Raw genomic sequence first — 71590 nt, 5'->3', positions numbered from 1 at the left:
CGCCTTCCACCTTAGCTTGTCCTCATTTCTTTTGTTCCTCTGTGTTGCGTTCTGTTACCTTTAGATTTGGTAACCTTGTTCCTCGTAGTAATTGTGATGTCAGCACCCTTGTGTGTTGGTTCCTTGTGTACTGCCAAATTCTATGAATCCAAGTACTGTCTCGTTTACTCTTCTCTCTTGGAATGTTCGTGGTTTGGGAGATCACAACAAGTGTATCCTTGTGCGCGATGCTATCTTTTCTACCCGACCTAACATCGTCTGCCTCCAAGAAACGAAACTCGGTAATGTCGATCACCTCAAGGTCCGCAACTTCCTCCCTGCTTACCTGAATGAGTATCAGGCATTAAACGCCGACGACACTCGGGGGGGATCCTCACGGCCTGGGATCCCTCTATCTTCTCCCTAACCTCCTCCTTTACACGACAACACTCGCTAACTACCATTTTCTCTTCGACCGCTTCCAACTACGCGTTTGCTGTAACCAATGTCTATGCGCCCTCTCGCCATCAAGACTCGATCCCCTTCCTGAATTCTCTAGAGGAAATGACTGATCATGTCCCGGACTGCTGGGCTATTGCTAGCGATTTCAACCTCACCAGGGACAGTTCGGAGAACAACCACGGGAACACCAACGTTTCCCTAAGTTCTGCGTTCAACTCGACTATTGAACGCCTGAACCTCTTCGACCTCCCTCTGGTTGACCGTCTTTTTACTTGGTCGAACCATCGTAGTACCCCCACACTTGCTCGTCTCGATTGTGTTCTGCTCAGCCTGCACATGAGCCACACCTTCCTTGACTCCTCTATGAGCTCTTTCCCCAAACCAACTTCTTACCATACCCCGATCCTCCTTCGTATGTCCACCTCCATTCCCAAAGCAAACCTTTTCCGCTTTGAAACCGCCTGGGACTACCTGCCTATAATCCTACCGGCCTGGGCGCCTAGCTCTGAACGTGGCGTGGCGGCGATGATGGTGAGCTCGCTGAAAGTGATTCGATGCATGTCAAAGGCGTGGGCTCGACGTAAGCAAGCATCACCAACTCTCCTCCCAAACTGCAAAATCGTGATTTATCTCCTTAATGTACTTGAGGAAGGTCGCCGTCTCTCTACAGGTGAACACTTGCTGCGGCGTGATTGCCAGGATCGGCTCACACTCACTGTGCGCGAACGCACGGCGTACTAGAAGCAGCGAGGGAAGTTTCAGGCTATCTGCGAGGGCGACGCAAACACCAGCTTCTTCCACGCGCAAGCCACGCAGCGCCTGCACTGCAACAACATCCGTACGCTGGCCGTTGACGGCGTACTGGTGTCCTCGCACCGTGACAAGATGGCGGCGCTCTCCGCACACTTGCAAGGTCTCTTGCGAGCGCGCCCCGTGGATGTTGCCTCTGTTGATATGGACGCGCTCTACACCGGCAAAGAAATGGTCGACGCGGCAACGCTAGTTTCACCATTCACTGAAGCTGAAGCCTACGCTGCCGTACGGGCCATGAATCGAACCAGCCTTCCTGGGCCCGATGGCTTCGGTCCGGCGTTCTACACAGCGGCGTGGCAAACGGTCTTGCCAGCGGTCATGCAGTTGGCGCGGGCATTCCAGTCAGACGAAGCCGAGCTTGAACGCTTGAACAGAGCGTACATTGTTATGATCCCTAAATCGGCCACCGTCCTCGAAGCAAGTGACTATAGGTCAATCTGCCTACAGAACTGCTCGCTCAAGATCATCTCCAAGATGTTAACTACGAGGCTCCAACACCAAATCCCGCGTCTTATCGACCCAGACCAGAAAGGGTTTATCAGAGGATGTTCTATCTCTGAAAATTTTATCTATGCCATGGAGCTGGTACAATGCTGTCACCGGCGCAAATTGCCAACACTGATGCTTAAGTTGGATTTTGCTAAAGCCTTTGATTCAGTGAATTGGGAAAGCCTTGCAGTGGGGATTGTCGGCCATACATCCCCAGGCCCACACGAAGACCTGTATGGACCCACTCAAGGGGACGTACTCGGAACGTATCAGGACATGAAGGCTACGCTACAGGGCAACGTATACTGCATGGACTCTTGAAAGACTAGTCAGAACACAAAGAAACTACTCTACCGAGTTGGAGTAGGACTCTGTAGTCCACTCCGACTATGATTCTTGTACAAAGACTACCCTATAACTCTGCTACCCCGATATATAAGGGCAGGCAGGAACCCCCTCCAAACAAGATCAATCCAATACAAGCATACAACACACAGGACGTAGGGTATTACGCGATCTAGCGGCCCGAGCTTGTCTAAATCATGTTCCTTGCGTCACCATCGACTCCTTGATTTCGGCGACACCCACCAACCAAAACACTATCTCGGGTACTCCCTTGATAGGTTGCCGGGTTAAAACACCGACAGCTGGCGCGCTAGGTAGGGGAAGTTACCAAAATTCTCTGCACGAGATCGATGGCTACTGTCATCATCAAGCCTGCATTTGCATTCGAAGCGGGTGCAACTTTTATCTTCAGCTCTTGGCTTTGTATCACCGACGGCATTGGAGGTTTCCAATGCTGCATCGTCAAAGAACAGGAGAAGAAGCATCTCGGCGGAAACTCTCCTCAACTCGAGACAGAGGATTTCATCGAGAAATTCAATTTTTTTGATGTGAATAGCGTTGAGTTCAACTACAATTCGAGCTCAACTACGACTCGGACTAGCCATCACGTGGACCAGATTCAACTCCAAGCCAATTCCCATTTGGACTCCGAAACACGGTCGCAGTTCATCAAGAAGCTCTATCTAAAGTCCAACTCGGACTGGAGTCAATTGAGGACTACGACTACGACTCAGACTCTCTCGAAGAACTTCCTTTATCAAGTCCACAGCAGGGCCTAATAATTACATCAACCCCACAAGGTAGATTCATCTATTGGCTAGGGATGAAGACATCTTTCCTTGCCCAAGACAACGAATCGCACCTTGTCGCCTACTTGGATATCCTCCCTTATCAAGAGGGTACTCCACTGTCTCTGATCCGTGAAGAGGATAGCTCTACAGAGATCGCAACATCAAGCTCTTGAAGCTACTCCTTGGACAGAGAACTCTTTGTCATCATCTCGCCAAATGATGGAATGGGTACTAGCAATCAACACCAGAGAACTCCTCGACAAATAGGACAACTTGAAGAAGTCTCTCAGGATGAGTTATTAGCTAATGCCCTAGAAGGCGAAACTAGCAACCAAAGAACTCAAATAAAAGCACGAAACACTCAGAGAGCAGAACGTCGATGACTACTTGTCGCAAATGTTCCCATTGTAAACCTTGACAGAGCTTTTGACGCAGTTCAAACACGAGAACACAACACTCCACTTACAGCCGTTGCCTCGATCAATCTTCTGACTACACTCTTGCCACAAGATAGGTTCAGCGAACTAATTTCTTACTTGGCAGAACACATGTACAGGCTCCTCGACAGAGAGGCACCAATCCCATCGGTACCCCGCAACCTGAGTCAGAATGAAGGAAGCCGAGACCTCGCAAGGCACTCAAACCAACGCGGTGGTGCACCCGAGGCCTCGAGACAAAGCCGTGATGTAGTCAAAGAGCCAAGGCAAAATAAAGATGCACGTGAAGTCCCAAGACGAGACAGAGATGTCGCTGAGGGAAGTCGCACAGCTTCTGCAGAAGGACCACGTCGCCACAAAGCAGAACCGTCGCGTACCAGCGATCTCAGGGAAGTGATAAATCAGAACCATGATGCTCGAGATATAATCAACAATCGTTGCCGTGAATGCAAGGCTGAAGGTGTTGTCAATGACTACTTCCCTGCTTTCACAACATGAATCATGAAGACTACTCTGCCAGAGAAATTCAAACCAATGGGCATCACCAAGTATGATGGCAAACAAGATCCAATGCAATGGCTCCGATGCTACTCACTTGCAGTACAGGTTGTAGGAGGGAATGATGATACAAAAGTCATACATTTCCCGATATGCATGGAACCACTTGGCTTGAATCGCTAAAGCCAAAATCCATTGATTCATGGGAAGCTTTGAAGATAGCTTTTACAAACAACTACGCGGGATCTATGCAATGCCCTGGCAACAGAATCGACTTGGCTCAAGTCAAGCAGCAAAAGGATGAATCCTTACGTAGCTACTTACACCGATTTTTTTAGAAAAAGGCTACAATTATTGACATCTTAGAGGGAGACGTAATAGAATGCTTCCAAAATGGCTTCTGGGATCGTCGCATGTTCCAAGACTTTGGCACGCCGCCCGGTTGATGTCAAAGAACTCAAAACCATGGTTCAGTCATGGGTAGATGAGGAGGATAAGGAACGAGAAAGGTTCGACTCACATCGCAACCGCGAGTGTGACAACAACAACCAGGGTAACAGTCAAGACCAAGACAGAAACCGCAACGGTGATCACCGAAATAACTACTCAGGTAATTAGAATCGCAAGCGCAAACCCGACAACACTGTTGCAGCAATGTCGAACTCAAGCAAGAAAGGACCAAACAAGATAAATGATGGCCCTTCATTCAACAATAGCAATAACAACAAAAAAGATAAAGGCAAAGGTGAGATGGACAAAACTGAAGATGGCGAAGACAAGTTCCAGACAGCGTCCAAGACCGTCAACGTCATTTTCGGCGGAATCCCAGCCACTACCTCCAAGCGATCCAACAAATTAGTACTCAGAGAGATCATGACTATTGAACCAACCACCCCCACACCACTCAAATAGTCTGAGATACCCATTACTTTCACCAGAAAGGATCAATGGACGAACTTCTCAGAACCAGGCCATTTTCCTCTAGTACTAGACCGAGTTGTCGCAGGCTCACGACTAACCAAAGTACTCATCGACGGCAGCAGTGGACTCAACGTCATTTTCCCCAAGACTCTACGAAAGATGGGCATCGACATTACTGAAATGCTAACTCCAACAAACTCACCCTTCTATGGAATCATCCCAGGCAACGCCGCTATCCTACTAGGATAAGTCGTCCTACCAGTCACCTTCGGCACCAAGGAGCACTACCGCACAGAGTACATCAAGTTTGAAGTAGCCGACTTCAAGACTTCTTACCACACCATCCTTGGGAGACCTGCCTTGGCCAAGTTTATGGCCATACCACACTACGTGTACCTACTACTCAAAATGCCTGGACTAAAGGGCGAACTATCCCTACGAGGAGACCTGAGATGATCCGACGAATGCGATACAAAAGCTTTTGAGATAGTTGCAACTACTGAAGTACCCAGCCCCATGCAACAAGTCTTCACCGCTTCAAAAAAGCTTACCCTAGCAGAACTCGAAATTCCAGAAAACAAGTCGGGGGCCACCAAAGTCAAACCAGCAAGCGACAAGGACTTCAAAGCTATTGACCTTGAGACTGGTGACTCATCCAAAACAGCCCTGATTGGAATAGGGCTAGACCCTAAATAGGAAAGCACGCTCGTTAGTTTTCTTCGGGCAAACGAGACATCTTCATGTGGAAACCGGCTGATATGCCAGGCGTGCCCAAGGAACTGATTGAACACTCACTCAACATTGAGCCTAAAGCTATTCCAAAGAGACAGCGACTACGTAGATTCGCGCAAGACAGGCGAGACACCATCAAGAAAGAGCTAGCCAAACTACTCGCGGCAGGCTTCATAAAGGAAGTTTTCCACCCAGATTGGCTGGCCAACCCAGTTTTAGTTCGTAAGAAGAATAACAATGAGTGGAGGATGTGTGTTGACTACATAGAACTCAACAAACACTATCCCAAAGACCCCTTCGGTCTATCCAGAATCGACCAAGTAGTCGACTCCACAGCTAGATGCGCACTACTCTGTTTCCTTGACTGCTACTCAGGGTACCACCAGATAGCACTCAAGGAAGAAGATAAATCCAAGACCACGTTCATCACCCCCTTCGGAGCATTCTGCTACAAGGTAATATCTTTTGGATTGAGAAACGCAGGAGCCACTTACCAACGCGCAATCTAGATGTGCTTTGAGAAGCAACTACACCGCAACATAGAGGCGTATGTGGATAACGTGGTAGTCAAAACCAGAAATCCAGACGACCTCATCGCAGACTTGGAGGAAACTTTCACAAGCCTGTGAGCGTTCCGGTGGAAATTAAATCCTACCAAGTGCATTTTCGGCGTACCATCGGGTAAACTACTCGAGTTCATCATCAACCATCGTGGCATCGAGGCAAACCCCAAGAAAATATCCACCATCTCCATTATGCAAGCCCTATCTGGCACCAAGCATGTGCAAAAGCTCACGGGCTACATGGCGGCCCTCACAGATTCATCTCAAGACTTGGAGAGTGGGAACTACCTTTCTTCAAGCTACTCAAGCGTCAAGACAAGTTTCAATGGACAGAGAAGGTAGAGAAGGCTTTGCTACAGCTGAAAGACTTCTTTTCAAAGCCACCAATCCTCACAACTCCAACTCCAAATGAAGACTAGCTCTTGTACATTGCTGCAACTACTCATGTTGTCAGCACGGCAATAGTAGTCGAGAGGTCTGAACTAGGCCACGCCTACAAAGTCCAGAGACCAGTCTACTTCATTAGTGAAGTACTCTCGGACTCTAAAACCCGATATCCACCGGTCCAGAAGCTACTCTACGCTATACTACTCACTTCGAGGAAATTGTGACACTACTTCCAAGAACACAACATATCCGTCATCACTGACTTCCCGCTCGGCGAAATCCTTCATAATCGGGATGCCATGGGAAGAATCTCAAAGTAGGTAGTGGAACTCGGAGCTTTGTCCCTGGATTTCAAACCTAGAACAGCAATTAAATCCCAAGCTCTAGTCGACTTTATGGCTGAGTGGTGAGAAAATCAATTGCCTGCACCAGTAGAGCGCCCTAACCATTGGGTTATGTTTTTTGACGGATCACTCAAGCTTGAGAGAGCCGGCGCAGGAGTACTCTTGATATCCCCAAAAGGCGAACAACTCAAGTATGTTCTTCAAATCTTTTGGGAAGCATCAAATAATGAAGCCTAGCAGTCTCATTGGGTATCAAAAGGCTACTAGTCTACGGTGACTCATTAGTAGTCATCAATGAAGTTAACGACGAGTGGGATCGCAATAAAGAAAATATGGACGCATACTGCAAGAAAGTCCGCAAGCTAGAAAACAAGTTCTCAGGCCTTGAATTTCATCATGTCGTCCGTGACAACAACATCACCACTGATGTGTTATCCAAAATGGGTTCAACACGAGTGGAAGTTCCAGCAGGCATCTTCATCCATGAACTCCACAAACCATCTATAACAGAGCAAGCAACTCCAATAGTCACCAACAAGGAACCTCCAGGGCCTGACAGAGAGATCATGATGATCGAAGTAGACTGGAGGGTTCCCCTCATCAATTACATGAAAGAACACAAGTTACCCTCCGACAAGACTCAAGCAAAACAAGTCTCGCGGCGAGGCAAAAGCTACATACTAGTCAGAGACAAACTCTACAGAAGAGGAGCGTCCTCGGGAGTACTCATGAAGTGCGTTACTCGCGAGGACGGCAAGGATATATTAGAGGAAATACATAAGGGAATCTATGGGAATCACACATCCTCACAAACAATAGTAGACAAAGCTTTGAGAGCAGGATTTTATTAGCCAGCGGCGCTGGCAGATGTAGAGGAACTAGTCCGCAGATGCCAAGGTTGGCAGTTCTTTGCCAAGCAACAGCACATCCCCACCTATAAACTCATCACAATACCTCCAACATGTCCCTTTGCATGCTGGGGGCTTGATATGATCAGCCCACTCCCAATAGCCCCAGGAGGATTCAATCGAGTACTCGTTGCCATCAACAAATTCACCAAATGGATCAAAGTCAAACCCGTCACTTGTCCCAAGGCAGATAGAGTTCTTGACTTCCTGGATGAAATCGTACATCATTTCAGTTTCCCGAACCGCATCATCACTGACTTGGGTTCCAACTTCAACAATCATGAGTTCTAGGAGTACTGCGAGAACAGCGGAATTGACGTTCGTTACGTCTCCGTCGCTCACCCAAGAGCCAATGGCCAAGTCGAACGTGCCAATGGCATGTGACTCGAAGCTATCAAGAAAAGGTTGTACGATATTGGCAACACCAAAGGAGGCAAGTGGCTCAAAGAACTACCCAACGTTCTTTGGGGGCTACGAACTCAGCCGTGCAAGCCTACTGGGTAGTTGCCCTATTTCCTCATCTACAGGTCAGAGGCCATACTCCCTGCTGATGTTATGTGGAAATCCCCTGCGGTTGAGCAGTACTACGAAGGGGCAGCAGAAGACATAAGGAGACTAGACCTCGATAGTCTGGAAGAATCACACTGTGCAGCACTTGTACAGTCAGCAAGATACCTTGAAGGACTACGCTGATACCACGATCGCAATGTCAAAGAACGCTCGTTCAACATCAGTAACATGGTTCTCAAGCGTATACAAGACACAACAGGTTTGTACAAACTCAACTCGCCGTGGGAAGGGCCTTACATCATATCCAAAGTAACTGGCCCAGGCTCCTACAGGCTACAACAACTCGACGGCGAAGAAATCGCAAATTCCTAGAACATAGAACACCTATGTCCGCCCACACTTTTCAGATATGAATAAATTTCTTTTCAGCAACCATCGACTACTCGTCTTTGCCTACACTTAGCGGCTTGCAATAGCAAGTCAGCTGCAACTCAAGCTTTTTAGCTTCATGAGCCATCGCGCTCTATCTCTGGCTTGTAGCAACAAGTCTAGCGACTTGCAACAGCAAGTTAACTGCAACTTGAGCTTTCCATCTCTACAAGCCTTTACGCTCTATCTTCGACTTGTATTAACAAGTCTAGCGGCTTGCAATAGCAAGTCAGCTGCAACTTGAGCTTCTCAGCTCTACGAGCCTCTGCGCTCTATCTTCGACTTGTAATATCAAGTTGTGACTACCCAAACTAGTCACACGACTTCCACAAGACAACTTCCTATTGCAATAAACAATTACTGAGTACTCAAGATTACTTGTTTTCATTACATCCTTGCATTTTTCGTATTAACAAAATTCTACAGGATTACAATCAGTTGCTCCGCTCTTACAAGTCGAATCATTAAGAGTACAAAAGAAATGCTCAACAACGACTACAAGCAACTACCTACTGGCAGTTACAACAGAAGTCCCAAACTTTTAAAGTATCACAAGGATACACTTGAGCCTGGCGACTACTCCCAGATCAGGAGCAAGATGTGTCGAAAGGCGGGAAGTGCACGCAAGTAAGCTGCGCTCTAGGCAGTTGTGCCCTTCTCCTCCCCTCGACGGTGGCACAGATGGAGTTTGGGGCACAAGGCAGCCCCGTCCTCTCATCCAGCATGAGCACTCTCTTCCCTCCTCAAGTACTCCGAACTAGACTCCAGTCACACATAGTGTACTTGAGTCTCCTCCGGAGAAATTGACGAGAAGGAGAGCACTCGGAACCACGCCTCCATCCTCAGTCAGAGAGCTGGATAAAGACCATGAAGCTCATCATCCTTCACTTGTAAGCTCCAGCATGATCGCTACTAGAGAGTAAGGGAAAAGACGGAGCACACAGTGAACCCTCATACGAGGATTCTTCTAGCATCCCAGCCATTATCTCTAGCCTGAGGATCTGTGGAGGGAATATGAAACCTAACTACGAGGAATCTTCTAGCACCGGGGTGCTCATTGGAAACTCGATACTGTCAAAGAGAAGCAACCTAAAGATAGCCATGGCTATAATCGAATCCATGCCTTCACAGCGGCAGCTGGGGGCTCTATTTATAGCCGGAAAGTCAAGAAATGTGGCGCGCCCGTGGCTACACAATAACTCGACTTGTCCTCTACAAGGACAATATTCACGTGAAAGCTCACCTGCGCAGAATCAAGGCTCGCATGTGAACCATTCAAGCCATAAGCGACACAGTCCTTCACAGTGCACCCATGCGTCCTTTCCAGGACAACAACAATAATGCAGCCAGATTCAGTACTCTACAGGACACAGGCAGTAATGCAAAGGGGCACAATACACTCGTGCCTCACCACAACTTTCGCAGTACTCGAATGCAATATTGACGACTACTATCAACACAAAAACAACAAGTAATATCATAGAGATTACTCATCAAAAGATCTATGAGCAAGTACTCATCAGGTACATAATGGTCAACAAACCCAAACATACTCATTCAGATACAATGGGTTCATCAGCAAAATGTAAAAGTCACTATAACAAGCTACAACTACTCCAAGCTGATAAAGCCCGCTACACATTCAGCTACCGGCTCTAGATCATCCAAATACTGGGTGTAGGCGTCATCACTGTAGTCTCTGGCGATGCCGTTTGTGATTAAAGCTAGATTCACCTTCGGGTAAAAGGATTTTACCATCGCCAAGACCTGTTTACAAACAATTTTCACTAAATTGCCGATATGGGCCGGTGCATCCTTCAACCTTGGAAACAGAGGGCGGGACTCCACTCCTTCTTTAGGGGGCTCCACCACATCGACTAGTGCCTTGGCTGCTTCAGACAACTCTTCGAGCTCTTCACGTTGTTTCACCAGCGTGGCAGCCTAGCTCCTGACAGCAAGCATGGCTTCGGCAAGCATAATATCGAACTTTTGCCGATTATCCTTCTCCTTCTCATGAGCTTCCCTCGCCTTCTCCAGTTGGGCCCTAAGTTGTTCCACTTCATCAGCAGCACACTATGGGCATTTCTCCAATCGAGTACTTGGCTACTTAATTTGGCCTTCAGTACTCTCCACTGTTGTAGCCACCACAGTCGCGACTACTGGAGACGGGTCTTCAATGGCAACCTCGGGGGCTGGTGGCACCGGATCTTCAAGGGAGCTAATCATATCGTGCAACAAGGCGGTCGCCAATGTAACTACACCAGCATTTTCCAATGGTGCTGGGTCTTCTTCAGTTAAATCGATGATCTGGGCCAGGTCAGACTCCGTGATTGGCGGAACCTGCACCTCCTTTGGCTGATCTATGCTAGCCGCATCCATGACCACATCCTCAGAGGCACTGAAGTCGAAGGACAAAGCATAAGAAAACAGAGTGTGCCAAAGCAACTGAACAATAGAGGAATAAACCAAAGCAGACTACTTACTCGGTAGATCAAGGAGGAACTCGGCGACGCTTCTTCACCATAGGAACCGGCTGAACACTTGGAGCTAGCTCATTGCTTGGGGCAGGCGGCACATCTCCGTCATTTCCGCTAGTGCCTGCAAGAACTAATTCAGAAACAACGCATGCATGACTACTACTAGCGCGACTACTGTCAAGTACTAGCAAACTCACCACCAGCGGGCTTCAGCTAATGTGGTGTCAGCACTTGCTTAAGTCATGATAGCCTTCGATGGATCCTCTGCTCTGCTGACTACGACACCTGGCTCGACAACTATATCAGTGGTAGTCGTCTCGGGGGCTACGGTCGCAATTTCTGCAGATGCCTCTGCCATGGAACTAACACTTGCAGCCGCGTCTTTTGCTATCATGACTACATCATCAGACGTAGTCTCAGTAGTGTCGAACTATTTTCAGTGGCATCCTCAACACTCTCATCCGCATCATCATCGTGCTGCAAGAAAAAGGGTCATAACAAGTCAAACCGATTACTCAAGATGGTTCTACAAGTACTCGTACCTCAATATTCTGCCCCTCGGCTAAAGTAATTACCGGTGGTGGAACTTTAAACTTCTCCAACTGTTTGCGAACCGACTGCTTCTGCACTGTGGTCCATCTTCTCTTGGGTGCTGGAGCAAGAACGTCTTCACCACCAACATCTTCCGCCGGTCACTTGGAGGTGTCAGCTTCAAACTTGTAACCTTTGAGTACTCGAGACTGCATAACAGAGTGATCTTGGAGTCAGATGACGCAATGTCTAAGTTGCCAAGCGGCTCAGAGTCATCCTCCTCCTCCTCCTCTGAGAGGTCATCAGGCAAACGCACAAGATGCAGAAGCTTGACATTTTTCATATCACCAGCATTAGGGGGAGGAGGAGAAGAAAAGTATAAAAGGACATCTTCCTGCAAATGAACTATTAATCGGCAAGCATGACGACTACCAAATACGAGTACTCAAAAGGAAAGAAAGCAAGGACATTACCTCTCTCGGCTTGTGCCAGTTGTCGAACTCTTGGATAACTTCTTCAACTTCAGGTACCCCTTGGAAATTCTTGAAGAACTCACCCAAGAGGTCCTCCACTGCATCATCTGAGATATACTCAGGCGACATTCACAAGGGATCAGAAAGCCCGCGTACTCGTATCCCCATATATCGTGTTTCTGCAACGGTTGTATTCTCCTCTTAAGGAATCTGGCCACCATATTGATGCCGGTCAGACCTGCTTTCTTCAATGCTGCGATCTGCTTCAACAAATCGGCAACCTGAGGATTATATTAAACACGCGGCTCCTCCAACCATTTGGTTGAGTACTGCAGACGGTGCCTGGTGACTACTGGCATTGTAGGATCATGATTCTCGATGTAGAACCACTTCTCCTTCCAATTCCCGTGCGACTGTGGAGTCTCATAGTCCAAGTACGCATCAGAGTCCCTCAATTGAAACCCTGCTCCGCCAAGTATCATCATCTTCTCCATGCTGGGCTGAGGCTTACACCGAAACAATGCCCGGAATAACTTGAAGTGGGGCTATATCCCCAGGTACACCTCGCAAAGATGCACGAAAATAGAAATGTGTAATATCGAGGTGGGATTGAGATGGACAAGTTGGAGGCTGTAAAAGCTAAGGATACCTTTGAAGAACTCTGATGTCAGCACAGCAAGTCCTCTCTCAACAAAATGTGCCCAGATGACCATTTCTTTTTGATGAGTTTCAAATTGCCAAGCATTGGCATACGCGGATCTCCAGTTCACAATGGCCTCTTCCTGCAGCAACTTGGCCTTCACCAATTCTTGGATCGCCTCTTTCTTCATCGTGGATGTCTTCCAAGTCGCACCTCGACAGGGAGGAGCAGTCTGATTGGTGAAACCACCATTCTGCAGTGGCAGCTCCACCTCCTTCCTCTTCTGAGACTCCTTCCTGGAACCCTCCACGGCCTTCCCCTTGGATTGGTCGACCACTTTTTTCCCCATCTTCTTCACACGCATATACTTGGGCTATGCGGAAGGAGGGATAGGGGAATACGGCTACTCTGGTTCTAAAGCTTGTTCGCTTCGGCTAATGGCAGCGGCGGCGGTGGCGCAAAGGCTAGGGTTGCAAGAACAGATGCAAATGGAGGAGCATAACTCATGAAAGCCAAAAAGCCTTATCTTTTATAACAGTGCAATGAATCCAAAACGGCCGTGAGATTTCAGGGACAAGACCAAAAATTTCACAACGGTCTGGTATTATCACACTTTATCATGAGAATTAAGTCCAACGGTCACGTTGACCATGGTTGAGCCCTTTATCGCCTGTGAGTATTCGATCAAGTGCTCGGGGGCTGCGTACACCTCGCCTGTTGGACAAAATTTTCTTTTTCTTCAGAGATTAAGGAAGTCAAAGCAAAATCCAGTTTGACCCTTAGCCTAATTCTTCAATTCAACCTAAGGCTCGGGGGCTACTCCATATGGAGTGCGATTGTCATTGCACTACCATATAAAAATTCAAGACATGACTACTCGAAGCAACATCAAGTGATGCCAAGAGTACCTTCCAGCCGCATGACAGAACTCGAGTACTCAAAAGACCGGCCACGACGGAAAGTAATCAATGAGCACCAAGAACTAGTCGAGCAACGTCAGCAGAGTACTCGGCACTGTTTATTTGACTACAAAGTACTCGGGGGCTTGTCAGCCATACATCCCCGGACCCACACGAAGACCTGTACGGACCCACTCAAGGGGATGTACTCGGAACGTATCAGGACATGAAGGCTACGCTACAGGGCAACGTAGACTGCATAGACTCCTGAAAGACTAGTCGGAACATAAAGAAACTACTCTACCGAGTTAGAGTAGGACTCTATAGTTGACTCCGACTAGGATTCTTGTACAAAGACTATCGTGTAACCCTGCTCCCCCGATATATAAGGGCGGGCAGGGATCCCTCCAAACAAGTTCAATCCAATACAAGCATACAACACACAGGACGTAGGGTATTACGCAATCTAGCGGTCTGAACCTTTCTAAATTGTGTTCCTTGCGTCACCATCGACTCCTTGATTTCGGCGACACCCACCAACCAAAACACTATCTCGGTTACTCCCTTGATAGCTTGCCGGGTTAAAACACCGACAGTGATAGAGGTAAGAGGCTTTCCCCAAGAGTGGATCAATTGGATTGCTAATTTACTGAAGACCTCCAAGCTTTCTGTTCTGGTGAACGGCGTTCCCTGCCCATGGTTTGCCTGTGCTTCGGCAAGGTGATCCTCTATCACCGTACCTCTTCCTGCTGGTAGCAAGCATTCTACAACAGATGGTTCAGGCTGACACAAGGATTTTACACCCAGCTGCAACAGGTCAAGCATGCCAAGTACTACAATATGCCAATGATACCTTGCTACTGCCCCCACGCCGATCAAAATGGTCTGTCTGCGCTCAAGGAGGTTCTGAACCAGTTCTCGGCTGGAACTGGGTTACAAATAAACTATCACAAAAGTACTATGGTCCCATGCATGTTTCTAGCTCCGCTCCAACAGTTTTCCAGGGTATTCTAGGATGCAAGGTCGGCGCCTTCAATCAAACTTATTTGGGGCTACCACTCTCACATGAAAAGCTCCGGCTTTCATCTTTCAGTCCACTGATAGCGAGGGTGGACAGACAGCTCAGCGGATGGCGAGCTTCGCTGCTCAATGCAACAGGGAGAGCTGTGCTCATCAATAGCGTGGTGGACAGTAGCTTCACATACGCTACGTTAGTGCTACTTCTTCCCCCAGGTACTATTGACGCGCTGGATAGCCAACGCAGGCGGTTCTTGTGGTCTGGTGAGGAGAAAGTCATTGGCGCCCAATGCTTGGTTGCGTGGGAAACAGCCTGCCAATCAAAAGAGCATGGTGCTCTCGGCCTAAAAGATCTTGCAGTACAAAACAGAAGTTTGCTACTGAAGCTCTTACACCGGCTCCACCATCCCGATGGATCGTCATGGGCACGCTGGGTGGGCAGCATGGTTCATCTATATGATCTCCAAGGAGATATAAGGGGCCCTCACGGGAAAGATATGCAGGACCTGCTCCCGGTATACCAGGGACTGACCTGCTCTGTTGTTTCCAACGGAGTCGATACAAGTTTCTGGCACGACCGTTGGCTGAGTGCAGGACGGCTCAGCGATGTGTTCCCCTTGCTTCTGAGCCATGCAGCTAACAAGATTGTGACGGTGGCACAAGTTGTAATGGGCGGCCTGGACTCCCACCTCACCGCACGCCTATCCCCCAGGCAGCTTCAGAGCTCGAGCAGGTAAATAACCTACTGGATCAGGTGTCTCTCGGTGTGGATGACGATCAGTGGCTCTACCCCAATAGCTGAGACATCTATCGCCTAACTTCTGCAGAAACCTATGTCAAGCTCAAGATTGCAGCAGGCTCAACCCATTCCAGTTTTGCTAACTTTATCTGGCGAAACCGTGCCCCTCCCCGAGTGCAGTTCTTCGGCTGGTTACTAGTGCAGGCGCGGATCCAGTGCCGCGCAAACCTTGTTCGGAAGAAAAGTCTAGAAAGCCCTTCATGTGAGCTGTGTGGAGAGGTTGAAGACTGCGATCACATCATCTTCCATTGCCGTTTTGCATCACATGTCTGGGAATCTCTGGGTTTCCAAACTGACTACGCCTCTGTTCAATCCCTTTGGACTGTAGATCGTCCGGCAACAGTCCCGAGCCACCAGTTCTCCGGGTTCTTACTCGTCTGTTGGATGCTTTGGAAGCAAAGAAATGATCTGGTGTTCCAACATTCACAGCCGAGCCACTCGAGGTTTTGGTTACAATGCAGAGATGAGGCACGACTCTGGAGCCTATGCTTCAAGAAGGACGACCGATTCGTAACTGATGCATGGTGTTCCTTGTTTAACTCAATGTAAACACTCAAGTAGATCTGTAAAACATCTCTCCCCCCAATAGTTTCTATGCTGAAAACTGATGTAAAAGACATTTGGCCTATCCCCCCCCCCCCCCCCCCCCCCCCCCCCCCCGTTGACCCTCAAAAAAAAAACAAAAAGCCAGAGCCACCTCTTCTTCTTCCTGGGTTGCTGCTGCCTCTTGTGAACAGGGTCATGAGAAAGGAGGAACTCATACTCTCTCAGCAGGACATGTGGCTGGTGAACCGAAATCAAAGCCATGATAGTTCTTACTGCTACCTAGAAAAGGAAAGGTTAGTGAGGTTACAGGCTACAGAGGACACATGACAGCGCTGATGATGAATCATGCGTCTAATGATGATGGAAGCTCACTCTGCTGCTTTTTTTTTCAGAGGGGATGGTAAAAGTAAAAGGCCACAGCATTCACAGCACAATGAGAGATCATGAGATCTTTCCTCAGCTTGTGCTTCCTCTGCTCTGCACATTGTTATCATCTGTCAGAGATGTAGATCTGCGGAAACATTCTTCAGTTAGTGAGAGGAGCTTTGCAGGTAGAAAGCTGAGGCTGTCCCTATTCCAAACTGTCAGAGATGTAGCTATACCAAACTGTAAATAAGATCAACAAAATACATCATTCACATGTACAGGCACCAAACCTGATTAAATACTGATTCGGTAGCGCCACATGGTTTTAGCCTGATCTTTGCTACAGTCTGACAATTACAGGCACTACGCAGAAGAAAGAGACCATCAACGGCAAGATCCTGACACAAACACTGTCATTTCATTCAGTACGGAAAATGATATGCTATGGTCTTGATTGTTAGTGCCTTCAAAATATCTTCCACTTTGTTGTTTCTTAAGAAAAAGTCGCAGGTTCTATTCTAAAAAATTGTAACACAAATTTATTTAATGTGAAAGCTATTTGTATTTAATCCTGATGCTGTCCTTCAGATATTTTCTCGATCGATTCATCATGCTCACGAGCAATCCACTATCTGTCACTCATAGACGTGGTGCGAGATTGAGACGGAACTGAATTGTGCATTCAACGAATCCATGTACATCACTGAAAAACTGGATTTTCGAAATTCAGTCGCATTTCTGCAGCAACCATGGCCACATTTCTTTGCAGTTTGTACACATGGTACCAAGAACAAACCCCAAAGTAAAAGTTCTGGAGCGCTATTGACCAAAATAGCATAGCACTGAGACACTGAAGCTAAGAGCCACAAGAAGTCTAGAAAATTGAAATACTTAGAAATTGAAATCATGTCATTTATTTTTTAGAATTGATTTTTCCCATGAATTGAAATACTTAGAAATTACTGACAAATCCGCCGTGACGTCATTATTGTACAAAAATGTTGAAAATAGCTAGAAAATTATCTAGAAATTGTAGAAAATTATATAAAAATTACAGAAAATTTGTATAAGTATTGGAAATCATGCCATTTATTCTTTTATTTTATTCTATTTAAATGTTGTATAAATGTTAGAAATTTGTACAAGTGTTGGCAATTATCTATAAATGTTGTACAAGTGACGTCATTATTGTTTCATTCTATTTTTGTTGTCATTTTAGCTGTGTTTCGTTCTATTTTTGTTGTCAAGTCATTTTTTATTTCTTTTTTATAAGTAATTAATTCTTTTTTATAAGTGTTTAATTGTAAATTGTTAGAAAAACTTATTGATTGTATATTGTACGACATGCCAAGTTACATATTAGTCATTCTTATTATAAGTGTTTAATTCTTTTATATTATAGTAGTTACAATGGCACGATCAGACGACGAGCGTGACCCTCAAATGGAAGAGGAGCTCCTATATCAGATAATTCCTAAAGGTGGCAATCAAGCAAATGAAGAGATCGATCACAGCCAGGCTGACATCTACGTCAACATGGCTGGTGATGGCATCGAGGAACAACCAGTTGCCGAGGAAGGCAAGGATGGGCAACAAGGTGAGGTATAGCAAGTAACATCATCACACAACATTTCAATTGTTGTTTTTCAGCCATCTGGATCGAGCAAAAGGCCTCAAAAGAAACGAGGCAAGAACAAGAAGGTCGAGGGCCGTATCATCATCATAGAAATTGCTGAAGATGGAGAACCGATTGCTCCTACCAAAGCTAAGATAAAGTTGGTGAATCATATTGGGTTCCTTGTTAGAAATAACATCCCAATCAGCTTTCAGAATTGAAAAAAAACTTGACAACGTCCCGGTCAGCACAAACCCGTTCCTTTACGTACCTGATCGAGAGAAAGCTATGTTATGGGAACAAGTAAAAGAAAACTTCACGTCAAAAATGTAGACGAAGCCAAAATGAAAGAATAGGGCTTGAAGAAGGGTGCAATTATGCTTCAGACGTACAAGAAAACCTTGAACAAAGAGTACATAAAGAAGGGGCTTGCACCTAATTTCAATAAGCACCCGAAGATAAGGGATCACTAGGATTCCTTCATACAGTTTAAGGAGTCGAGCAAGAGCCCGTCGTCAACTCAAACCATTATTGGCAATGCTCAGAAGAAGCAATACTTCCATCATCTCGGGATAGGAGGTTACAAGTCTACGGCCGCGAAATGGCAAAGGATGGAAGCTGACCTAATTGCTAGGGGAATAGTACAATATACTCTCGAATGGCCTGAGCGAGCAAAGAATTGGTTTTATGGTCATGGCGGCAGGCTCAATCCCAAAGATGGATCAAATATCTTCATCAATGTAGACTTGATGACTTAGTTAAAAAAAATAGTCAATGGATCCTTCGTGCCTGATCGAGAGAGGGACAAGCTGACATTGTCACTTAGAAATCCCGAACACCCTGGAGGCCTGGACGATGCCGAGGCAAAGGACTCATTCTGTGGAAGTATGCCTTTCGTGAGCACATTGAATCATATAGAAGTCGCTAGACAAGCAAGGCCGACCAATCACGACAGTTGCGAGAGCTGCAACAACAAGTAGCAGCATTAGAGGCAAGAATGGCGAAAATAATAGACCAGCGTGTGGCACTAGCTCTAAGCAAACAAGCCAGAGAACAAGCAGTTGTTGCAGCATCAGGGCCACATGTCGATGTAAGCCCGACTCAGCGTCGAAGCAGTGTCACTTCCATGGAAGCTGCAGCTGGAGGATCCATTGATATTATTGAGGAACGCCACCCCATGAATGACATCACAGGGAGAGCCCCTTGTGAGTTTGTTACTCCCATGAGAAATAAGCTCATAGTGGTGGCTTATGGTGTGGCTGAGCAACCGACGCAAGGCCAAACACTACATGGTGTCGAGATTCAAGCTCACTATGCCAAAGTTGGGGTGGACTGAGTGGTTGATGGTTGGAAGGACCGGGAACTGGAGATCCCTAGAGGTGATGGGGAAAAGAATCTAGGAGAAGCTATCCATGGTTGGATTCAGTGATCCAAGCGCTTCATCAGGATTACGCAGCCAAATCCTCCAAACTTGGGATCATCTCCTCAAGGCTCAAGGGCAAGATCACCTACGCCATCTGCCAGGGCACCCTCTCCACTACCAGACAGGTCTCCTAGCATGAGTCCAATACCAGAAAGGGATCCAAACATGAGTCCACCTCCCCCTCCTATGAAGAAGCATTCAATTCCTCCTCCACCTCCACCTCCTAAGAAGAAGCAGAAGGAGAAGGCACCAGCTAAGAAATTACCGTATGATATGATAGATGAGGAATCCAAGGCTGCAGCGGTTGCTAAGTACAAAAAATGGAAAGAGGCTTGTAAAGAAAAAAGATGAAGAATCAAAATTAGGAGCCACCACTGGATAAGCGTAAGCTTCGGTCTTTCATTAGAAGAATGGAGATGGAGCAAAGGAAAAAGCTAGAGAAACCTCCGCTATTTGATTACGACAGGCAGATAACAAAGTAGGCAGCTCAGAAGTGGAAGGAAAGTAGGAAATCTATTGCTCAATTCGGACAGCAATCCAACCAATTAGTTGCCCTGCTTGTGGTGCTTTCTGCCTTTGAGAAGAACCTACTAGAATTTAGTAGAGATACAAATCTGACAACAGCACAACTTCGAGGGGAGGATGAGATCCCAATGCTCCCTGTGCCTCCTAAATGGAAATATGAGTATGGTAAAGAGCTTGTGGGGCCGCGCTTGGTGAAATATCTCCCAATGAAGATGTACAAGTTGCACCAATGGTACATGGAGGCTACAACAAATGGTTTGATTGTGATGGAAGTTCGGGTTGGTGATGAACATTACTTCCCTGGTGATGACATCATAATGGTAACTGTCAGAACTGTATATGCTATTCAATCAAGACGCACTAGACAAGCCACTGATCAGTTATTGGGTCCTGTAAGTCTTTAGTATATTCCTCTAACTTCAAAATCCTCGCTCTAGTCAATTTGTGATGTCTTAACTCCTATTTGATTTTGTATCGTGCAGGATGGAGATGCAATATTGTCGCAGGATGGGATACCATGATGTAGGCTTCATGGACCCCTCAATTATACACCAAAATACTCTAAGGGATAAGCCAGACGAGACTACAAAGAATATATTTAAGTCCCTCGACAAGCATTGGGACAAGAAGTGCATGTTACTACCGTGGAACTTCGAGTGAGCGTTTTTCCCATATCTTTCTTTTCCGATCTAGCACTTAAACATAATACTAACTAGCTTCACTTTGGATGTACAGATACCATTGGATAATCATTGTTATTGTGCCCTATTGGAGCATTGTGTATGTCTTCGACTCTTTGAGGAAACCAAAAGCAAAATATGCCGACATCATGGATGCTGTGAACAAAGCCTGGGCTCGATTCCGTCGAACTCACAAGGGTGACTTCAAGGAGCACCTTGATTGGAAGACAGATTTCCCAGCATGTGTTGAATTTTCACATCTCGTGACACTTTCTTTAACACAACAAATATTTCATAACTTTTTTTTTCCATATATACAGTGTTTGAGACAGCTGGATGGTACTAATTTATGCAGATACTACGTTTGTGACTGCATCCATGCCTTGATCGGTTTGTCCAGGCATATCAGTGAACACCATTTAACTGTACGTATATTCTTCAACAATAAATTAGTTCATGTGTATATTTTTCAAAAATCAATCCATGTGTATATACTTAGAAAAATTAGATTAAGTATTTCAATTCATATGCTTATACTTGAAAAAACCAATCCATGTGTATACTTAGAAAAATTAGATTAAGTATTTCAATTCATATGATTATACTTCGAAAACTATTCCATGTGTATATACTTAGAGAAATTAGATCAAGTATTTCAATTCATATGCTTATACTTCGAAAACCATTCCATGTGTATATACTTAGAAAAATTTGATCAAATATTTCAATCCATTTGCTTGTACTTCAAAAAACCAATCCAAGTGTATATACTTAGAAAAATTAGAGCAAGTATTTCAATTCATTTGCTTGTACTTCAAAAAAGTTTCAATTGTTCAAAAAATTTAGATTAAGTATTTCTAATTCATTTGCCAATGACATAGATGATGACCAAGAAGGAAAGACTCGTTGATACCGAAGTTTTCACGACAATACATGAACAATTATGTGGATTATCTTCTGGAGGAGATCGCAAATTCTACGGGGGAGTTTCACCATGACGGATCTCAGCTAGTGCACAAACCGGACTCGGGTTCAGAATAGTAAATACGATATGTGTATGCACAATATGTCTATATATAAATATGTGTAATATTATTCATATATATGTATATAATATTATCTCAAATGTTATATTAAATATAAATAGAACTTTACATATATTAGCGTATTAGAATTAGTACACGTAAAGAAAACAAATACAAAATATGAATATACAATAAAGAAACAGAAAATAAGAAAAGAAAGGGAAAAACATTAATACTGGTTGGGGATACCAACCGGTACTAATGAGCACCCCCCCTCGTGGTGTGGGAAGCCCTTTAGTACCGGTTGGTATCAAAGGCCCCCCTTAGTACCGGATTGCCAGTACCGGTTGTGCAACCGGTACTAGAGGGGTCTTATGAACCGGTACTAAAAGTGATTTTTCCAGTAGTGGTTACTGCTCCTAGAGTTGAACCAAACGCCACCCAAATCTTTTCACCCCTCCTGTGTTATATTTCATGTACATCCATTGAAATAACATCTAGATGCATTCATGTGATAAATATAATGCCTCAACTGGCTATATTAGATACATGCTGGCTTACTTGATTAAATAGAGTGATCGGGTTTGTCAACTTTGCTAACTATAGCATAAGGCCAATTCCTGGGTCCGCTCCTGGTCCACACTGTAACTGTGAAGCTAAAATGAAGTGTACTGCAACTTAACAAAATTATCTGTTGTAGAAACAATTAATAATTCACAGCCAGACAAGCTTTGATTGCTGAATATATCAATTAATTGAAAGTATCAACTTGACAGGTTCTTCTTTGCCTATCAACTTGTCAGGTTCTTCTTTGACAACTTTGTTGCCAAAGTTAGTAGTTCTCTTCAGCGAGACTAGCTAAAATTAAAGTATTACCCAAGAGTCTCCTAACCTTTGTTTTTTAATTAAGCTCTAAGGAACAGCAGTATTCTCCAGGATCAGGTCAATTGTTTAATTTTGTTACGACGCGTACACTTCACACGGGTCAAAGTATTCGACAAGGTCATTGTTGTTGAAATTTTTTATAGGGTAGTTGTGGAAGTTGTCGTTTAATAAGCAATGGACCTAGTAATCAAAGAATGACACTTTCATAATCAACGCGGACTCGACCTAGTCTTACAACACGTGTGTAAGCATGAGCCATGAGAAGAAGTAAGCATGTCCGATCCGTTGGTTGCACCTCGTGGTCGATGTCCATGGCTCCTACATATATATACATCAAAATGAGCTCAAGGCCAGCAAACCACAAACAACATAAAATTATCCTTGAAATCAATCATGGATTTGCGATCAGCTGCCTGCTCCTCTTTGCTCCTGGTGCTAGTACTTGTGCTTCCCCTTTCAGCTAATGCATCGAGTAAAGTAAGAATGCTTCCTCTTTTTTTTAAGAAACTGAAACTGAATTTTTGCTGAATCACTTGTTATTTTATCTCTTCAATCATGAAATCTTTATTCTGCATAAAAATTGCAGCTGTATATTGTTTACATGGGAGAGAAGAAACACGACGATCCATCTGTGGTCACCGCATCGCACCACGATGTACTCGCATCTGTTCTTGGAAGGTAGGACTAATAGTTCATCTTGAAGCTCCAATGTCTGGTCATCACACAGCAGGAGTGGTTACTCACGTTTTGCTACTTTTGCTCATGTTAATTGCGGACGCAACAGCAAGGATGAAGCCATGAAATCCATAGTTTACAGTTACAAGCATGGATTTTCCGGGTTTGCGGCGATGCTCACGAAGTCCCAAGCCGAGACAATTAAGAGTAAAAACCATATTATCACATTGTTGCAAGAACGAAATTGTTGTATGTTTACATGCATTAATTAAGAACCCTTGATGCAGATCTACCTGGGGTCGTTAGTGTTAAGCCTAACACTCGTTACCAAACCGCAACAACTCGGAGCTGGGACTTTCTTGGCCTTGACTACTACCAATCGTCGGCACCAGACCTCCTCCGGAAAGCAAAGTACGGGGAAGATATCATCGTTGGGGTAGTCGACACAGGTTGAGTTTCGTGCTTAATTACTTAGTCAGCAGTATCAACCTTCTGGAGTGTGCACGCGCTTGAGTGTAATTTGTTCATAGACCATGAATTTCTGCATATTTGTTACAGGCATATGGCCTGAATCACGAAGCTTTGACGATAGCGGATATGGCCCTGTGCCGGCGAGGTGGAGAGGCGTATGTCAGAAAGGTGCCGAGTTCAACGCCACGAGCTGCAACAGGAAGATCATCGGCGCGCGCTGGTACACCGGCGGATTGGATGCCGAGAAGCTCAAGGGCGAATACTTGTCTGCCAGGGACATGAACGGGCACGGCACGCATGTGGCCTCCACCATCGCCGGTAGCCTAGTGAGGAACGTGAGCCACGGCGGCCTCGCCGCCGGCGTAGCGCGTGGCGGGGCGCCTCGCACGCGGTTGGCCGTCTACAAGGCTTGCTGGCTGACGGGGGGCTGCGACGGAGTCGCGCTCCTCGCTGCCATCGACGACGCCATAAACGACGGCGTGGATGTGCTGTCCCTGTCGGTGGCTGGGCCAGACGATATCCCCGGGACGCTGCACGCCGTGGCGAGAGGGATCCCGGTCGTGTTCTCCGCCGGTAACAAAGGCCCCGCAGCGCAGACGATGCAGAACGCCGTGCCGTGGGTCTTGACAGTGGCAGCCACCACCATCGATCGGTCCTTCCCGACCGTGGTGTCGCTCGGGAACAACGAGAAGCTAGTGGTAAGTAATACTGTACTAGTTTATAATCTTTGAATTATTATTGGATCATGAAATAAAACTAATGATGTTCTTGTTTAATTAACTCATGTGACTATATTCGCAGGGGCAATCACTCAACTACAATGCATCCGTGAATAGCGACGACTTCCACGAGATTATTTCTATGGGCAGGTAACGAAAAATGGTACTGCATTCAGTGCTAGTCAATTTTGTGGGGGTGTTCTTTGCTGAAACTTGACTCCGAACAAAACATGACCGCCGTTCCCGCGCAGTTGCGATGAACGGGAGCTGTCGTCCACCAACGTCACAGGCGTGGTCGTGCTGTGCTCCGCGCCGTTGGAGGCGTCCTCCAAGCCGCCGCCGCAAGGATTCGTCAGCGCCGTGACCCGCGTCGGCAAGGCAGGGGCCAAGGGCCTGATCTTCGCGCAACACAACAGCAACCTCCTCGAGTACACCGACATCGCCTGCAGACAGTACTCCATGCCCTGCGTGCTTGTGGACTTCGAGATCGCACACAGGATCGAGTCCTACTACGCCAACAGCGTGGAGTAAGTGATATTAAACGCCATGGACGAGTTGAGAGTTGAGACTCGAGAGTCACACGTCCGTTCGTGTTTCGCCGATGGCCTGCCGCTAATGCTTGAGCTTTGTGGCGTCCAGGATACCGGTGGTGAAGATCTCGCGGACCTTCAGCGTTGTCGGCAATGGGGTTCTGTCTCCTAGGGTCGCCGCGTTCTCGGCGAGAGGCCCTAGCGCCGAGTTCCCTGCCATAATTAAGGTGATCGACAAGCACTTGCCATGCGTAAACATCATATCATCCATGTGATTGCCGTATTCTGAATGTGTAAAGTTGTCCCGTTCCGTTCGAACAGCCTGACATAGCTGCACCGGGAGTCGGCATCTTAGCTGCAGCTGTGGGCGGTTCATACAAGCTCTTGTCAGGGACGTCCATGGCGTGCCCGCACGTCGCGGCTGTCGTCGCGCTGCTCAAGTCGATTCACCCTCACTGGTCGCCTGCCATGATCAAGTCCGCCATCATCACCACAGGCACGTGCTGCTGCGTAGTAAATACTTCAATTTATTATCATGAATCCATAAAACTGATCGTGTTTCTTCATTTCACGTACTGTTGGTCAATGGCATGCAGCGTCGGTGGCTGATCGTTTCGGCATGCCAATCCAAGCGGAAGGGGTCCCAAGGAAATTGGCTGACCCTTTCGATTTTGGAGGGGGGCACATCGACCCCGACAGGGCCATGGATCCCGGCCTGGTCTATGACATAGACGCCGGCGAATACACCAAGTTCTTCAACTGTACTCTTGGGCCGAAGGATGATTGTGTCACCTACATGGGGCAGCTGTACCAGCTTAACCTCCCATCCATCGCCGTGCCGGACCTTAAAGAGACTGTAACGGTGAGGCGCACAGTCACCAACGTTGGCCCAGCTGAGGCAACATATCAGGCTGTGGTTGAAGCTCCACCAGGGGTGGATGTGTCGGTGGAGCCTTCGGTGATAAAGTTTAGTGAGGGTGGTAGCAAGGAAGCAACTTTTAGGGTGACATTCACAGCGAGGCAGAGGGTGCAGGGTGGCTACACCTTTGGGAGTTTGACATGGTTGGATGGTAATACCCACTCGGTGAGAATCCCGATTGCAGTCCGCACTGTGATCCAAGACTTCATTGCCGACACATCATAGAATTATCTATGGTCAGTGTCGATCATCCTGCTGCATCAGTTTAGTGTGTATAGTACCATCATGAGTGTAAGCTCCCCTCCAAATAATTTGTTGGGCCCGTCTATGCATCAAACGATTCATTTAACAATCTGTCAATAACTTTTTTTTGGAGTGTAGATACTAGATCCAACTGTTGGGGTGAGTGGCAGCTATTCTTTTTTTTTCCCTACTCATCAGAATTTGATTGAGACCCGTTAAGCTTGTCTGCTAATAAAAAATGATTGAGATTTACTTTTCTTCTCAATCACTTTCCAAAAACGGACCCGGTAGACCCGTTAAGAAAACAAAGAGGACCAAGTGGACCCGGGGGTTCGTTTTAGGCTTCATTTTTCAACTTTGGGCTCTTGAGCCTGTTCGCTTCAGCTTATTCAGCCGGCTTATCAGCCATCAAACAGTATTTTCCTCTCACAACAAATCAGCCGTTTCAGCTTTTCAGTCGGCTTATAAGCTGAAGCGAACAGGCCGCTTTTTTGGTCTGTTTCTGAACAAAATTTTTTGAACGGGCCTTTGAGGAAAATGATCCAGAAAAAAAGTCAAAAGATGACAGATAGCCGGAAGCTGGAGTTTTATAGCCCGCCAAAACAGAAGGTCGTGTCGGTGCACCACTGCCTATTTAAAGAGTTCCGGTTAGAGAAACTCCAAAAGCTCCTTAAAATTATTCCAAAATCTTATTTTTCCTCGATCGCTACCAACGGCTCCTTCCCACATGCTATCCACCCCTTGTCCTCCGTGCCCCTCCTCCTCCTGCTCTCCCCCCCTCCCTCTCTCCCTCGCTCGGTAGCGACAAGCACGGCGTCGAGCGAATGGCGATTGGCGACGAGCATAGCGGCGGCGTGGGTGCAGCGGAGGCGGGTGAGGATCTAGAGCAGCAATCGTCGTGCAGGGCGCTGATGCGGTTGGCGGTGTTCGGGTCATGGCGGGGCCGGGCGGATCAACGAGCACAGGCGTATGCGGCCATGTCCATGGCCAGGGTCGCCGTGGCAGTGGTGGCGCTGTCTTCTCGGCGCCTCCGCCAACGTAGCAGCAGCCCAAGAACCAGGGCGCAAGCAGCGCCACCAAGACCACGGCGGCCGTGGCGTCCGCGGCCTCTCTGTCAATAGCGTACACAAATCAACCTTGGCGAGCTCAACAGTGCAGGCAAAATCAGGTGTTGTGGTGGGAGCTCCATTGCTCTTCGCGAACGTGGCACAACGGTGGGAGCAGCCTGCGTGTATTGAAGTCGATCTGGAATTGATATCCTCCAAACAAGAATGAACTCGAATCGACGTCCTACGGTCGAGATCCAATGAATCACTACTCAAATCGGCATAAACTCCTCTAAATCGAGCCTAGCTGGGAGCATAGCTGCAGCATGTGTTCACAAGCTATGATAGCAAGAAAGGAATCAGGAGGGGATTGGATTGGGGCCATGCGGCAAGAAAGGAAGAAAGGAAAAAAGTGAGGAATATATTGCAGCAAAATAAAAGATTGGATTGGGGGCAAGTTATTAGCAATCTGTTGTGGGTTGATATGTTTTTGGGAAAAAACTTTTTAGAAGAGCCCTCAATACATAGTTTTGGGGAAAAACTTTTTGGGAAACTTTTGAAAATAATAAGATTCTTAAAGATGGGGTGGAGAAACCTGAAAACCTTATCTTCTTCCAGATTATGAATAAGTTGTGCAAATTTGTATAGTTGGACTATAATTTTCAATAAAGTACAAACAGATGAAACTTTGCAAGCTATATATAGGGGGGGCAAGGAGTTATTATTTCTTATCTGTTGTTTTCAATGTGATAACTCAAATAGAATATGCAACAATTCATGAAACAAAGCATGCAACAGAGCAACTTCAACTCTCTAGTATAAAAAAACTGTTATTAATCTTTGTGTGGATCAACAAAAAAGAACAGGGAGATAAAGGAAAAAGAGAGGAACATGCACAGAGTTGCCGAAAAAGAGATACACAAGTTGAAAACAAGAAAGCTGCACCCAAAATAAATCCTGGAATTATGTGTCTAAGTAACTTCAAATAAGAGAACAAAATTTACTTTAAAAAATAAGTGATATGCTAGCTAGATCATTATAAAAATGGCAAAAATAAATGTGGCTGACTCTGGCATACCTGTGGATATGAACTTGTCACTTGATGATGGGTGGACACTGTCAGAATACACCAATGTGAGTGTTGCTGGCTTAGATGCACCTCACAAAATGTGAAAAAAATTAAAAAGGTTAAGGCAACTTCATAAGAACAAGTTCTTAAGTAAGCATTGAGAAAAAAAAGAGTAGGTGCTAAAATTTGCATGCATCGAAGGGGCCACCATCCCCAGTGTCTATGCGAAAAAAATGAGAAAAAAAATCTCACTCCACGTACGAACTCCATTGGTTTTATGACCCCAATTGAAGACTTATCCAAACTCAGCACCCGCTGGGGTGTGTGTGTGTGTGTTGGGGGGGGGGGGGGGGGGGGGGGGGGCGCTACACAGCTGCTGTCTAGAAATTTTTTTTTTAAAAGTAGAAAAAAGTTCGAATACGGGTAAGGTGGTGTCATTGTGATGTACCTGTTGAATATATGAGAAGCACTTGATGTCGCAAAAAAGGCTCAAACAAACTTTGACCTGACACTATGCACTGGGCCTGACTTAGACGATCTTAAAAAATTGCCAACAATGAGGAATTCTGAGAATTAATAGAATGACAAAGCCACACAGTGTAGTGTGGGACAACCAACGCAAAAGTACTATTAGCTATTGATTTTTTCACATACTAGTACTAAAAAGTTAGGTACTAGTTTCTCAACAACACCAAAAGGGCACGTTTAATTTAATAAAATTTTTAGACTACTCAAGGTTCATTCACACGTTGCTTGGGAACAGCTACTCTGATGTTAAAATAAAAACATGCGTACATTCGAAAACTTTCATAGCTATAACTCATTCAAAAAATGGTACTCCACACTAAGGATACTATAGAGCAAACTATGATGAGAAGATTTAGTAGCAATACTGATACAGCACATCCGAATGAGTTCATATTGAAGTAAGAAATTATTGATGTCAGAGTTCCAGAAAAATGGTGTTAAATATAGCTTAAGACTTCTGTGACAGATCAAATGCACGAAGAATGCAAGTTTTTTGTTGGCCATTAGGCTAAAGCAAGTAGACCTCTATAGAATGGACACAAAAGGTAATCAGCCACACATGCGTAAAAAGATATAAACTAATAAAGGTTGAAAGCAATGATTAGGTAATGGATGAGCTATCTCAATTTTCCTGCATGATAAAGTGCCAGCTAGAGATACAAATATTACACGGATTGTCCTGGCTCACTGTAAGTGCAATTTTTAGACTCGGTTACACATACAACATATAGCACAACTTTCACATGACAAGTACAAAACATTGCCGTAGGCCTTGAGGAGAGAAAAAACATGACAGTTCCTTTTTTTACCTCATAAATTACCTTCTTGCTCAATGTTGTCTTTCTGTGCAAAAGCAGACCCTCCTGTATGAAAAAACATGGATTTCCAAAATAAAGACGAGTATAAGAAAGAAACCCACACTTATAGTAAATTTTCTATCTATTTTTTTCAAATACAGTGGCATGCTTTTGTATAAAATAATATTTGATGAACACCATAACTTAAAGCTAACTTGCACAGAAAAAGTGAATATTGTCAGTTTAGTTTTTTGTCATGCATGGCTGAACATTATTATAAAAAGTCAGCTAAGCCATGCCGAGGGTGACTAATAAGAATGATCAAATAACCAATGAAACTGCTAACCCATCGAATCTAGAAAGGTCAAGAACTAAGTGTTGTTACACAAATATTATAGCTGTAACCATTATGTGATCAAAAAAAGATACCGATAGTACTTTTAGTGTATCAAGCGATAGGATGATACACACTACATAATATGAAGATGTAGAGCACATGCCTCCAACAGACAGCTTAAATACTACTGATACTAAAGTAATTAATCTCTATCAAAAGTGAAGCAATAGGAAATAATAAAAAAATGTTAATGTTAGCTGTAATTTAGCACAGGATGGAGTAGAGGAAACCGGTTGATGTTAATAACATGGTCTGACTCTGATAGCTGAAATCAAAAGCAAACTATAGAGAGCAACAAATTTGGAAGATCACCAACCTTTGTTGCCTTTCTTATAAGCATGGATGGGTATATCTCACCAAGGGAAGAGATAGACTGGTGATTGGTATAGGCAGCTGCAATTTCTGGCAACCTCCTTCTAATGAGGAAAATAAAAATAAAAGCTGTGATGGTGATGCGTAATCCCCATCAAGTGTGATGGTGATGTAATAGAGACTGTTAACAGCACCTTGCAATGTACAACCTCTTCTTTCCCTACCACATATTTGGGCCTACCTATCTCTGACAGGAAATGAGTGTGATGGTGATGTAATAGAGACCGTTAACAGCACCTTGCAATGTACAACCTCTTCTTTCCCTCCCACATATTTGGGCCTACCTATCTCTGACAGGAAATTGAGATGGTGTGACTTAATGACTTGGATCGAGAAAATAGCTGACAAGCTCCCAGGGTGGAAAGCTTCTCTCATGAATCTATCTGGTCGAGCGGTGCTAGTTCGGTTCGTCCTCACTGCAATTCCTGTTTATTTGCTGATCGCCATCAAGGTCACTAAATGGTTCATTAAGGCCATAGATAAAATTAGAAGGGGTTTCTTGTGGAAGGGAAGAAAGGATGTGAATGAAGGATGTTTCTTGGTGGCTTGGGAGAAGGTCATGAGACCCATGGATCTGGAAGGTTTGGGCATTCATAATCTTGAATCCATGAGTTGGGCTTTACAAATGCGATGGCTATGGATTGAGAAGACCAAACCTAATCGACCATGGGTTGGTCTTGAAATACCAGTTCATTCCAATAGTCGGGCCATGTTTGCCATTTCAATTGCAACTTCTATTGGTAATGGTCACGCCGCCGCTATCCAAATTGACACCGTCGCAGCCCGTAGGTAATTCATAATCATAAAGCATCCAGTGATATTCTCTTATCTAATTAACAGTCACTAGTGATTCTAAATTTCCCTTTCTAATTTCAGACAATATGAAGAAGGGAAAGACCATCAATAGCTTTTTTAAGCCGATTGGTTCAAGTGCTAATTGTATTGAAGCCATTGCAAGCTGAGGCGGTCAGAGTAACGTGGAAGTGGAACTATGGAAGCTCCTAATCTGGAAGGGGAAACTCATAATGATCATGTACAAAATCCTAATAATCAGAGTAATGTTGCTGCTACTTTGTTGAGCATCCACCAGTTGTAGCTACCAGATTTGAGAGAGACCCTGGTAAACGTGTTCAAATATTGGAACTGCCAGCTGATCAACAAGATGAACCTTGGAGATTTTATATTTCGGAGGGTTCGTATCAACCTATGTTAGCAGAGTACCCACTTAGTGAATCATCGTCGTTGATTTCAGAGTAACTGGTTCAAGCAATTTACTTGGCTAGAATATTCACCTCATACAAATCGTGCTTACTGTCTGCCATATTTTTTTATTTTCCAAGAAGCCAATTGGGAAAGTTGGATCAGATACATTCATAGTAAAGGGGTTTCAGAACTGGAAGAAAGTTAATTGCGGAAATGAATGTTCTTTTCTAAAACACACGGGACATGCCGGCTCAGCCCACAATTATTCAGTTCGGTGTTTTAATAATCTTAAAAACACAATGGCTCAAATTGAAAATGTGATTGTTAAGAAAAAGAGATAATGGTTGCAAAAGGAAGATGAAGGCTTGCAGCTACGATTGATTTCATTAGGTAATAAGATCAATTTCTCATGTCTTTCTGTAGTATTTAAATTTAACTTGCTTTCTTTATGTACTTATAGGTGGTTGACATTCCAAGGTTATCCCTTTAGAGGCCATGATGAATCACCAAGTTCCTTAAACAGGGGTAATTTTCTTGAAATGCTCAATCTTTTGGCTTCCTATAATAAGGAGGTTAATGAGGTTGTGTTGGAAAATGCTCCCAAAAATGCAAAATACACTTCACCTGATGTCCAAAAGAAAATTCTAAGCATACTTGCTCGAAAAGTGCAGAAATCAATTAGAGAAGAAATTGGCAATAGCAAATTTTGCATAATGGTTGATGAAGCTCGAGATGAGTCCAAAAAAGAGCAAATGGTGATAGTCCTCCGACTTGTCAACAAGGAAGGCCTTATAAAGGAGCGTTTCCTTGATCTGATCCATGTTAGTGATACTACAGCTTTGACACTTAAAGAGTCAATTTGTGCTATCCTCTCAGCTAATGGCCTAAGCAGGGGCGGATCTGGGCCCCGGGCTGCCCGGGCTGCAGCCCGGGGCGAGGCCCAAGAGCAGTGGAAAAGTTCTTCATAAAAATAGTATAAAAAGGCTTTTTGGCCCATTAGCCCACCCCAAAGAGAAGTTAGCCCAGGCTCCCATGCGGCCCAGCAACTCCCGTTGCCTAGCACTGCCTCTGCTCGAGCCTCCCGTGACCCGTCACCACTAACCCGTCCGGCTAGCCCCTGTGCGCGTGCGCGGTGCACCCTCCCCCGACTTGCCGCCACAGCTCGCCATCGGCCGCGCCCCGAGCCCCCGCGGCCCCGGCGCCCCGCGCCCCCGCCGGCAGCCGGCCGGCGGCAGGGAGCCCGCGCGCGCCTCGCCGGTCGCCCGCGCGCTGCCACCCACGGCCCCGCGCGGCCGCGCCCCCGCCGGCCGCCCGCGCGCCGCCACCCGCGGCCCCACGCGGCCGTGCCCCCTCCCCCCCCCCCCCCCCCCCCCGCCCCCGGGCCCCCGCTGGCGGCGCGCGGCGTGCCCACGCCCGGTGCCCCCAAGCCACGCCGGTGGCCGGCCCCTGTTGAAATTGCTCCGGGCCTTCGATATACAATTTTTTTTTTGAAATTGCTCCATGACTACTAGTCTATTTATGCTATTTCTATGCAAAGTAATGATAATGAATATTTCATTTCATTGATTTGAGCAGGAAGTATTTGAGTCTTAGTTTGCAATTGCAACATTTCATAACCATAACTTAGAATGGAGAAATACTATGCTAAAAAGAGTAGTGCCGAAAGTGTAGAGAGCTGGGTTGAGCAAAAAAGACCACGGATTGAACTTGATATGAGAGATATAGTTGCTGATCTAGGAGAAAGGAAGCCAATTGATGATTTTTATCATGACATTAGGGATGAGGCAAGGAGAGCATATCTACAAATAGGTCCATATAGGCCAGCTGGTCATAAGTTTCCAAAAACGAAAAAAGATGGTAAATGCCAATCAAGAGGATTTGTTGGATCATGGTTTGATCAATTTGATTGGTTAGAGTACAGTGTAGCCAAGGATGCAGCTTATTGCTTTTATTGTTATCTCTTTAAGCCATAGCAAGCTGGGTTTCATAGTAATGATACATTCACCAAAGTTGGGTTTAGAAATTGGAAGGATGCAAAGAATTGTTTCAAGGAGCATGCTCAATCAATTGATGGCTTTCATAATAATGCAAGAAAGCGTACACTTGATTTCAAAAATCAGAGGCAGTGTGTTGAACATGTGTGGACTGTTACAAGTGCAGCAGAAGAGGAGACATATAAAGCTCGTTTAAGTATCATGTTAGGCATAGCTAGATTTCTCCTTTTGCAAGCTCTAGCCTTTCGTGGACATGATGAGTCTAAAACATCAAGAAATAAAGAGAACTTTATGGAGATGCTTGAATGGTACAGAAAGAAGGATGTTAAGGCTGCACTTGTGACTGGTGAAAATGCTCCAGGGAATAATCAAATGAGTAGTCCAATGGTTCAGAAAGATTTGGCTAGAGCTTGTGCAAAGGAGGCAAGTGAGTTAATTAAAAGTGAAATAGGAGATCGTTGTTTTGTGGTGCTTGTCGATGAGGCTCGTGATGCATCTATTAAGGAACAAATGGCTGTGGTTGTGAGGTATATACCTCCTGTCCATTTGGTTATTTCGTTGGTTTTGTTTTGTTGCTTTCAAGTAACACTATTTTCTCTTTTCTCTTGTAGGTTTGTCAATGATAAAGGAAGTGTGATTGAGAGGTTTCTTGGCATTGAACATGTTTCTGACACCACAACAACTTCACTAAAAGAAGCATTGGATATTATGCTTAGAAGATATGGTCTATCTATTTCCAAGATTAGAGGGCAAGGATATGATGGAGCTTCAAATATGAGAGGACAATTTCATGGGTTACAAAGACTGGTATTGAACGAAAACCTATATGCCTTTTACATCCACTGTTTTGCTCATCAATTGCAACTTGTGGTAGTTTCTGTAGCCAAGTGTTGTGGCTCAACTTTTGATTTCTTCAATTATGTCACTTCAATCATCAATATTGTTAGTGCTTCTTGCAAGAGGAAAGATCAACTCCTTCAAAGTCATCATGATAAGCTTGTTGAGCAGTTAGATAGTAGTGCTATTTTTTCTGGGAGAGGGAAAAACCAAGAAACTACTCTTGCTAGGCCTGATGATACACGGTGGGGTACACATCACAAAATATTGGCACGTCTTATGATCATGTGGTCCTCTGTACTGGAGGTGTTGGAGAATATTAGTGAAGATGGAACTGATGGGGAAAAGAAAACTACAGCCTCTGGATTGATTCAAAGAATGGAGTCATTTGAATTTGTGTTCATATTACATCTTATGATTAGAGTACTGGGGATGACTCAAGACTTGTCACAATGTTTGCAAAAGAAAAATCAAAACATTGTTCGTGCAATAGGATTAATTGGCTCTGTGATGAGAAATATGAATGAAATGAGGGAAAATGGTTGGGATGCTCTTTTTGAAGAGGTAAAGGAGTTATGCCTCCTCAACAACATAGAAATTCCTAATATGGAAGATATGATACCAGTTAGAGGTCGTTCGAGATGTCGTGGTGCTAAATTAGTGAGTTACTACCATCATTTTCATTATGGAATTTTCAATATTGTGATTGATCAAGTTTATTGTGAGTTAAACAATCGATTTCCAGAAAGATCAACTCAACTCTTGAGATGTGTTGCTTGTCTTGATCCGAGGGATTCTTTTGCCAACTTTGAAGTACAGAAGTTAGTTGAGCTTGCTAAGATTTATAAAGATGACTTCTGTGATTATGACTGCATAAAGCTTGCGGGTGACCTTCCTATATTCATTGATGAAGTCAGACATGATGATAATTTTGATACTTGTATTGATCTTGGTAACCTTGCTGAGAAGATGGTTCAGACTTGAAGAGATACAACTTTTCCTTTGGTGTATCGTCTCATTGAACTTGCATTGATTTTGCCGGTGGCAACAGCAATAGTTGAAAGAGCCTTCTCTGCTATGAATATTATCAAGACTGAACGAAGAAATAAAATGAATGATGATTGGCTGAATAGTAGCATGATGTGCTATATTGAGCGATATTTGTTTGCGTTGACTGAAGATGAAAAAATTCTAAAGCGCTTTCAAGGCTTAAGAAATCATAAGATGAATTTGCCAAACGAGGGCTCAAGGTGCGTGTTGTTTACTTGTATTAGTCTATTTCAATATATAATGTTATCTTGCTTTATATAGGGCTGAGATGTTGAAACTTTTTATGTAGAATTGAGGACGTCGGAACAAGTGGAAGTGGTGTTAATTCATGAAGACATGTATGGTTCTTTTTTGTCATGGAAGACTCTTAATTTGGTACTTTTCTACCTTCAATGTTCTATGTATTGTTTGAGTCTATTGGTTCAACACTGGAATCTAGAGAATTATATAATTATTTGTGCTCTTTGAAAAATATGTTATATCTAGTAGTACATGGCTGATTTTAAGTCTTATATTAGTTAGCCCGGGGCGAAGCCCGTTTCTAGATCCGCCATTGGGCCTAAGCACACAAGATATAAGAGATCAAGGTTACGATGGGGCCAGTAACATGAGAGGGGAGTGGAACGGATTGAAAGCTCTAATTCTCAATGAGTGCCCATGTGCATATTATATTCATTGTATGGCTCATCAGCTTCAGTTGGCCCTTGTAGCAGCATCAAGGGAGGTACATGAGGTACACAATTTTTTCTAGCATGCAAATTTCATCATAAATGTTGTTAGTGCTTCTCCTAAGGGCAATGATGAGTTGCTAGCAAATCAAGTAGAGGAAATTGCCCGTGAAATTGAATTGGGAGAGCTTGACACAGGGCGAGGAGCAAATCAGATTTCCTCCCTACAAAGGCCAGGGGACGCTAGATGGAGTTCCCACTATGGGTCTATTCTGAGCTTAAAGAAGATATTTGGTGCCATAGTTTCAGTCCTACGCAGCATTGCTAATGATCGTTCAGTTTCGAAGTATTCTCGGGGAGATGCTAGTGGTGCCTTACGAATTATTGTCACATTTGATTTTGTGTTTATTCTACTCCTAATGGAAAAGATTATGAAGATCACTAATGTGTTGTGCCAAACACTCCAAAAGAAGAGCATTGATATCTTAAATGCGGTGGATTCTGTTTCTACCACAAAAGTGTTGCTTGGTGAGTTGCGAAATAATGGCTAGGAACCTCTTCTTGAGGAGGTCAAATTATTTTGTGGAAAGCATGAGAATGATATTCCGAATCTGAGTAAAAAGTATGTTTTTCCTCCAAATTATTTGAGTATGAAAGCTACATCATATTTATTCTTTTGTAAAATTGTACTTGTTCATCAATCAATCCACATTTTCCCATTTGTAGGTATGTTGATGTGACTAAATCTTGAAACAAGAATGACAACACCACAGCCTTTCACCATTACAAAGTAGATGTGTTTAATGTTGCAATTGATCAACAACTAGCAGAGTTAGAAGATCAATTCAGTTCTCAAGCGACAGAGCTTTTGTCCCTTTGTGCTTCTTTGGATCCTAGGCTGGACACATTCATTTTTTAGACAATATATGCACTCGGTGGAAAAATATTATCCTGCTGATTTCTCAAGTCAAGAAAGAGCTCAAATGGAGTGTCAGCTGCCACATTTTCAAATTGATGTATGCAACCTTCCAGAACTAAAGGAATTATCAACACTTGATGATCTAACAAGTGGACTATTTAAAACAGGTAAATATTCATCTTATCCTATGGTGGACAACTTATTAATATTAGTATTAACTCTTCCAGTATCAACTACAACCACCGAAAGTTGTTTTTCGGCTATGAAACTTGCGAGGACACGTCTCAAATGTACAATGCGAGATGGATTTCTGCGAGATTATTTGGTAATTTATATTGAGAAGGAATTGGATGCATCAATCAGTACTAATGATATTACTACAGCGTACGATCTTGCTGCTAGTCGAAGAGCTAAATTTAAGTTGATAGATATGTAATTTTATTTTAGTTAAGACTTGTGAAACATGCTATTATTATATGTGATTAAAACCAACTCACATGACTATCAGTTTAACTTTGCTTTGTCCACGTTACCCCCCTTACCTCAAATCCTGGCACCGCACCTGAGCATGTGTATACCATAATCTGGGGTGCAGGACAGAAGATAATCAACGATGCATAGTGGGAATAGACTGAAAATTTATGCCCAAGGCATTGAGATTTGAGAAGCTGAAAGTGGAAATGTCAACTTGGCCTACACTGACAGACTCCTAGACCTGATGAAAACAGGGTGCATGCTCTAGTCATTTTTTTTTCTTTGTGTATGCAGGCCACATGTTGTACGAAATGAACTAGGAGGAACAGCGCTTAGCATTGGCATTGGCAAGGTCTGATCAGTGTTCTGAATACTTCCCACCAGCACATCAAGCATCGGCATTCAGATGTGCAGACTCTGGTTTTCGTTCTGAATCCTCCCTATAAGCATCCATTTTGTTTTTTACCAAATTAAATTATCATTCGGTTTCAGTTCTACCATCCTGGTGAACTGATTTTGTAAAGCTACATAAACTAGAGCCGATTGGACCGGTTAAACAATAAACTTCAGGGGATCTGATTCCAGAGAACACACTATTAAATAAACGAGCCAAGAAAAGCCGCACCTGGATATCGCAGGTTGGTGGGGGATCGGAGGTGGCCCCGTGTCCAGCCGGCGGCGGCGACCGTAGATGGAATGGAACCACTGCTGTGGGGACACGCCGCCGCGGAAGAAGATGAAGCGCAGGCGCGGCAGCCTGCCGACGCCGGCAGCTGCTCGTCGGCGCGTCGTACCCCGTCCGTGGCGGAGCCGCGGCGGCCATCTCCGTGATTCGACGTGTGGCCCGTGGGCCTTTGCTCTGCTTGTTTGCCCGCCAGCCCGTGTGTGTGTCATGGCGGAGGTTGGACCAAAATTGGACCCATCCAACCATCCAGCCTGAGTGCTGCCTATCCCATGGGCCATGGGCTTCGAAAAATCCGTCTACAGATTCCAAACAAGAGGGGCTGACAGAAGGGACCCACACATCTCCAAGCTCGGTGACGCGAGCATGACGCATCAGTGACGCCCCAGCAACGTGGGAACGGGACGAGCGGGTCGCCCGCACGCGCGCAGCAGCAGCGGCAGGTGAGCCTGCAGCCGACCGACCTCTCACCTCACCTGCATCACACGAGGCTTGTCCTCTTCTACCTCGGCACCAGCTGGAAAAGCGAGAGGTCAGCAATGGAGACCACTGCAGTCTGCAGAAACAACAAGAACAGGCAGCTCCGGCATCAGGCCAACGCAGCGCAAACCAAAGAAAAAGGCTTCGGAATGATAACAGGCCGTGACTCAGGCAGCCGCATGCCATCGCTTCCTCTGCTGATGATGTACAGACGCTGATGAAGAATGATGGTGATGCCCAGGCAAACCAAAAAGCCAGAGCCAGCTCTTCTTCCTGGGTTGCTGCTGCCTCTTGTGAACAGGGTCATGAGAAAGGAGGAACTCATACTCTCAGCAGGACATGTGGCTGGTGAACCGAAATCAAAGCCATGATAGTGCTTACTACTACCAAGAAAAGGAAAGGTTAGTGAGGTTACAGACTACAGAGGGCACATGACTGTGCTGATGATGAATCATGCGTCTAATGATGATGGAAGCTCACTCTGCTACTTTTTTTTTCAGAGGGGATGGTAAAAGTAAAAGGCCACAGCATTCACAGCACAATGAGAGATCTTTCCTCAGCTTGTGCTTCCTCTGCTCTGCACATTGTTATCATCTGTCAGAGATGCAGCTATATCTGCGGAAACATTCTTCAGTTCGTGAGAGGAGCTTTGCAGGTAGAAAGCTGAGGTGTAAAGAAGATCAACAAAATACATCATTCAGTAATGTACAGGCACCAAACCTGATTAATAAATACTGATTCGGTAGCGCCACATGGTTTTGGCCTGATCTTTGCTAGTCTGACAATTACAGGCACTACGAAGAAAGAGACCATCAACGGCAAGATCCTGACACAAACACTGTCATTTCATTCAGTACGGAAAATGATATGCTATGGTCTTGATTGTTAGTGCCTTCAAAATATCTTCCACTTTGTTGTTTCTTAAGAAAAAGTCGCAGGTTCTATTCTAAAAAATTGTAACACAAATTTATTTAATGTGAAAGCTATTTGTATTTAATCCTGTTGCTGTCGTTCAGATATTCTCTCTGCATCTCATACATACAGCCATATCACACGAGTCAATCGATTCATCATGCTCTTGAGCAATCCACTATCTGCCACTCATAGACATGTTGCGACATCGAGACGGAACTGAATTGAGCATTCAACGAATCCATGTAAATCGCTGAAAAACTGGATTCAGTCGCATTCCTGCAGCAACCATGGCGGCATTTCTTTGCAGTTTGTACACATGGTACCAAGAACAAACCCCAAAGTAAAAGTTCTGGAGCGCTGCTGACCAAAATAGCATAGCACTGAGACACGGAAGCTAAGAGCCGCAAGAAGTCTAGAAGATTAAATTGCAGAGAGTTTTTTTAGTAAATTTCTCCTTGTTAGCATTGTCAATGAACGCCACATATCCAAATTGACTCATCTGCTTCTGGAACACAAATTACTCGAGAATTAGAAACGATATGTTTTCTGCTGTAGAAATGGCATGACTTTGAAGTTGGATAAACAGTGACCCAAATACTATCATTTCATTAAGTACGCAAAACGATATGTTACCTCCTTGATCAGGACATTTAATTGTTGTTGCCTGCAAAATATCTTGCAACCTGTCTAGTCGTTTTCTATTTTTCCTCGAGGAGGTTGCAGCTTCTATTCTGAGATATGCTATACCATTCAGATCAATTTATTTAATATGAAAGATATATCTCCTCTAGTTGATCCTATTCTTCAGATATTCTCTTTGCAACTCATAAATATAGTAATATCACACAAGTCAATCAACGAATAATGTGTGATTCACTATATATCACTCATAAACATTTTGGTAGATTGAAACACAACCAAAATCATGCATTGCATTGCATTGCATGAGCTCATATGGGAGACTGAAATTCTGGCTTGTCACAAATCGATCACCACATTTCTGCGAAAATTATTGTCACATTTCTCTGCACAATGGTATTGATAGAACAAAGCGCACATCACCAGAATGATCGATCAAAATAGGATATCAAGACAAGAACCAAGAAATCTACAAAGTTAAACTGCATTAGTTTTTTTTTCATATATTTTTTCTCCTTGTTAGCGTTGTCAATGGAAGTCACAATCCCAAAGTGACACACATATTTTTGCAACACAAGTTACTAGAGAACTAGCTGCGCACACGTGACACTAGCAAAAACGCGGCCATATACACCAAATGCAGCATCAAAACATGGGAATAAGGAATCATCTTTACTGAAAGATGACACCTTTCGTTTCCCCTTTCTGTAATCCTTTACAGAAGGATACACATTTTATACTTGCAACTAGCCGATCACAAAGAGTGGAGAAACCAAGAACAGGAAAGCTACCTATCACCACCACATTGCACGTTCAGAGGCAAGGTCTTGATGGCTCAATCGGCATTGAGCATCGGCGAATCGAGACCCTCCATTCGGCAGCGCACGATGCGGTGGAAGACCTCCCGAACCTGCCTCTCAAGCGGGTCCAGCCCGTCCTTCATGGCAGCGCACACCGCGGCGAGCTCTGCTGCAGCCTCCCGCACCTCGGCCTCCCGCTCGCCGGTGAGGGGTGCAGGAGCAGCGTCGATTGCCTCAGCGAGCTTCTGCACGCTCTTCTCCAGCGCGTGAATTTCCCTGAGCAGGCCGCAGGAATTGCGCCGATCCTTGCGTTTGCCCTCCTCGGCGAGGCGTTCCTGGAGCGCGAGGAGCGGCGGCGCCCAGGGGAACGCCGCGCGCGGCGGCGCGGCCGGGAGGTGGCTCGCCTGGAGCGCGCCGCCGCGGTCCGGGCAGGGGACGGCGGCGACGAGCGCCCACGCGGCGAGGTGGAGCAGGGATCCCATGGCATAGGCCGGCGCGGCGACGCCCGAGGCCTCGCTCCCGCGCGGCGCCGCCAGGCCGGACCCGATGGCCTGCAGCTGCCGCGCCGCCGACCAGTTGCGCGACACGCTCCACGAGAGCGAGCGGAAGTGGGTGGAGGAGGACGACGACGACGAGGACGAGGAGGAGGAGGCGAGCGACGCGGCGCGAGACGGCGACGCCCGCGCGCGGCCGAAGGAGCGGTTGCGGTGGGAGGCGAGGAACGACGCGACCCCACCGCCACTGCCCGCGGCGGCGGCGGCGTCGTCGACGAGGAGCGCGGAGAGGTCCGAGAGCGCCTTCCGCGCGCGGCGGAGCTGGCCCTCGTGGATCTCCCCCTCGGGCGGCGCGAGCAGCACGGACGCCGCGATGCCCGCCAGGCGCTCCCACCGGCGCGCCTGGTCCACCCCGTCGCGCGCCGCGTTGCAGACGTCGAGCGCCTTGACGGCGCGCTCCCCGAACTCCGCCACCAGCTTCTCCGCCGCCGCCGGCAGCGCCCCGCGGCGGCGCGCGTCGGCCACCAGCACCCGGAACTCCTCCTGGCACAGCAGGAACGCCTCCAGCAGGCGCCGGATCCACGCGATGGACAGGAACTCCTCCTCCTCCACCCCACCGCCGCCACTAGCCCTCAGGTCAGCGAGTTGCGCGGCAACGTGGCCGTGGAACTCATCGACCTCCGGGTCCACGCCGGGCATCGGCATCGCCGCGGCCGCCGCCGCCGCCGACGCGGAGGCCGGGGTGTCGCGGCGGAGGGAGAGGAGGGAACGGCCGAAGGAGGAGAACGGGGAGGAGTGGGAGTGGGACGGCGTGGATGAGCCCTGGAAGTCCGTGGCCGGCATGGTCTCGGCGGCGAGCGAATCAAAGCGCGGATCTTGGGACGAACGGAACGGAACGGGACGGGACGGGACGGGACGGCGGGGGGTGGGGGGGGGCTTGGCCTCAGCGGGTCCGCGAGGTCATGGCGGCTCAAGCAGACGTCTTTTTTTTCCTTTTCCGGGTGAGATTGCGTTGGAGATGTGGTGGTGGAGGAATGGCGATGGTGGAGGGGGGTGGCGCGTATATATGTGTGGGGGATCGCGCGATTAGGGAGCGTGATTAGTTTACTGATTTCTTGGGGTCGGGGAAGAAGGGGTCGGAAGCCTGAGCTAATCATGGCGGTCGGTTGGAGTAGTTTAGTGGTGGCGGAGATCGTCCTGCTGCCTTTTATTTTGTGGGCGCAAATATTCCTCTGGTTCCGGAATGTTTCCGGTTTTTGTTTAAGATTTTTCTCTTGCTGTTTTTGCTACGAGGTCCCTCGGATGGTGTTGTAATTGCTTCCAAGTCCTTCGTGATGAATTTGTCTTCGATGAAAGTGGCTTTCATTTTGCTTAGTGGTACCTATGTTATTACGCATATGGAGGAGTGCTATACGTCTATACGAAGATTGAAAGTTGGACCGTACTGTTCTTTCTACCGTTATATCAGTAGATATTGCTCCATTTATTTTTTAAAAAATAGATATTGCTCCATTTTAATACTATAATGGAGGCGTGCAAGCTAAAACTCAAAAGAAAAAAAAACCAATGCCTCTTAGGCTGATACCGAACCCCATGGCAAATGCGGAATATCCAAGCTCGAACAAAGAGAAATACGGCAATAAACTAGGAGGAAAAACTCAAGATGAGAAGAGTAAGCATAAGGACCTACCTACCAAAAGCAATCTTAAGCCATAACTGCAAACAATAATTCTTTATAATAATAAAGACAAAATACAAAAATGTCATTTTCTTTGTGCACCTCTTTTTCACCCGAAAGGAAAACCCGCGATAAATATGAAAAGTGGAGAGTATCCATCAAAAGCAATCTTAAGTCGTAACTGCAAAAAATAATTTGTTATAATAATAAAGACAAAATACAAAAATGTCGTTTTCTTCTTGCGCCTCCTTTTGCACCCCAAAGGAAAACCCGCGATAAATATGAAAAGTGGAGAGCATCCATCACTCTAGTACTCCTACTAGTCTACTCGCTTGGTTTGGTTTAGTTAAGCTTATTGTGAGCACTAGCTTATACTAGTTTAATGTGGTCTAATCTGGGCATGGATGGTGGAGAGAGACCAGTCCAAGTAAGCTAATCCTCTTCTTGACTGCATCTTCGGCTGCAGGCGAGGAGGGGAGGGGGATTAGTAAAAGAAACCGAGTCGTGTTGGTGTCAAGGGAAGCAAAGCGAGGTCTCCGCACCGGTGCGCGCCGCGGGGGACGCGGGAGGGGCGAAGGGGTCCGCGGGGGACGCGGGAGGGGGCGAGAGGTTACGTGCTTGCCCCCGTGAGGGTCGCGGGGCGTCGGCGGCCGACCCGGGGTAGTTTCGGGAAACCGGCGCGGGCAGGTTGGGCGGGGGCGGGCGGGCCACGCGGACACGGATACCGGCCACTCGGGGTTGACCCCGTGGGGCCGGGCCTGGAGAGCAGGAGGCGACTGGGGGAGGCTAGCAGGGCTGGTGGGTCCGCCGACGCAGTCAGTGCTCAGTAGTTGGGTGGCACGTGCCGTCGCCGCCCGTACGGACCGGGCCTTAACCTTCGTTCCCTTCCTGCTAAAATGCTGAGGTGACTGCGGGCAGGGCTGCTAATTGGATAATCCAACTCTTGCCCACACCAATCCACGTCAACTCCCCCTATATTTATATTATCTAAACCTAAGCCAATCCATCCTACTAATTGATTATAAAAAATCATGATTTGCTATATAAACCTATGGACTCATATAAGAGACTCGTATATATTTGAAATAAATGTGAGTCTGACATGTGGATCCCAGTCAAGAGTTGGACTCTAAAATTAAACGTCGCGTTCACACCTTGAAATTTTAGCGAAATTCATCAAAATTTGTTGGAAATGACTCAATTTGACTGTCACTACTTTGTATAAAATAGTATGGCTAAACGTACATGTGGGTCCCGCATCAAGAGCCAGACCCTAAAATTAAAACCTCGCGTTCACAATTTAAAATTTTAGCTAAATTGATCAAAATTTGTTGGAGATGACTCAGTTTAAGTATCTGCTACTTTGTGCAAAATAGTATACTGGACATATATATGAGCCCCACGTCAAGAGTCGGACCCTCGAACTAAAACCTCCCTTTCACACTTTAAAATTTTAACGAAATTGATTGAAATTTATTGGAGATGATTTAGTTTAATAATTAGCTACTTCATGCAAAAAAGTATAGTTGGACTTATATGCGAGCCCACATCAAGAATCGGATTCTTAAATTGTTTTGTAAATCAAACCAATGCAACCCGCTCTAAACCACTCCCAAACTATTTTCTTTTAAAAGGAATCCAAACCAAACTAACCTATTTGATGATTCAGCTTATTAATAACCAATCTAAACAACTTCCAAAAGAAACCCAATCCATTAAAATCATTAAACCCAATCCAATTAATAGGGCTGGCTACCTGCAGGGCTGCTTCTGGTCGAAGCCAAAATTCCAGATTCCGAGACCCTTATACGTGGGCTCAACGAAATAATTATCGAAGAACTGTCACGGGGCATAAGGCCATTCCCGGTGGAAGTGTGATAAGGGTTCATTCTCATTTAATATGATGCCACATAAGCAATTTGGATGATGTGGCAAATTTTAAAGAAGAGAGAGAAGGAAAGAGTTTCATCTAGATGAAACCCCATGTATACTGTTCCAAGTCACAATGTGTCTTACAATTAAATGCAATAAGCACATATGAAACACCAAAATTGAAACTGTACTGTAGTAGAGCTATTTTGTTGTTGTTGTGCTCTGGATGAACAGATTGCACATTCCTGATTGCTGGATTAACTGCATGCTACCAAAATTAGTATTTATAGTTTTATTATGTTTTGTCATGAGAGACTACCTAAATTACTATGTATCCGCATGTCAATGCTATCTATTACCTGCTGTAATGCATCTGAACCTACTTCCAAATGGATGGCCTATGCACATTGCAATTCGATGCTCATTTTCTTGTGCTTTAGCTGCCGTTGCATCTGAACCTATTTTCCTGCTCTAGCTGATGGTGCTCCTGCTTCCAGGATGCTCCAGCCGGTGGTATATATATTCTCTTGTTCAGTACTAATTCTGTAAAAGTTATCTATTGTTTATTTTTCAAGCAGCTCATTGGGTGAATGATGGTCCGATAAGCTACAATGTGTACTGATGGCTATACAACATATTTGCCACAGCTGATCCTTGTACATGCATCAAGGTAATTAACCCTTTGACACCATGGGTTGGACTGCCCTCAGCCGTTGCGAGGTGGGGCCGTAGCCCGTAGGGCACGGGCAGCCATGCGCCGCCGTGCCGGTCCGTGAGGCACGACTGCAGCCGAGCCACGCACGTCGCCGCAAACCACTCAGGCAGTCTGGCGAGCGTGCCGTGTGCAGCCGCTGGCGAGACTCGGGCGCCACTGCAAGAGGGCACACCAAGCCAATGGGGCCGGGGCCGGGCCGCTGCGTGTCTGCGCATCGCGCCACCGCGTGCAGATTGTCGTAGCAATAATAATGATAATATAAAGAAGGTAAGCACCAAGGAAAAGATCACCGTCGGTGGTTATCTTTTGCGATTGAAGCCTTCGTGCTTCCTGTGTTAGTCGCCGCTCTTCTTCGATACGCTGAAGAACGCGAGCGTGGTGCGCTTGTTCTTCGATTCGTTGAGAAACCGATCGAGAGCAAGTTGTAGGGGAGCCGCCGTGCGGACGACCGGCGTCATCCCGTCGGTGACGAAGATGCCAAGGAGCACCGCCGTCGTGACGTCTGGACTCGTGGATGTGGACCGAACTCAGCGTTGCGTAGGCAAAGTGCTGATAACATGTTAAGAGTAGATTTACTGGAAGTAAATGGAGAGATAAATGACAAGAGTGGAATTCTCTGTGTATTGCATTGATCTGTTTGTGCATATATGAATGGTCATGGTGAAAGGGCGTGGTTCTTTCGGTAAGTAACCGTCGGTGGCAGTTACCGGTGTTGATCACCAATAAAATGGTTTGCAACAGACAGGACGACGGATCCACTTGTTGCGTGTCCGCTTCGCGCGCACTGTAGCCGATGACGTGGATACCTCATGCAGTGCGGTTCTACCAGCCAGTACAAGCACGAGCTTGGATCAGTTATACGCTGATAGGCATAGTAAACATTTGCTAATGATGAATTAATTAGGTTTAATAGATTCGTATCGCCGTTTAGCCTCCATTTATGTAGTGGGTTTTGTAAATAGTCTATGTTTAATACTCTAAACATTCGATGTGACAGGTGCTAAAAATAAGCGAGAGTAACGAAATCAGGCCTTGGTTTGATGCGATCGGGTTCTGGTTCTTGTCAGCAGCCAGCAGGTTTACTAAAAGGAAAATTCAGCCAGATTTGCAACCGAGCAGGTGCTGTGATGCGCGGCTCGGCTGTCTTCAGAATCTCAGAGTTGAGGTTCCGCAAGCAGGTCACAGGCATAACACCAAAGCCTCTCTCCAATCGGATCGCAGGCAAACACACAGCAGTGAGCCCGGAGCTAGTAGCGATAGAATGCTACTAGCATCTAGCAAGATTCTAACCTGACACTGACGGCCACCACGAGTGGGGAGGAGAGGATGGACGGATATGGTTTCATTTGCTTGGGAATCAAGAATTCACACACTGCATCGCCATGCTTCGATGGAAGAACGCTAGCCCTAGAAGTCTAGAGCTGAATCGGCCCCCTTTTGCCGCTTTTTTTTTTCTTCAAGTGGACGCTTCACCCGCTCTCGGGCGGCCCGAGCGATCATGCTAAATCCATCGGGATGAGCTGAGCTGACAGCCTGACAGAGACGTCGGCTTCTAGCAACCGACGCAAATTGATGAATCGAACGCCTTCGTTTCTTGCGCGGCAGGAAATTCTATACAAGCCGTCGGTTCTTCCAATGAAGTTGCTGACTGATCCTCACGGATGGTACATGGCATCGGAACATTATCCAGCTGATCCGATGTTCAGCCAGCTTCGTGCATTCCCCAGGTTCAGCCATTCCCCGATCAGGAATCTGCAATATATGTACAAGGATTTGATGCAAACAATCTCCAGATTCAGAAACGCACAAATCTCATCCCATTAGGCCAATCAATCCATGCGTTCAATTCTTTTGCCTTTTCCGCACGCAACAAGATGAACGAGCGAGCGTTCGTATTGCACCCCATCGCTATCAGCTCACCAAACCCTAGAAAGAGACGCCTCTGCGTCTAGAATATGGGGTCCCTTTCGGATCTTTAATTTTCTCTGGACATGCACCCAAGATCTCGCTGGCTGGTGCCTGCACCTGTAGTTATCTGCGTACTTTTATATACTCAACACACTTTGCGAAAAAAACGCCGTCAGTAACTGAAGACCTCACTTGGAAGCAAAACAAACGCCTGATCTCGTTTCTCACCACTGATGCTGACAGCACTTGCAACAAACACAGAAACCCCCAAAGTAGTAACCCAGACTGGAATCCACTAGGATTATTGTAACTGTCTCTGTCAGTGTCAATACGTCCTGACGAACGATCCAATGAAAGCTAAAATCATTCAAATACGCATACAGAATTACTGTTACAGGGCAAAGCTACAGGACTGAAGAGAAATGTGATGAAGTACAACATGCTACAGCATCCAATGGGATGGGAATAACAGCAGCTACAGATTATCAGCAGGATGATCTGCTGAAACACTAAATAGCCTAGCCCCATGCATTTCTGGGGCTGTTTCTGAGTCAATAAAGCACCACCACCTGCAGCAGAATGGAGTCCCCAGCTAAACTTGGGGGCACTCAACTACATTGAAGATAATAAAGACACCATACATCGGTCTCTTTGCGATAAGCACCGGTGGGTGAATTTTATTCGCAGGCCAGCTTGGTGTCGAAGCTGCTCAGGCAGATGGCGAAGGCCTGGAATGCTGACAGTGGGTAGCGGTAGTCCATGGTGAACATGTCCTTGGCAACCTTCCCGAACTGCAGTATGACCTTGTCTTGATCCGGCGCAGGTGCTGGGGCTGGCTGGGATGGGGTCGGGGCTCCCGCGGCAGGTTGTGTCGCCGCGACCAGTTGGAAGTTCTTGACCGAGGCGACGGTCACCCGGCCACGGAAGTTGAGGCACCAGCACTGAAGTTGCTCATGCCATCTTGGAGCCTTGTTGCGGAGGATCAAAGGCCTGTCATTGCACTCTTCATCGTCAAACAATGCCCGGCCTTCACTCCCTAGGCCCAAGCCTGTTGCAACGTCAGAGAACCGGGCACTGCTGAAATGCATAGAATGGTCCATAACAGATGACTTTGACAAAGAGACACTGCTGAAGGATCCGCCAAGAGAGTGGGCAACAATGCTATCTGGCTGGCAAGGGACACTGCCACCGGCCTCAAGGCATGAGGCTGGTATGGAGTGCATTACACAGTTCATCCGCCTTGGACCTCGAGTTCCCAAGACATTCAGCTCGTATGAGACTTGTGCTATGCTGTACCTGCTGCGAGAAACCTTTGTTGATGCCTTCTTGGAGTAGAATCTCTGGCTTGTTTTCCCTGACTGTGTAGCACTAGCTGCATTGTATGGTGGCTGAGTATCATAGATTACAAACTTCGTGCCAAGGAAATTTGACCTAAATTTCAAAAAAGCAACATATGTCAGATTAAAATACTGTAGTTTCTGAACATGTGATAAAGTTTACTCAAGCTAGTACAGTAGTACCTCAATTTCCCAATGTATGTGTTGGTATTGGTAGACCTAGATACATTGCCAGAATTCATTGATATTATATATTCTGTACATGTTGGACGGATGTTTCTTTTTGCTGACAGAAGGAATTTGCCATTTTCGACAAGCACGGCTGTAGAGATGAACGTTCATAACACGTCAAATAGCAATACTGGTAAAAAGATATTACAAGTTGATGAGCAAGAAAAACATGTACTGGCACATCTTTTTTCTACAGAATGTTGAGACTGATAGTCTGACAACTACAAACCTGGTGGATACAAACACCAAAGCCATGCACTGACAGCTAATCAGTCAGTTAGTTCATAACATGCTGGAACAATCACAGAGCTAAAGAATAAAAATGTGCTCTTCTAATCTAAGGTGGATGAGTTGAGAGAATAGAAATGCTAGCAGCATGAATAGTCTGTCCAGACAAGAACAGGTAATGACTGTGCATCCTACTACTTTTGCTTAGTACAAGTTTACAACCTATGGGTTTGAAAGATACTGAAAATAAGTGCACACTTGAATACTTGACAATGTTCTGAACTTTGTGACATATGGGTTCCAAGGGCAAAACGAAGAAAATGAGAACAAAATATCAAGGTTGCTGAACGAACAAAGGCTGTCTGTGCATGCATACAAATATCGGTAACACGAAAACAACTAACCAAAATGAGAAAAAGAATTGTATCAAGAATTTTTCATGTTTCATGATCACTGATGTGCCCAATGACTACAAAGCCACAAAGGTCTGTGGAGAAAGCATGATTGATAACTCTATTAAAGCATAACTTCGTGAGAAATTAACTTGCATTCTCTCCACAGAACAGAACACCATAAGTTTCAACTTTTAAGTACAGAAATACAGATACTAGTCTTTTATCAAAAAAGTCCATAGTCCACATAGCAATAAACTTACTTGAGCTAAGACAAAGGTACAGGTAGTAGATTTGTGTAGATTTATCCCTCTTAATGAAACACTGGATAGTCCCATCTCGAGGTCCAGGCTGTGCAAAGAAGAGGAACAGCAGGGGCTTATTAGCTTATCCAAACATAAGTGGCATAACAATATTGAACAAGGAATGCTGATATTGCCAATGAATAAGAACATATGGCAAAAGCTAAAAACACAAGTGAATCATTACCTGCTTCAGGGAAACAGGAAAAGTGATCTTCCCAGAAAACTCTGGGCTCTTGACAATCTCTCTACACATCTCTCTCCATGTTCTGCAGACGGCTGCACAAACAACCACATTCTTCCTAGACGGCCATGTATCCTCACTGGCCTCCAACCTCTCAATCACATCTCGAAGTAGTTCAGGAGGCAAGCTAGCCCAGCAGCTGCTCTGTACCACAGGCACGGGGTCTTGCAGCTCATGGACAGCGCCATGAGATTTCCCTCTGCGATGACCCAGAAGCCTGACCTCGAATCCCCTCCTAGATAAGCTCCCGAAGCCATCCCTCACATCACGCACGATGCTACGAAATGACATCTACTCCAGAAGGAAAGAACACTGCTGAAGTACCAAACAGGATCTCCTAGAGATGGACAAGCATCTCCCTTAGCTAGCTGAACAGAAAGACCTGCAAGATGTATCAGTCTGTTAGTACCAATCGACGGCAATTCCCTCTGGAAAGAGACATATGTGGTCAGCTCTATCCTTTTTCCTACATCTAGCAACCTACCTCCATGTAAAAGTAAATTAAAAAAAGTAACCCCTATAAGTAGTAACTGGACAAGTATGCACTGTCAATTTCAGCACATCATATCAGCTTACCCCCAAAAGACGTCCTCAAGTCAAAACTCATAACACTAAGCGGCACTACACAAAGACTGTTTCTACTATTAGCAACCAGATTTCACTCAGAGGGTGATGAAACCAGCATATAGCTCGAGCGCACTAATTCTATGACAGCCTATCATCAAGGGCAAAACACTCAAGTTGAGGTAAGTCACCATCAATAAGGAACAAACATGTGTACCTTCCCCTAGTATGCCACCAACCCACCAACCTCAATTTACTAAACTGTACCATCCTAAAAACAATGGGACTTGAGTACAGTTAGTTGGGTTGGTTGGATGGACACTCGATTTGGCCAGGATCCCACTGAAACATGTTAAACTTCCACTTGTAACCACTACACAAAAAGAAACAGACGAGAGAGTACAATGATAGCAGATCGCATATGCATCACATGTAAACATAAGCAACACAGTTCATATCAAACCGAATATAGTTGCTAACGGGGATTGTTGCACTAAGAGAAGCAATCAGATATTCAGATGCAGCCCAGGAGGCACACGAAAACGACAACAACTATCTTACAAAGGTTATAAAAACATCTACTACTATATGTTTCACAACATTCGACGAAGGTTGCCCTAGAAGCGAGTACAAAATCCTTTCTAGCAGCCAAATCCTACGAAAGTTAACTGCGCGAACAGTCGAAAGCGCCGCCTTTCCACACCAATCCCACCAAATTTCCACCTAGAAAACGAGCTAGTCCCCATCGTTGCCGTCCCACCGCGACCGGCGGAATCCGCAGGAGGAACGGGCTAAAAATCCCTCCTTTCCGCGGGAACCGAACCGATAGCACGCAACAACGGGAGCCCCCAGCAGGAATCGCCAGGGAGAGGAGCACGGCGGATCCACGCGGCACGCACCTCGGGCTGGCTGTAGGAGCTGACGACTGCGGGGAACGGCGCGGCGGGAGCCTGGGGCCCGGGCTGAGCCCGAGCTGCGCTAGGCTGCCGGGCCGGATTCGTGCGGCGCCGCCATCCGGGTCAGAGGAGCGAGGGGGGGGAGGAGGAATGGAGAGTGGTGGTGGCTGGTGGGAGCCTGGGGGATTGGGGAGGAGAGCCAGGCAGCCAGCCGAGAAGGGAAAGGGAAGAACAAAGCGGCGGCGGTGGGTACACGGGGCCCGTGTGCGCGTAGCGGACGCGCCCCTGCGTGGGCTGCGTGACCTTGTCCCGTGCCGTGCCGTGCTCTCTCGTTACGGGCAACGGAACGGGACATGTGCCGGCGAGCTAATTCGCCGCCTCGCTGGCGCAGTAGCCGTTGCCCCGGTTGGGTTTCACTGTACAAGTACAAAATCATTCAGTTCGTCTGTGCAACCCCTTTACAACTGCTAAGGAGTTGAAATCGCATCAACGTAATCTGTGGTTCGTCACACTTTTTAATAACAAGTTCAAATTAGCATTTTGCCCGCCGTTCAAAAAAAAGAAAGAAACCGCATCAGTAGCTAATTGCTCGCTTACTAAGGGCCAATTTGGATACCTCATGTTAAAGTTTAATAAGTGTTAAAATTTTAACACTCTCAAATGGAGTGCTAAAGTTTAACACATTGGGGTGTTTGGATGGTGTGTTATTCTTTAACACTTTTGATGGGAAATGACTCTATTGCCCCCTCATTTATGGCCGGCGGAGAGAGAGGGAGGAGAGAGGAGGGGGCAATGGTAGGAAAAAGTGAAGAGGGGAACCACTTTTAACAAGTTTAACAACTTTTAACACCCCCTTGAGGTGTTAAAGTTTAAAAACTTTAACACCTAAGTTTTAACACATCTGTTTGGATCTCAAAATGTTAAAAAGTGTTAAAACTAGGGTGTTAAACTTTAACACCCTCAATCCAAACAAGCCCTAATTGACAGCTCCAAACAGCGGGTCCTATACAAGAATGGAAAAATTTGTGGATGAGTTGAATATTTACTATCTGAAAGGGCTTCAAATGCAACCGCCAGCAGGATAATGAGGTTGGATTTTGGATTAACTGTGCGAGGACAGATGCTGGACAGCGGTCCGTGCATGCTTGAATGATCTGCCAACATGAAAATTTCACAGCACGAAATCTGGTCAAAACCGGGCATGTGACATGTCCCCTTTGATTGCCAGCTCTAGTTACGGAGCGTATTTATATTTTACGTCATCAAACCATTAGCAAGTACTAGTATGTATGCTCAACCCGACCACTGCAGGTGATGTTCACTGACGGTTTGCACACCGGTGGAACTGGTTTGTGGGCAGAACCGCAGTGATAATCCCATTTTCACCACCAGTGTGCAAATTGCCGGTGAAAATCGAATTATCACTTCCAATCTTTCTTCAATGGCAAGTTAAAATCAGCAGTGATGGGATTTTTAGACCCGGCAGTGATGGGCATGCTATAATAGTGAGATACATGTTATCCTTTTATCGATAGCCATTGAACATAGTAACCACCATCAATACTTAGTGATGCTATGTGGTATGTTGGGATGTGAGTCCTCTAAAGATTTTGTTGAGAGCAACCATCAAATGTTCGAGAAGCATTTTGTATGCAAACGCTGCTGGAACAATCAGTGATGGAAAATTAAAAGTACATAGTATATAATGTGTGCGATGCGGCTGCAACAATCAATGCTCCAAATCACTAATATTTGCAATAATATTGCTTCATTAACTACTAATGTTTCAGAAGCACTGAAGGATGTGAATCAATGAGACAAGCAATGGTAACTGCAATGCTGATGCAACAATCAATGCTTGAGAAGCGCTCCAATATGCTACTAGAACAATCCGTTGGCAGAATTTTTTTATTTTTATTTTTTTTAAATATTTTTTTTAAAAAAATCCTCCCAACCCGCCGCGCTGGTGCGGCGCTGACCTCGCCTCGCGCTTGCTGCGCCAGCACCTAGCATTCAGGCGCGCGCCGGCTCCCTCCTCCTCTCTCCCTCCTTTCTCCTTCCTCTAGAAACCCCCGAGCCCGCCCGCCCCACTCGTCGCCGGTCACCTGTAACACCCAAAATTTCAATAATTCAAATTAATTAAAATTTGCTCAAATTAAGGAGTCATTTAAATTCTAGGCATTTAAATTCATTTTCTTTAATTCAATTAATTCATCATAGGATTTATTTGTGCATTCATGCTGGTGCATTTATTTTGATTGCTTGAGTTTGATTCAAATTTTGAATTTCCAAATTTAAATTCAAATTCCATTTCCAAATCATTTTCTCTTTCTCTTTCTTTTTCTTCTTCTCACCTGGGCCGCATCCTTCCTTCTTCCTCTTTCTTTTTCTTCCGGCCCAGCCGAACCGCAGCTCCGCCGGCCCCTTCTTTCTCCTGGCCGGCCCAGCTCGCTCTCCCCTCCGGCCCGCGAAGCAGCCCTGCCGACCCTCCTCCGTTTCCCTTTTCTTTTTTCTCTACCGCGCGGCCCGTCGCTCCTTCCCGCGGCCCAGCACCCCGCTTCCTCTTTTCTTCCGCTCGACCTGCTCCGCTTGCCCGCTCGCCCTTTTTCCTCCGCGGCCCACGAGCGCGCGCGCCGGCCCGCGTAACAGCGCCAGCCCACCTTCGCCCGCGGCCGCCGACAGGTGGGGCCCGCCATCGTCTCCCACCTCCGGCCGGATTCCACCGCAACCGCCGCGCCGCCGTCTCCGCAACGAACTCCCCATCCGCTCCGACTCCTCCGGGGGATTTGAACCCGCGCCGGCTCTATCTCCAAGCCCTATAAAAGCCGCCGCCTCCTCCCGGTCTCCTCCGCCAAACGCCAGCGCCGCAGCTCACCCGAAACCCTAGCCGCCCGAGCTCCAGCGCCGCCGCCTCTTCCCCGCCGCCGTTCGCCGTCTCTGGTGAGCTCCCGTCGGCGAGAGCCCCCAAAATGAGTTCGCCGCACCCTCCTCTTTCTTCTGGTGAAGTCCGCGCGTCAAACGGTGCCCCGGAGCGCCGTTTCGGTCGACTCCGGCGACCCGCCGCCGCTCGCCGTCGCGCGCCGCCGCTCGCCGTCGCCGGTTTTCCTTTTTCCGCCGCCGCCCGCGAGTCGTCGTCGACCGTAGCTGTCGGATCAAGATCCGACGGTCAATCGCGAGTCAAATCAGACCGCGTACTGGTCAACTGCGCCGCGCCGCGCCGCTTTTGCACTTAAGCCCCCGTCTTCTCCGCAAATCAACCCGCGGTCCAGATCGCGTTGAAAATAATTACAGATCTGCCCTCGCATTTTTCGGTTTGGCCCTTGAGCTTTCCAGAAATCAACCCGCCGTCCGGGTTTGATGTTTTTACGCGTCAGACCCTCGGTTTATATGCATAATTACATATAAGCCCTCGGTTTTCGCGGATAGGCCCTTAAAGTTTCGTTTTTCTCACAGAAAAGTCCCTGGATCTTGTTTTAATCATATCTTTTGCATCTTAACTCCGTTTTTCGCGTTCTTTATGTCCACGTGTTCGTTTTAAAGCGTAGATCATCTTTTCAAGCTTGTTTTCTCTGCTTGACTATGTTTGGTGTACTGTTTTCTTACTTTTGCTCATGTTTGCTTGTATGTGCTCGTGTGACGCGTATAGACGCCCCGCAGTTCGAGGGAGTTGCAGATCAAGCCTTCGAGGAGTACGAACAGCAGGAGCAAGGCCAAGAAGGCAAGTCGTGTCCTTGATCACTACCTTTTTGTCCTATACACCTTTACTTTCTCGTACTCAACATTTACGCTATGCACATGTTAAGGTTAAATTGATGGGTCCCAATTAAGGTTCGCCTAGATTGATTTACCTTTGCCTTGACCAACCGGTTTACTTTATGTTGGGTAGCTCATGCTTAGTGCTTACTTGGTACATGGTGGTTTAACTAAACACAATGCTTAATCTTGCTTTACTTCTGTTATACCTTTCATTAAGACAAGATCATTATTTGTTAATCGGAACATGGAGCGACCACCCAGGAAAACAGTGCTACCACAAGACTAAATGGCTCTGGTCTTGGCTGATTAATTAGAAACCTTAGTCTGGGGTAACCTTACTCGGGATGAGGCAAGAGGGGGGACTGAGTCGTGGCATTTTACCTGGGATGGGTGGTGCACGCCAGACACCGAAACCTTAGCGGGTTACCACTGACTAATGAATCTTTGTAAAGGCCTCGTAGCGTCCCTATGCAATCACACCTCGGAAGTGTGGTATGGTGCCTAGCTAGCACCGCATGGTTGGGTCCAAAGTTCTTTTGAACTTTTACGCGACTTGTGGGTAAAGATGTGCCACCTCTGCAGAGTGTTAAACTGATCGATCAGCCGTGCTCACGGTTAAGAGCGGCCTGGACCCTCACATGATAATATTATCGGAAGATGGACTTAACTTGTTATCATTTCATGCATATGTTGTTTACTTTATGATCATGTTTAATTTCGGGTGGTATGAACTTATACTTAGTTAATTGCTAATAAAACTTGACCAACTCAATTAAAAGCGACTGCTAATTATGCCTTAGCCATACCTTGAATTAGCCTTACACTACACTTTTCCCCACGACTTGTTGAGTACCAACCATAAGTGTACTCACCCTTGCAAAACCGCTGTTCAGACCAAGTTAATTGGGAAGAGGAGTACTTCCACGACTTCGAGGAGTTCTAGGCGTACGTTTCTTCAGTCAGCTGCCTGTGGAGTCGTCGTCATCTTTGGAGTTCCCCTGCGTAATATTTAGACTTTATGGTTTATGTGAGACTTTCGGTCATGAATAATGGTTAATACTCTCTTTATTCGATTTAGCACTGTCTTTGCTATTCACTATTGTCGTACATGTGTGTAACTTGATCCTGGCGCACATGTATTTAATGCACTCGATTTTGTCCTTAAAATCGGGTGTGACAAAAGTGGTACCAGAGCCGTGTTGACTGTAGGACGTTAGCCTAGTTAGAAAATGGTCGTATTTAAGGATTATAATAATCTAGTAGCCATTCCTACCTTTCTTAATTTAAATCTACTTAATTATTCTTAAACTTGATTTGTCCCATCCTTATTGCTATTTTATTATCTAGCTTTGTTCAAAATTTTATTCTAAAAATTTTCTTCTTTCTTTCTGCTAGATGGCTCGCACCCGGTTGACCGCACGCAAGAGCACCCGTCCGCCGCGTCATGGCATCGCGCCGTCGCACGCCCCCGTGGATCCTTGGGACGAGGAAGAAGAGGAAGAGATCTTCCAGCATCCGGGGGATGACTCTGACGAGGATGCCGTGACCGTGGAGCAGGAGACCACGCCGTCACCTGCACCGTCGCCAGCACCGGCGCCCGCTCCTGCACCAGCCCCGACGCCCGTACCGGTCGTCGACTTGACGGATGATGAGCCCGAAGCAGATCCCGAGCCCGAGACATGGATCAAATGGGTGAAGGAAGATTATGGCCAAGGAGTGCACATGGCCGACATACTCAGGTGGACTTGTCACCGCTTGGGGTACGGCATGAGGCCACTCTACAAGTGCTCCCGGTTCACCCACCCTCGCTATCCCACTTTTTGGGAGGTGAAGGTTGTCCTTCGTGAGGAGCACGAAGGAGGATGGGAGGTGAAGGCTATTCACCATGATGTGACCATAAGGAGGACCATGGAGTCCGGCATTGCCGAGGCCGCCAGGAGGGCACTTGAGGTCGTCTCCCACAAGGAACGGCCGCGACTGCAGCACACTTACCATCGGTTCCTTCCATACCGAGCTAGTGGGGAAGCAAGAACCTTCATCGCTACTAATGATGGGGTTGACATGGCTACAGACTTCCTTCGCAAGTACACGTCGGCAGCTCTCACCGCATTGAATGAAGCAAACAACCACATCCAGGAGCTTCAACAGGAGGTTCAGGAACTCCGGTGGGAGAGGGATGCGAATATGGCTGCCGCGATGGGAGCACCGCCGCCTCAGGAGTTTGCTGTTCATCCCGCTTCGGCGCCGTCGCGTAAGCGTCCCCGCTACGACTCGCCCGGCGCCACCGCAGAAGACCTCTAGGAAATTAGGAGTGTTTTAGTTTAAATTCTTGTAATCGTTAGACGTCGTTCGAGTGTGTTAGTTAAAGTGTGCTTAGATGATTGGTTTTGTGCTACATGTTTGAGTTGGATTTTGTAATGAGTGCGGTATGTGGGGCAATTGCCACACGATACTGGTCTTAATAAATAAAGTGCTTAGTTGGGTTTTATTTCTGTTCTAAATCAGTATTTAATCTTCCTTAACCATAATCTACCCTCTGTCTAAATCTATCTATCATGCAAGCTAAGCGACAATCGATTCTGTTCTCGACATTAACTGACACGTCAGTACTGTTTTAATTATATCTCGAGCTACAGAAGTCCAAATGACATGAAACCAGTGGGGTTAGTTTCAGAATTTCGTGGAGTACTTTCTGTAAATTTTTCAGAATTTTTGGAGTATCTGTCTGGGAGATGTATGCGAATTAGTTAAGCACTCAGAATCTGAAACTGTCGACCGACACTGTCAGCTTGTTAATTTTGTAACTCGAGATCCAGAAGTCCGATTGAGATTATTCCAGTTGGGTTGGTTCAAAAATTTAATAAGTTACGACTGGGTAATTTTTCAGTATTTATGGACACTTCTTCTGACAACCACACCTAATTAAATGGAGCTAACAGAATCTGTTTTACTTTTACATCTTGTCGCTTTATCTTTCTCAGTTATTCTTTCACACATCTATCTAAATCTATTGTCTCTAACGCTCAGATGGTAAACACCAGGTCCGGATCAGGAGTTGACCGTCCCGCAGTGCCTCGCCACAGGGACAACAGCAGCAATTCCAACACCGCTCTGCAGCAGAACCAGCCAGCACCTACAGGGAGTGAGCAGTTTCTAGCAGCTCAGACTCAGCTTCTCGCCGGACTGACCAACACTGTGGCAGCCTTACAAGCTCAGCTGAACAATAACAACAACAACAACAACCAGCAGCCGCCGCCGCCAAGGGACAGGCACAGGGAGTTCATGAGCCACAAGCCCCCGACGTTTTCACATTCTCCGGATCCGTTAGATGCTGATGATTGGCTGAAAACAGTGGAGAAGATGCTGAATATTGCCCAGTGTACTGACAGGGAGAAGGTCCTATGTGCTTCAGGACGCCTGGAAGGGCCAGCTGCTGATTAGTGGGATGCTTACACCGTCGCACATGCCAATGCTAATGGCATCACCTGGGATGAATTCAGGACTAGCTTCAGAAGTCATCATATTCCTTCCGGATTGATGAAGCTTAAAAAGAAGGAGTTCCTTGCTCTTAAGCAGGGGAACATGACAGTGGCAGAGTACAGGGACAAGTTTGTACAGTTGTCCCGATATGCTCCCGAGGATGTTGCTGATGATGAGCAGAAGCAGGAGCTGTTCTTGGATGGGTTGATTGGACCGCTCCAATACCAGCTTATGTCGCACACCTTCCCCAGTTTCCAGAAGATGCTAGACAAGGCAATTGGCCTGGAACACAAGAGGAACAAGCTCGGGGAGATGAAGAGGAAATTTAATTCCCAGTCGTCTTCAAGAAGCAACACTCGCCCTCGCTTTGCTCCACAGCAAGGGACGCCGTTCCGCGCAGGGGGTCCGAGTGGGAATTTTTGGCAGCAGTCATTCCCGCGCCCTGCTCAGCAGTCATTCCAGCGCCCTAGCCCTCAGTTCCAGCGTCCAGGGATGCAGACTATGCAGACTCCGCGCCCAAGCTTTACGCAGAACCGCCAGATGACCCCTACTGGCACTCCAGCAAGGCCCAATGCTCCAGTGGGTCCTACTTGCTTCAAGTGTGGCGAGGTTGGTCACTATGCCAGCTCTTGTCCTAAGAGAGGTGGACCAGCTACCCCCGTGCAGAACAGCAGTGCTCCTCGGCAGAATCAGATGCAGCAACCGAGGAATGGGAACCAGACCCCACAAGGCAATCAGGGGCAGCAAAGCTTTGCTCGTGGCAAGGTGAACCACATGGAAGCCGAGACTACTAAGGAGGCTCCAGATGTAGTGCTCGGTATGTTCTTTGTCAACTCTGCCCCCGCATCAGTTTTATTTGACTCTGGAGCATCGCATTCTTTTGTCACTAGTCATTATGTAGCAAAGCATAATTTACCCATGCATACCATGAGGCGTCATATGCTAGTGAGTTCACCTGGGGGGTCAATGAAGGCTCAATACATCTGTCCACAAGTTAAACTGAGAATAATGGGTATAGAGTTTCCGGCTGATCTTATCGTCCTTGAGTCCGGTGGAATCGATGTAATTCTGGGAATGAGATGGTTAGCCGCTTTTGATGCAACAATTCAGTGTGCCAAGAGGACAGTTCTGCTAACAGGTCCTGATGGAGAGAAAGTGGAGTTTGTAGCTACTATACCCTCAGCAGCAGATTGTGCAGTTAATCAGTTGGCTGGAAAATCCTTGGAAGATATCAAAGTGGTGTGTGACTACCCGGATGTGTTCCCCGACGATTTACCAGGTATGCCACCTGACCGCGACATTGAATTTGCTATTGATCTTTTACCTGGTACTGCACCTATCTCCAAACGTCCTTATAGAATGTCGGTTGAACAATTAAAAGAATTGAAACAACAACTAGAGGAATTATCAGCAAAACAGTTTATTCGGCCTAGTTCATCACCTTGGGGAGCACCGGTTATCTTTGTGCCAAAGAAGGACGGTACTCAGAGGATGTGTGTGGATTATAGAGCACTGAACGAGGTGACCGTCAAGAACAAGTACCCATTGCCTCGCATTGAGGATTTGTTCGATCAGATGAGAGGAGCCAAGGTATTCTCCAAGATTGATTTGCGATCGGGATATCATCAGATGAAGATCAGGCCGTCTGACATACCCAAGACCGCTTTTACTTCCAGATATGGTCTCTTCGAGTACACGGTAATGTCGTTCGGGCTGACAAATGCTCCAGCTTACTTCATGTATCTGATGAATAAGGTATTTATGGAGTACCTGGATAAGTTTGTTGTGGTGTTCATTGATGATATCATGATTTACTCCAAGAGTGAGGAAGAACATGAGGAACACTTGAGGTTAGTGCTTCAGAAATTGAGGGAACATCAGTTGTATGCGAAATTCAGCAAGTGTGAGTTCTGGATAAAGGAAGTCTCTTTCCTTGGTCATATCATCTCCGATGGTGGAATTTCAGTGGATCCAGGCAAGGTTAGGGATGTCTTGAAGTGGAATCCGCCGCAGACAGTAACTGAGATCAGGAGTTTTCTCGGACTTGCAGGCTATTACCGCAGGTTCATTGAAGGATTCTCCAAGATAGTGAAGCCCCTCACTACGCTACTAGAAAAAGGAAGGGAATTCAAATGGACAGAGGCATGTCAGGCAAGTTTTGAGGAACTGAAGAAGAGGTTGACCACAGCTCCAGTATTGGTAATGCCAGATCTACATAAAGGGTTCGACATATATTGCGATGCATCTCGACAGGGTTTAGGTTGTGTTCTGATGCAGGAGGGTCATGTGATCGCCTATGCTTCCAGGCAATTGAGGAAACATGAGCAGAATTATCCGACTCATGATCTGGAGTTAGCCGCAGTGGTTCATGCCTTGAAGATTTGGAGACACTACATTCTAGGGACTAAGTGTCAGATCTATACTGATCACAAGAGTCTCAAGTACATCTTCACTCAGAAGGACCTTAATCTGAGATAGCGAGGATGGTTAGAGCTTATCAATGACTATGATCTGGAGATTCACTATCACCCTGGTAAGGCTAATCTGGTTGCAGACGCTTTGAGTCGGAAGGGTCATGCTAACTTAGCCTTAGCATTCCAGCTACCTGACGAGTTGATGAAAGAATTCGAGAGGCTCAACTTGAGCGTCGTTGCGCATACTGAGGGAGCAACGATGGAAGTGGAGTCGACTCTAGAGCAAGAGATACGGGCAGGGCAGCTTGAGGATGCCAAGGTCAAGGAAGTCAAGGAGATGGTAAAGGAAGGAAGAGCCACAGACTATACAGAAGACTCTCAAGGAACCTTATGGGTCAAAGGAAGGATTTGGGTACCCGATGTGGGAAATCTTCGTGAGACGATCTTGAAAGAAGCTCACGATTCAGCTTATTCCATCCACCCCGGCAGTACCAAGATGTACCAAGATCTTAAGCAGAAGTATTGGTGGCCCGGAATGAAGAAAGATGTAGCTGCACATGTAGCCGTTTGCGACATATGTCAAAGGGTTAAAGCTGAACACCAGAGGCCAGCTGGATTGCTTCAACCGTTGAAAGTGCCTGAATGGAAGTGGGAAGAAATCGGCATGGACTTTATAGTTGGATTGCCCCGCACTCAAGCTGGCTATGACTCAATTTGGGTTATTGTTGACAGATTGACGAAGCTAGCACACTTCATACCAGTAAAGACTACACACTCTGGGGCAAGGTTAGCAGAATTGTATATGTCAAGGATAGTATGTTTGCATGGTGTGCCCAAGAAGATTGTGTCTGACCGAGGTACTCAGTTCATGTCACGCTTCTGGCAGAAATTGCTTGAATCTCTAGGCACAAGGTTGAATTTCAGTTCTGCTTATCACCCTCAGACAGATGGACAGACTGAGAGAACAAATCAAATATTGGAGGATATGTTAAGAGCATGTGCATTAAAGCATGGAGGCAGTTGGGACAAGAGTCTACCTTATGCAGAGTTCTCCTATAATAACAGTTATCAAGCCAGTCTCAAAATGTCACCATTTGAGGCTTTGTATGGTAGGAAGTGCCGAACACCCCTTTATTGGAGTGAAACAGGAGAGAGTCAGCTATTCGGGCCAGAGATTATACAAGAGGCAGAAAGACAGGTCCAGATCATCCGAGAAAACTTGAGGACTGCTCAGTCTCGACAGAAGAGTTATGCTGACACCAGGTGTAACGACCGACCCCTAACCTTTCCCAGTTAGGTTTGATCTCAGCCCTTAACCTCAGTCAGTTGTTCTGTTGACCGCACCTAAGTGCTCAGTCTTCCGCCAGTCCCGACCCCTGAGATCCGACCCCTACCGCTCGTTCCTTTCCCGACCCTGGCGAGTTCAGCCCTTCGTGGGATCCTGCTGATCTCCCTCACCCGTCCGATCTTTCCCCCGGTGGACCGTGAGATCCTTTTTCCAGATCCCCCGCGTCAGCCGCACTCGAGTTGCATGGCCGCCTCAGAGTTTTCCTGCCGCGTGGCTCGTCTTCTCCGACGCCATCGCCCAGTTTTGTCTCTGGCGAGGGACAGAGTTGGTTCCCGCGCCCTTTTCCCCCAATGGCAGCGGAAGCCCTCTGCACCCCTTCTGCAGACCCTCGTCTCTCGCGCCCATCATCGCGATACCAGATCCCGGCCCCGGATACCGATGCCGCCCGTCTTTTCCGTCCCTTCCAGCAACAGTTGCGCCGCCCGGTCGTCGCTACACGACGATTCCCCCACCGCCAACCCCGACCGCAGCCGCGACAGTCCCTTTCCCCGCTCTGGCAGAAGCCGCCCGACAATCTGTTGTTCCGCGCTCTCCCCCGCGCCGCGTCCGCTTGTCTTCCCACCTGTGCGCCCTCGATCCTAGCGCCGTTTAACTGGTCACTTCTATCACCTCTCCCGCACGACGACGCCCGCTCTTCGCCAAATTCCAACCACCGGTCTACCCACGCCTACGCCGCCCTGACGGAGTAGCGCAATGATCGCTGGCGTCACCCCCGGAGTCCTGCAGCACCGCCCGGTTTGCTCAATCGCCGCCACGGCAGAGCACTCCATTGCTTCTCCCCGGCCTTCGCGCCACTCCCCTTTCTCTCTCCGCGACATTTCCGTTCCTCTGCTCCAGCAGCTATAAAAGGAATGCCCCCGTCACCGGAGTTCTCTCCGCTCTTGTTGCTCTTAGCTTTCTCGCTACCTGCTCAAGCTCCTAGCGTCATCCGCCCAGTCTTGAGGAGTTCATCTCCCAGTTCCTTCTCAGTTCATCCAAATCACCAGTAGCGTGCTCCCTTGTGCTGCGTAGAGCTCTCTTGTGATCCGCAAGAAGCAGCGCCGCCGCCGGAGCATCGCCAGTCTTAGTCCCTGCTCGAAGCTTTAGTTCCGCGCCCAAGTCTGTCTCTTCCCGACCCCAAGCTTTCCTTTCAGGAAGAAGGTGAGTTGCCGACCCTAAGTCCGCCTCGCCCGACCCCTCCTATCCGCCCGACCCCAGTTCCGTCTTGTCCGACCCTGTCTGTTCGCCGACCCTTGTCCGCCTCGCCCGAGGGCTTGGCTGTGATCTTTTCTTCAACTCGAGGGGATATGTGTAAAACGTGGGAACCCTTCAGTGCCTACGTCTGAGGATCCCAGTTATCACATCCCTTAGGTCAAGAATCAGACCACTAGTCCCCTTCCTACCCTTACCTGTTGATTATCATCAGCTCTCTCAAACATCCGCAGCCTCCTGCTCTTTGTCGCAAGTTTCTGGGCTCAGGAGAGCCAGTATTGCTGTTGAACTAACCGGCTAAGCTAACCCTTGCATTGCATTCGTGTAGAGCTGCACCTCACCGACGGTTTCTACGAGCTGCACCCGGCGCACGAAGAAGAAGCTGTAGCCGAGTTCCTGCCCGCGGAAGCCGAAGTCGCCCCAGAAGTCGAGCCGCTTCCTTTCCCTTTGCTTGCAGGCAAGCCCCGGTTGCATGAAAGTCCTATGAGTCTTACCAGACTTGCGCATGCCTTCTGTAACTTGCTTGTGCATTTACGTATAGGAGTTGTTTGAAACCCTAGATGCATGCCCTAGTTAACCCTTGATGTGAAGCACCAGTTGTTGGACCGAGTAGCTGCATTGCTTAACTAGGAGACGGTAAAAGCCGAGTGATCTCCTGTCACTCGCGAGTTGTAGGAGTTGCATGTTTACTCTCTGCTACAACTATAAGGACGGTGGACGGGGCAGGATTGGGTAACACTTTGGTGGTCGGATGGTTGCCCCGTCTGTCTATGAAAACTTGCTAAGGCCCGACAGTGGTGGTGTTCGTGATCAAGTGTTTGAAAGTACTAGCCTCATACTTAGTATGGGATGAGGAAGCCTAGTACCTGATTGAACCTAGACGTGAGCGGTCGCCCCATTGTTCTTGGAACGGAGTTTCCCCTGCTGGTTGTCGCACGTGGTGGCAAAGCGTGGTCACAGAACGGCAGAGACCGGGTCTGTGGAACCTTGCACCAAAGGAAATGGGCCCGACACGGGTTAGGGGATTGATGGGGAAGGCCGACACAGGAAGCGACCTCCGGGTGCACGGATGTCATGGGGCTAGGTTCACCATGCATGGTTAAAGAACTCGAATCGATTCGTCTGCGTCTCACAGCTTGAGATTGCTTGATCGCTATGTCACCCTGAGTAAATGAGGAATCTGATGATGGAAATGTTGTCGTTTTTATCTACACACTTGATTGGCTCGATGTTTGCTTAGAATAGGTTGCACAACCTAGACTGGTAAGTAAATCTAGAACCGGAGCTAAAACTTGAAAATCGGCTACTTAGTGCTTTTGGCAAAACAAACCCCTCAGCCAAGAAGCCTTGCATGTCTAAGTTGGAAGAGTAGTCGGCTCCTCCCCGGTTAAGTCTTGTTGAGCTTAGTAGCTCAGCTTTGTTGTGGCTCCTGTTTTTCAGGTGAAGTTGCAGTTTCCGACCCCTCCCTTGTTGGCGCTTGGCCGCCTCAGCTCCTGCCAGGCTGGACGGTCGAGTGGGATCCCTCCTCAGACGGTGAGGAGAGGACTCAGTGATGTTCTGGCTGGCCTCGCCCGGACGTCCGACCCCGACGAAGTCTTCCGCTAGCTTTCTCTGTTGATCTTTGTTTGTAAACCCTACTGTTGGATTTTATGGTGGAACCAAAATGAGTAAAACTTGTTTAAAATCCGTGGACTCGTTGTATTCTCTGTAACCGCTCGCCTTGTGTGGGTTGCTGAACTCGATCCTGTTTAAGTGGTTAAATCGGATGAAGTCCGACGGCGCTTCGTGTTGGCTTGAGTTAACCAGGGGTGTCACATGTTAGGCGGCTAAACTCTGATTAATCAAGCTAATCCGAGGTGGTTCCGCCACACCAGGAGGAGAGAATTGACCTTTGAGGTAGGTGATTATGTGTATCTCAAGGTATCGCCCATCAGGGGTATGCGCAGATTCAAGGTCAAAGGAAAGCTATCACCTCGATTCATCGGTCCGTTCAAGATTCTTGAGCGAGTGGGACAAGTAGCCTATCGATTGGAGTTGCCTAATCAATTGTCGGATGTACACGATGTGTTCCATATCTCACAGCTTAAGAAGTGCCTCAGAGTTCCCGAGGAACAGTTGCCAATGGAGGAATTGAATGTTCAGGATGATCTCACTTACACGGAATACCCCATTAAGATTTTGGATACTTTGGAAAGGGTTACAAGGAATCGGACGATCAGAATGTGCAAGGTTCAGTGGAGTCACCATACAGAGGACGAGGCAACTTGGGAAAGAGAGGACGAGTTGCAGAAGGAATTTCCCCATCTCTTTGCAGGATCTTCCGAATCTCGAGGACGAGATTCTTCTTAAGGGGGGTAGGATTTGTAACACCCAAAATTTCAATAATTCAAATTAATTAAAATTTGCTCAAATTAAGGAGTCATTTAAATTCTAGGCATTTAAATTCATTTTCTTTAATTCAATTAATTCATCATAGGATTTATTTGTGCATTCATGCTGGTGCATTTATTTTGATTGCTTGAGTTTGATTCAAATTTTGAATTTCCAAATATAAATTCAAATTCCATTTCCAAATCATTTTCTCTTTCTCTTTCTTTTTCTTCTTCTCACCTGGGCCGCATCCTTCCTTCTTCCTCTTTCTTTTTCTTCCGGCCCAGCCGAACCGCAGCTCCGCCGGCCCCTTCTTTCTCCTGGCCGGCCCAGCTCGCTCTCCCCTCCGGCCCGCGAAGCAGCCCCGCCGGCCCTCCTCCGTTTCCCTTTTCTTTTTTCTCTACCGCGCGGCCCGTCGCTCCTTCCCGCGGCCCAGCACCCCGCCTCCTCTTTTCTTCCGCTCGGCCTGCTCCGCTCGCCCGCTCGCCCTTTTTCCTCCGCGGCCCACGAGCGCGCACGCCGGCCCGCGTAACAGCGCCAGCCCGCCTTCGCCCGCGGCCGCCGACAGGTGGGGCCCACCATCGTCTCCCACCTCCGGCCGGATTCCTCCGCAACCGCCGCGCCGCCGTCTCCGCAACGAACTCCCCATCCGCTCCGACTCCTCCGAGGGATTTGAACCCGCGCCGGCTCTATCTCCAAGCCCTATAAAAGCCGCCGCCTCCTCCCGGTCTCCTCCGCCAAACGCCAGCGCCGGAGCTCACCCGAAACCCTAGCCGCTCGAGCTCCAGCGCCGCCGCCTCTTCCCCGCCGCCGTTCGCCGTCTCCGGTGAGCTCCCGTCGGCGAGAACCCCCAAAATGAGTTCGCCGCACCCTCCTCTTTCTTCTGGTGAAGTCCGCGCGTCAAACGGTGCCCCGGAGCGCCGTTTCGGTCGACTCCGGCGACCCGCCGCCGCTCGCCGTCGCGCGCCGCCGCTCGCCGTCGCCGGTTTTCCTTTTTCCGCCGCCGCCCGCGAGTCGTCGTCGACCGTAGCTGTCGGATCAAGATCCGACGGTCAATCGCGAGTCAAATCAGACCGCGTACCGGTCAACTGCGCCGCGCCGCGCCGCTTTTGCACTTAAGCCTCCGTCTTCTCCGCAAATCAACCCGCGGTCCAGATCGCGTTGAAAATAATTACAGATCTGCCCTCGCATTTTTCAGTTTGGCCCTTGAGCTTTCCAGAAATCAACCCGCCGTCCGGGTTTGATGTTTTTACGCGTCAGACCCTCGGTTTATACGCATAATTACGTATAAGCCCTCGGTTTTCGCGGATAGGCCCTTAAAGTTTCGTTTTTCTCACAGAAAAGTCCCTGGATCTTGTTTTAATCATATCTTTTGCATCTTAACTCCGTTTTTCGCGTTCTTTATGTCCACGTGTTCGTTTTAAAGCGTAGATCATCTTTTCAAGCTTGTTTTCTCTGCTTGACTATGTTTGGTGTACTGTTTTCTTACTTTTGCCCATGTTTGCTTGTATGTGCTCGTGTGACGCGTATAGACGCCCCGCAGTTCGAGGGAGTTGCAGATCAAGCCTTCGAGGAGTACGAACAGCAGGAGCAAGGCCAAGAAGGCAAGTCGTGTCCTTGATCACTACCTTTTTGTCCTATACACCTTTACTTTCTCGTACTCAACATTTACGCTATGCACATGTTAAGGTTAAATTGATGGGTCCCAATTAAGGTTCGCCTAGATTGATTTACCTTTGCCTTGACCAACCGGTTTACTTTATGTTGGGTAGCTCATGCTTAGTGCTTACTTGGTACATGGTGGTTTAACTAAACACAATGCTTAATCTTGCTTTACTTCTGTTATACCTTTCATTAAGACAAGATCATTATTTGTTAATCGGAACATGGAGCGACCACCCAGGAAAATAGTGCTACCACAAGACTAAATGGCTCTGGTCTTGGCTGATTAATTAGAAACCTTAGTCTGGGGTAACCTTACTCGGGATGAGGCAAGAGGGGGGACTGAGTCGTGGCATTTTACCTGGGATGGGTGGTGCACGCCAGACACCGAAACCTTAGCGGGTTACCACTGACTAATGAATCTTTGTAAAGGCCTCGTAGCGTCCCTATGCAATCACACCTCGGAAGTGTGGTATGGTGCCTAGCTAGCACCGCATGGTTGGGTCCAAAGTTCTTTTGAACTTTTACGCGACTTGTGGGTAAAGATGTGCCACCTCTGCAGAGTGTTAAACTGATCGATCAGCCGTGCTCACGGTTAAGAGCGGCCTGGACCGTCACATGATAATATTATCGGAAGATGGACTTAACTTGTTATCATTTCATGCATATGTTGTTTACTTTATGATCATGTTTAATTTCGGGTGGTATGAACTTATACTTAGTTAATTGCTAATAAAACTTGACCAACTCAATTAAAAGCGACTGCTAATTATGCCTTAGCCATACCTTGAATTAGCCTTACACTACACTTTTCCCCACGACTTGTTGAGTACCAACCATAAGTGTACTCACCCTTGCAAAACCGCTGTTCAGACCAAGTTAATTGGGAAGAGGAGTACTTCCACGACTTCGAGGAGTTCTAGGCGTACGTTTCTTCAATCAGCTGCCTGTGGAGTCGTCGTCATCTTTGGAGTTCCGCTGCGTAATATTTAGACTTTATGGTTTATGTGAGACTTTCGGTCATGTAATAATGGTTAATACTCTCTTTATTCGATTTAGCACTGTCTTTGCTATTCACTATTGTCGTACATATGTGTAACTTGATCCTGGCGCACATGTATTTAAGGCACTCGATTTTGTCCTTAAAATCGGGTGTGACACCACCGCCACCACCAAATCCCCCCCCTCCCCCAATCCGATGTTTCGGTTGGGGAAAGTAGTTGGAACCATTCACTGCTTCGTTTGGAAGGTATCATCCAACTTTTTGCCTTGTTTTACCGTTCCATTTGATAGATCGGAGGATGTTTAGGTGACCTAGGGTTAGGTTGTTGATTTCAAATTTTGATGAAATGCAATGTTGTTATGTGTTAGATGATGCTTAGTTCATACGCACTAGACTCTCTGCCCGCGATATTGACGTGTAGAACTTTTTGCATGCTTCGATTTAGGTAGATATTCATGCATTTATGTAGTGTACATGGCATTGGTAGGTTTTTTTTGCAATATGTCCAATTAATATGCCCAATATGTTTATTTCGTAATATACTTGCTATAGTTGTTATGGTAAAGTATTTGTATTTTGTAGATGGATCCTTTAGTTTGTATGTTTGATGGTGGGATTGTGAAAGAGAATGAGGAGTTTGAGAATATGAACGAGGCAGTGGAATTGTTCGATGCTTGTCCAACTTTTAAAGATTTAGTTGGCCGTGCAATGAGAAAGTATGGATGTAGAGTGGATGAGATGGCATTGAGAGGCCGTTTTGATTGTGGGAAAGCTAGACCTCCTTATGTTCTTATAAACTTGGCATCCGAGTCAAATTGGAAGCAATATAAGGATGTAGTTCAGCAAGCAAATGTTGCATGTTTGGAGGTGGTAGTTGAAATTTTTCGTATGCCTGGCTCAAATGTTGCCTTGAGAGATGAAGTGCCATTAGTGAATCGTAATGGTACCCAAGAGTTAGAAATTTTGTAGCACGGTTTAGGTGAAAGAAAATCTCGGTTAATAACTGTGCAGACTGAAAAATAAATTGAGGGAAGCCCAGCGGCCCGTGTTGCATTGGGACTCCACGCACAACGCACGCACGCAAGTCTCGCGCAGTCACGTCGAGCCTAGAGAACCTGGCCACTACCCTGTGCTCTTCCTTCCAGCAGCTTGACCGCCAATCTAGGCGATGGTGCTTCCTTCGTACGAGAACGCGAAGCATCCCCACCACCCCATCACCCGCTCTTGCAGCGCTATGCCTTCCTCCTAGGAAGCGGCCATGGTTTCTCTCTTGGCTTCGCGAAATTTCTTGGGGAGGAGACTGGACTGAACTCGTTTGCCAGGGCTCCGGACGTGCCTAAAAATGCTGATGGAGCAGATTTTTTTCCTTCAATTTGTATGGTTAAAAAAATGTTTGGCATAATGGTTTCTTCTAGTTTTTCGAAATGGATAAAAAGAGAAAATGTCTATAATGTCCTATCTTTGTTTCCCTTTTTCTTTTTTCGTTTTCTTTCCAATTCTTTTTCCTCTTTCCTTACCCTTCTCTCCCCTCTTATCTAGTACTACCCACGGCTACCCTTCGGGTGTGCCTAAAAACTCTGCGGCATATCTGCGGCCAAATGATTGCTTCACAAGAGCTAATTGCTACTAGGACCACGCCTGCACACTCAATGCAAATAACATAATACGTGGTTCTCAACAAATAAACATAGTTCTCACAATAATCATAGTTTTCTCACAAATGAACATAGTTTTCACAACTAAAGAGAAACATGTACCAACTCAATGAACACGTTCATTTAGTTAGAATCACCTTCATATAGTAACTCATCATCATCATCATCATCATCATCCCCGCAATAACAACCCCCTTCCCTTTCTTATCCACATTAACCTTACCAACAGGTAAATCGGCAACAAGTGCCTTCATCGGCTCCATCTGCGCCTCTTCCGCCCTTTCTTGTAACTCTTCCATTTCAATCCTCCTCTACCTTGCCTGTACCTGCTGCAAATATTCTTCCATCAACCACAAAACCTATGCGATCTCTCTCCTCCCTCAACCTTTGTTTCTCCAACTCCCTCTCCTCCTGCAACTTCCTCCTATTTTCTCTCTTCTCATCTTTAGTTAGAGGGTGTGGATACTTGGTTCTGTTCTGCCTCCAATACTTAATAATAGTTTTCTTCACATAAAGTCCTTCAGGCTCCAGTCTCCTGAACCATGTCTTGGTTTATTTTCCCCCAAAGCAAGTCACTGTCAGGTATAGGCACATCATACTCCTTCCTAATCTTTTCTATCAGTTCTTGTGTTTGTCTTGACTTGCATGGTTCTGATGTACGATCCAACTTTAACAATAAATCACGACGACTAGAAAAGTCTTCCCAATCACATGTCCTTCCCTCCTACAACAAGATGTTCATATTGTTACAAATTTGAAACAATGGATACACATTTCACATGTAATGGGATAAATGATCTACAAAAGAGATGAATAGTTACTCACCCACTACTCGCCATGTGCATTGCCACAGAACGAATTATATCCAAGCTCAGAAGGCACCACACCTTATGTTGCCAATATAACACACTTGC

At 46.6% G+C, this 71590-nt stretch overlaps 3 protein-coding genes and 1 pseudogene across 4 annotated transcripts; 2 read left to right on the top strand and 2 right to left on the bottom strand.

The window, feature by feature from the left end:
- The first annotated feature begins 22808 nt into the window (after positions 1 to 22808).
- LOC117834790 (subtilisin-like protease SBT3.9) lies at positions 22809 to 26203 on the top strand. The gene is made up of 10 exons (XM_034714334.2): positions 22809 to 22986; positions 23096 to 23187; positions 23294 to 23391; positions 23472 to 23633; positions 23743 to 24353; positions 24457 to 24524; positions 24626 to 24901; positions 25014 to 25131; positions 25226 to 25400; positions 25501 to 26203. Exons 1-10 carry the CDS (start codon positions 22903 to 22905, stop codon positions 26046 to 26048), a joined length of 2232 nt encoding a protein of 743 aa, XP_034570225.1. The 5' UTR covers positions 22809 to 22902; the 3' UTR covers positions 26049 to 26203.
- Positions 26204 to 33685: 7482 nt separating this feature from the next.
- On the top strand, positions 33686 to 35691 carry LOC140223629 (uncharacterized; annotated as a pseudogene).
- Positions 35692 to 40606: 4915 nt separating this feature from the next.
- On the bottom strand, positions 40607 to 42543 carry LOC117866197 (protein BYPASS1-LIKE). Its single transcript, XM_034750356.2, has one exon. It carries the CDS (start codon positions 42271 to 42273, stop codon positions 40972 to 40974), a length of 1302 nt encoding a protein of 433 aa, XP_034606247.1. The 5' UTR covers positions 42274 to 42543; the 3' UTR covers positions 40607 to 40971.
- Positions 42544 to 47876: 5333 nt separating this feature from the next.
- Positions 47877 to 52056, bottom strand: LOC117833395 (tubby-like F-box protein 13). Of its 2 annotated transcripts, none has more exons than XM_034712863.2 (5): positions 51801 to 52056; positions 50281 to 50719; positions 50055 to 50142; positions 49124 to 49262; positions 47877 to 49034 (listed from the first exon to the last, which is right to left on the bottom strand). In XM_034712863.2, exons 2-5 carry the CDS (start codon positions 50626 to 50628, stop codon positions 48281 to 48283), a joined length of 1329 nt encoding a protein of 442 aa, XP_034568754.1. In that variant the 5' UTR covers positions 50629 to 50719; positions 51801 to 52056; the 3' UTR covers positions 47877 to 48280. The 2 variants fall into 2 exon arrangements, with proteins under 2 accessions (XP_034568754.1, XP_034568755.1); XM_034712864.2 differs by lacking the exon at positions 51801 to 52056 and adding an exon at positions 50914 to 51060.
- Positions 52057 to 71590: the final 19534 nt, after the last annotated feature.

This window comes from Setaria viridis, chromosome 8 (assembly GCF_005286985.2).
Source record: "Setaria viridis chromosome 8, Setaria_viridis_v4.0, whole genome shotgun sequence".
NCBI lineage: Eukaryota > Viridiplantae > Streptophyta > Magnoliopsida > Poales > Poaceae > Setaria > Setaria viridis.
The sequence above is the reverse complement of the archived record's forward strand: the minus strand, read 5'-3'. Positions and strand labels throughout refer to the sequence as shown.

Bases quoted from the DNA above. Each gene is read 5' to 3' on its own strand.
- LOC117834790 (XM_034714334.2), top strand. From the start codon at position 22,903: ATGGATTTGCGATCAGCTGCCTGCTCCTCTTTGCTCCTGGTGCTAGTA. The intron at 23,634-23,742 runs GTTGAGTTTCGT...TATTTGTTACAG, and splicing joins CGTTGGGGTAGTCGACACAG to GCATATGGCCTGAATCACGA. The intron at 24,354-24,456 runs GTAAGTAATACT...CTATATTCGCAG, and splicing joins GGAACAACGAGAAGCTAGTG to GGGCAATCACTCAACTACAA.
- LOC117866197 (XM_034750356.2), bottom strand. From the start codon at position 42,273: ATGCCGGCCACGGACTTCCAGGGCTCATCCACGCCGTCCCACTCCCAC.
- LOC117833395 (XM_034712863.2), bottom strand. From the start codon at position 50,628: ATGTCATTTCGTAGCATCGTGCGTGATGTGAGGGATGGCTTCGGGAGC. The intron at 49,263-50,054 runs GTAAGTTTATTG...TCATCTCTACAG, and splicing joins GTACCTTTGTCTTAGCTCAA to CCGTGCTTGTCGAAAATGGC. The intron at 49,035-49,123 runs GTACTACTGTAC...TTTGAAATTTAG, and splicing joins ACATACATTGGGAAATTGAG to GTCAAATTTCCTTGGCACGA.